At 42.1% G+C, this 72,089-nt stretch overlaps 1 protein-coding gene and 1 long non-coding RNA gene across 2 annotated transcripts; both read left to right on the forward strand.

The window, feature by feature from the left end:
- Window positions 1-5,138: 5,138 nt before the first annotated feature.
- LOC138759061 (microtubule-actin cross-linking factor 1-like) lies at window positions 5,139-40,116 on the forward strand. The gene is made up of 8 exons (XM_069928922.1): window positions 5,139-5,512; window positions 15,908-16,117; window positions 20,337-20,565; window positions 20,798-21,114; window positions 21,977-22,144; window positions 24,822-24,945; window positions 26,472-26,567; window positions 32,012-40,116. The coding sequence occupies exons 1-8, from the start codon at window positions 5,315-5,317 to the stop codon at window positions 32,017-32,019; spliced, it is 1,350 nt and encodes a 449-aa protein (XP_069785023.1). The 5' UTR covers window positions 5,139-5,314; the 3' UTR covers window positions 32,020-40,116.
- An 850-nt stretch (window positions 40,117-40,966) lies between these two features.
- On the forward strand, window positions 40,967-47,298 carry LOC138759062 (uncharacterized). The gene is made up of 2 exons (XR_011354625.1): window positions 40,967-46,594; window positions 46,700-47,298. It is a non-coding gene; the product is annotated as an uncharacterized lncRNA (long non-coding RNA).
- Window positions 47,299-72,089: the final 24,791 nt, after the last annotated feature.

Here is a 72,089-nt window from a genome sequence, read left to right on the forward strand (position 1 = left end):
TACACTACTATGGTACACGATTCTTAAACAAATACTTATTACACACTATAGAAACAAATAACTATAACACAATACACCTTATACAGATACTTATTATACACTACTATGGTACACGATTCTTAAACAAATACTTATTACACACTATAGAAACAAATAACTATAACACAATACACCTTATACGGATACTTATTATACACTACTATGGTACACGATTCTTAAACAAATACTTATTACACACTATAGAAACAAATAACTATCACCCCATACACCTTATACTACTTGGCCAAGTGTCTAAATCTACCTCTCGAGATTGCTACAAGGGGCTCCAACCCCGTTCTACTAGAGGGACCTCAACCTCCTTAGAGGGATTCCAACCGGACCTCAACCTCCTTAGAGGGATTCCAACCTTTTCCTAGAGGGACCTCAACCTCCGTAGAGGGATTCCAACCTCCTTTTCCTAGAGGGACCTCAACCTCCGTAGAGGGATTCCAACCTCCTTTTCCTAGAGGGACCTCAACCTCCGTAGAGGGATTCCAACCTCCTTTTCCTCGAGGGACCTCAACCTCCGTAGAGGGATTCCAACCTCCTTTTCCTAGAGGGACCTCAACCTCCGTAGAGGGATTCCAACCTCCTTTTCCTCGAGGGACCTCAACCTCCGTAGAGGGATTCCAACCTCCTTTTCCTAGAGGGACCTCAACCTCCATAGAGGGATTCCAACCTCCTTTTCCTAGAGGGACCTCAACCTCCGTAGAGGGATTCCAACCTCCTTTTGTTTTATTCTTGTCTTTAACTAGGTCTTTTGCAGAGTAGTGACAACACACAATTTTATCTTTGCCAATAGCAGAACTTCGTTTGAACAGGCGTCTGCTTACCTCACTCTGTTGAATGGTCACTTGTTGTTATCATCACACCACAATCGACCGGTGTTTCGTATCTTTTCTTCCGTCACTTCTCCATCTTCATCACGTCGGGGTCACCAAATTGTTGGACTCTGGCTTTAATTTATTTACTCTTAATTTAGTCTATGTGTGAACTGAGTCCAGCGCGTTCGTTGAATGAAGTGATAGGAGAAGGTATTCGGTTCAACAGTCAGTTTATTACACCACACAGCACAGCACAGCACAAGAATAAAACTTAACAGAGCTCTGGGTCAGTCTGTTAGTTCATAGGTCACCTGCCAGTGAGCTACTCCCCGAGACTGACCCCTATTGTCCAGTTGGCACAGTTTATATAGGTCAATCTTATCACACAGAACAAAAGTTGTTTTCCCTGCTAGATCTTTTTGCATAAGGGTTATCACAAGTCATCTCCTGTTTTGCAGATTTCTGGGGTGTAGCATTCCCATGTTAATCCTCCAGGCCAGACTATCCTGTTGTTTAGATCTGAAATTAATTCATCCCCAGATATTTCTAATCACCATTCGGTCCCTGTCTGGCCAATTTCTGCTGTTCTCTTTAACACCTCCTCATGCCTTAATCTTCCTCCTAGACTGGTTTTCCATTCCCTTTGATTCTTGCGGGCCATTCTTTGTTCTGATCTGGCCTGTGTCTCCTGTGCTACTTCCCACCTCCTTCAGTTGAGCATTCCTCCTAAATCGTTTTATGCATATCCTCTCCCTGTATCTTGGGAGCAGCCAATTTTGTTCAGCCAACTTTGCTCCATGCTGTGACAGCCACTTAGCCACATTCCTCTTTCCCTGACTCATGCAGTACAAATAAACTTATTGATTAATCATTTATTTCATACTGTTTTAACCCCTAGATTCCAACAGTACTCGCTCCAGTTCTGTTTGACATTTTCATCTCTGCTCTTCTGCGCCATGCCTTTCCAGAAGCTTCAGGCACAGCGCTGCACACAAGGAGCTCCAGAAAACATTTTAATCTGTCACGGCTCCGGGCCAGGACATAAATCAGAAGAGTTATGATTTGAGAACTGCTCTATGCAGATGATGCTGCCTTCATGGTTCACTCCCAGCCAGAGCTGCAAGTATTGTGTGATGCATTTGCATCTGCCTGCACTGAATTTGGTCGGAAAATGAGCCTGGGCAAGACGGGCATCTTTAGCCAACAAACCCACGACACTCCATCAGTTACGATCAATGGGTCAGTGCTCGCCAACATAGACAAATTCTGCTACTGAGGCTTCACTGTGACAACAACGAACTCACTTGATGCAGAACTGGACACAAGCCTGGGAAAAGCATCCACTGTCTCCGTGCCCATGTGTGGGAAAACTGCCACCTCTCCACCAAGTTGAAAATCCGAGTCTACGAGGCCTGCGTGCTGAGTATGCTTCTCTACAGCCTTGAATCCTGGGTCACATACATAAAGCATGAACACTGCCTAACGCATTCCATTTCTGCTGCCTCAGATCCATCCTAGGCTACTCATGGCACGACAGAGTCACAAACGTCCAAGTCCTGGAGAAGACTGGAGGTACGGAACTCTACTCAATCATTCGCGCTCACTGCCTGCGGTTGGCTAGCCACATTGTCTGTATGCAGGATGGCCGATTGCCCAAAGATGTCCTCTACGGTGGGCTACCAGATGCTCCCCGCAATGTTGGCCGCCCACGTTTTCACTACAAAGACGTAATCAAGTGCAATCTCCAGTCATTCCATGTCAACCATACTGACTGGGGGGACCTCGCCGAAAAAATCGCACTGCATGGCATTCTGCGATTCGCAGTGGAACATCACAATGTGCCAACGACTACAAAAAGTTCCGTGAGGGCAGAAGAGCGACAAGACACCGTGTTCATGTTCACTTGCGAAGGGATGGGCCTCGATGTTGTCAATGAATTGAACAGGAGACTGTGCAGCCGCAGAGGCTGAGGGAGCATAGGAGGAGAATTCACAGACCGTGGCTCTGAACAGAGATTGTTTTGATTCCCTTTCTACTCCAATAGCTCAGTGCTTAGAGCACTGGCCTTGTCAACCATTCCTTGCTGGGGCCTCATTTCTGCAAGGGGAGCTGGACAAAGTGGTGACTCTCCGTCTGCCTAAAATAAAAGGAGTCTTGAACCTTGAACCTCAGTCAGAAGTGAGGAGCTGTTTGGAAAGGCTGGGTGCTGAAGCCTATCAGCTCCTCTCTGAGCGGTGAAATGGATCGGTTCCAATTTGCAATCGTAGCAGTAGGTCTATGGTGGATGCCATCTCACTGGCACTACACAAAGCCCTGGAACTCCTGGACAGCAAAGATGCATACTTCAGGATGCTTTTTATCGACAACAGTTTGCCATTTAACACCATCATTCCCTCAAAATTGATCAGCAAACTCCAAGACCTTGGGACTCAACACCCCACTGTGTAATTGGATGCTGAATTTCCCTCTCCTCCTGTCCACAATCAGTGAGGATCAGTAAGAACATCTCCTCTACAATCTCCACCAGTACCAGAGGGCTGTGTTCTTAGTCCCTGCTTTCTCTCTATAAACTTATGACTGCGTGGCTCAGTACAACAAAGCCAATGCAACTGATGCTACCATGGTAGTGGATTATATATAATGGGGCGATGAGACAGCATACAGGAGGGAGAATGAAAACTTGGCTGAATGGTGCACGAACACCCAACTCCCACTCAATGCCACCAAAACCAAGGAGCTGATTGTGGACGTCAGGAAGGGAAATCCAGAGTTGTATGGTTCAGTGATCATCAGGGGATTAGTGGTGGAGAAGGTGAGCAAATTTCAGATCTTGAGAGTCATTATCTTGGACCCAACACACAAATGCCATTGTGAAGAAAAGACATCGACACCTGTACTTCCTCAGGGATTTGCGGAGGTTTGGTACGACATCAGAAACCCTGGCAAATTTCTACGGAGGTGTGGTAGAAAGTGTGCTGATCGGCTCCATCCCAGTTGGGTATAGGCACATCAATACCTTTGACTGAAAAGCCCTCTGAAAGGAAGTGGACACAGCCCAAGACATCACAGGCAAAACCCTCCTCACCAACGAGAATATCTGGAACTCTGCCATCGGAAAGCAACAGCAATCTTCAAGAATCCACACCACCCAGCACACGCTCAGGAAAGAGGTAGCCACAAGACCCACACCATAAGTTTCAGGAACAGCTGCTACCATCAGACTCCTCAACAACAAACTCAGTCAGGGACTTATGTAAGGAGGGTACTTTTACACTTCATTGATGTTTTTCTCTCTGTATCGTACAGTCGGTTTGTTTAAATTTCTTTATTTGTTTACATCTCAACGTTGAGTCAGTTTTATATGGCATTGCCAAGAAGGTTAATTCTGCATGGCCCGCAGCAAAAACTATTTCAGGGATCGATGTGACGTCATGTATGAACTCTGACAAAAAATCTGAAATCCGAAATCGGAAATGTCAGATGTTTTACACGTCTGGACATGGCAAAAGAAACCTTTCCAATGCACTGTTGCCAAAAGTGACTTTAGTTAGGGAATCTTCTGGGGTTTGGAGCCTTCATAATGTGACAAAGACAAGGCCATTTCCTAACCCCTGTTGATCTAAGTAATGTGAATAAAACATCTGGGATCCTAGCTCCATGAAACAAGCCTTAGAGAAGTTGGGTCACTCTATGGTGCCATGTTCTCCCAGAGTAAATCATGTCTGATACCAAACTTTTTTTCCCCTCCCAGAGCAGTTTAATGATTTTGGGAGATGTAATGGTGTAAAATAAACATTCCATCATCTGGAATCCAATGAAGTGGTTCAACCACATCAGAAATGACCACAGCCAGAGTGAGTTGGGGAGGGGAGTGAATTTGTCCAATTTGCGAAAACATTCACCACGTGTCATTTTTCTTACAGACAGGCCAGATTGGGCTGTCTTATCACACCCCCTCATAGAGGAGGGTATCAATCACTTCCCCGATCTCCTTATAGCCCCCTGGCACCCGATCCAGGTGGGTGCAGACTACCTGGGAGGGAGGGGCAATGACAAGAGGAGTCCACCTGGCTGCCCCGACAACAATGGTTGGCGGGAGACCCTCAAATATAAACTGCCCCTTGAGTACATTCATTCCGAGAATGTGGGGGGGTTGGGGTCTCATTGTGACATCATAGCGAGAGAGTAAATATTGGGAGATTACCATGGTTTCACTTGTCTTTCTGTATTATTGTGTAACAATAAACCCATTGATGACATCACACAGCCAGCAAACCCAGTTGCTGAGACTGCAGTCGTGTTCATTGTGAGGGTTGAACGTGGTGCGAGCGCGTGGCACAGTCTTTGCCGAATACCAGGGCTTTTTGGCCAAGTGAGGCTCACGGTGGTGACGTATTTGAATTACTACATCACACGTCACTGGAAACACCTCGCGTGTGACTTGCAGGAGAATGGGCAATGCCTTGTGCTGTCTACGAGTGGCACGAGTGGCTGGGGAAGAGGAGCAGAGTAGGAGATCCCTCACTCCTCGGAAAAGAATGACGTGCAACTGCTGCAAGAAGATCAGAGGCAGGTGGTTTCATTCCCGAGTTGCTGCGGAGGAATCGTCAGACTTCAATGTCGACCGCAGGGAAGAAAACACGCAGCAGGTACTCTCGGTCACGTGTGAAACCTTCTATGAGGCAATGTCGAAATGAACATAAGTTGTACTGTGTGCACAAGGTTCATTACTCACGTAAACATCAGACACTCATCCTATAAGGAGAGTTTGGTGTTTCGCAGCTAATTATCTCCAATTCAGTGTTGGTAAATCAGTTATGCTTTGTCTTATCTTTTTCCAAAGCATCTACAGATTGGGTGCTTCATTTATTCTGAAACTTAAACAAGGTCATCAACAAGTGAATCCTACTTGGAATTTATACATTCCTACTTAATAAATGGGTCAAGATAGTCTTATTTTTGTAAATTAAAATGAAAAACATTCACTTTCCTTTCACAGCACAAAGGATCCCCAAGGTTTAAAGTGTAAATGATAAAACTGGAATTACTGGATATTTCAATAAGAACAGAAAAGGCTGGAAACTCCCAGCAAGTCAGGAGGTGACCAACCTGCTGACTATTTCCAACATTTTCTGTTGTTACATTTGAAGTATAATTATTTTTATTATTTCTTCTGGGAACAATTGGCTGTCAAAGGCAGGAATTAAATTCTCTTTATTGTTTTGGAGTAGGGAGAGTTTAGTGCTTTTTTTAGGAAGGAATATATGGGTTGGCACAACATCAAGGGCTGAAGGGCCTGTACTATGCTGCAGTGTTCTATGTTCTGTGTTTCTGCCATGGTGATTTAAGAGTAAATATTAACCAAGGACCCCCAGAAGAATGTACCCTTTCCTTTGGTTTCTGCCCTGGAAGAAAGACTGATGAAAGACTGGAGTCCTGGTTTTCTGGCTGAAATCAAAACAAGAGTGTTCTTCGTAAAGATGCACCAAGAATCTGTGGTTTGCCTTTCATCAAATTCAAGTCAGAAACCTCAGCCTTGAGTGTATAGGTGTAAAATCTGAATGTCTCTGGGGATTGACCCTGTGCCATGTGTTCAGTTGCAATGCCTTCAGCAACCCTTGAACCAATGTTCATTGGGCCAATCCTGAAAGGTGTTTTGCCTTGCTTTTTCCAGATACTTTTGTTTTGTTCACTGCCATGGTTCACATGATGAAGATAATGCTTTGCAGTGGATTTGAAAATAGTCATTAAGTTTTAACTGTGACTTTTACCTGCAAGATCACATGCTTGTTCTTGGTAAAATGTTTTTATTGAGTTTAACATATAAGCATACATACAGAAATCTGAAAACCACGTGACAATTCATTCCATTACGAGTAAGGACACGCGAAGAAAACAAAGTTAATGAAACTACATTCAGGATGACTTGTTAACCTCCAAAACAATTACACTCCAACTCCAATCATCCAAAATCAGATTCGCTGAAATCCTCATTTATCCAAAAGTTTACAAAAATTCAAATAAATGAAGATATCCAAAACAAATCAGGAATCTGCATTTATCTGAAATATTTTTCAGAGACAAACTAACCTCTCAGGTTGAAAAAAAAATTATTGCACGTGAAATTAGAACATCGATTGTTCTCGTTTCAGGTAACTCCCTCCCCTCTCTTTTTCTATTCCTTCTTTACCTTCCCCTATTGACTTTTCTCTCCAACTCTCCCATCAAACTGCACACCACTCACTCCCAGCAAGTGGTTGGAAGAATTCCTTGTCCTGCCGTCGTCCAGGAGAGCGGCCTCTCGGCAGCAGCCGGTTGGTCACAGCCCTTTCAGATAATCGGAGTTGTAATGTAATAAGAAATAATCTATATGGTGAACCCATTTATTGAAATAAATTGTACAAAACAAAAGAATAAAAAGAAAAAGAAAACAACTCGAAAAATTAAATCTAAAAAATACATCTAATCTAATGCCTCTCTCTAATCAAGGTTACCTTGCAGACAGAGTAAAATGAGGATTTTTGTTTAAGGTATTGGAAAAATTTAAATTTGGGCCACTCTTTATTGGTTGGGTGAAGGCCTTATATAAAAATCCATTGGCTAGAGTGGTGACAAATGGACAAGTATCTTCTTCCTTTATATTATCTAGATCAACTTGACAGGGTGTCCTTTGTCACCGGCTTTATTTGCTTTGGTTATTGAACCGTTAGCGCGAATGATTAGACAAGATAGTGATATTAAAGATATTAAGGCGAATGAGGAAGAGTATAAAATGAATTTATTTGCCGATGATGCTTTGATATATTTAACAAATCCTACGCAGTCGTTAGGAAGGTTACATGCAAGGTTGGAACAGTGTGGTGCATTATCAGGATATAAGGTTAATTGGGATAAGAGTGAAATGATGCCTTTGACAAGAATGGATTTTGCAAACTGCAGATATTGTTACATTTAAGCGGTTGGATAAAATTAAGTATTTTGGGATAAATGTAGATGATAATTATAATCATTTATATGAGTTGAATTATAGACTATTATAGCATAAAATTAAATTAGATTTAAATAGGTGGAAAGATTTACTGATAAATTTAATAGGGCGATGTGGCGGCGCAGTCTCCCATGGTGTATAACGCCACATGGCGGAGCAGCCATGGGAAGATGGCGCTGTCAAGGTTTTTTCCCTGCCTCAAGTCACCTGCCCAGCGCACGCCTGGGGCAGCGATTCTGATATCACAATGCACGAGGTGACTGAGCTTAGGCTGCCCTTAAGCGGGCGTGGGCTGAATTTGAATAAAAACGTCATTAATGGCTTTCAATGTGGTGGCTGAGTCTTTCTTGGTTGTGTCCATCACGACAGTGTTTTAAAATGAATGTTTTCCCCCGTATTCAGTATTTTTGTCAATCAATTACATGTGGGATTCCTAAAAGGTTTTAAGGATTTCCATGTGCTGGGAAGATCTTTATTATGAAAAGGTAAATTGGCAAGAGTATCTATACAAAAATTGACTTGGAGTTTTATAATTACCACATTTTCAGGATTATTATGAAGCGGCACAATTCAAGTTTATTAATAGAATGGTTGGATCACAACAATGTTTACGTTGGGCTAAAATCCAAATGGCTCAGCTTCATGAACAAAGAATGATACAGTTTATTTATAAATGGAATGCTCAACTTTTCCAAAATTATCCTTTACTGGTGTTAAAACATTTCATGGAAATATGGTATCGGACCAACGTTGCTATTGGTGCTGAGGGCAAAATTTTGGCTAAAACCCTTTGTATTAAAATAAGCTTTGTATAAAAATAAATCACGTATTCCTGAATATTTGGGAAAAGAAAGGTATTATCTTGGCCGAAGATTGTTATGAAGCTGGAAATTTTGTTTCATATCAATGATGGAATGAAAAATATGGATCAGGTCCATGCTTAGTTACCAACTTTGTTACTAGATAATTTTGGACACAGTTTGAGATTACCTCGAAGGAAGAGATTTGAATGTTCAATTATTGAAGGAGGGGAAAGGGGATTGATTACACAAATGTATGCTTTATTACAAAATAAGATGCCTAAGTTGGATATTTATAAAGTGAGAAGTAAAAGGAAGAAGGATCTGTCGGTTTTAATTTCTCAGGATGATTGGATGACATTATGTGAGGACAGTGTGACTAAGCCAGTAAACGTAAGATAAAGATTCGTTCATTATAATTTTATTCATCAACTTTACTTAACACCTGAGAAGTTGAAGAGGTATAGATTTATCTCTTTGGATATGTGTTTTCAATGTGGGGAATAGATAGGGTCTTTTTTACATTCAGTATGGTTAGGTGATCAGGTGAAACCCTTTCTGAATGGAATTATGGAATTTTTATTGGGACATATGAAGTAAAATGGAGTTTGGAAATGAAATTGGATACATTTCAAATTGCATTTATTCAGTTGGAATAGGCAGTAGCGAGAAAATGTAAAGCTATAACCTGGAAAGATTAAATTGAATTAAGTATTCAGAGATGGCACATGGACTTGCAATCATGTATTCTATTGGAAAAGATAACTTACAATTTACGCCATGCGTCTACCATTTTTGTTAATGTGCGGGTCCCTCTGTGAAATGTATGGGTCTAAATATGTCATGGTTGATTGGTGACATCAAACCCGACTATGATGGTTTGTTTCTTTAGTTTGAGGTTGTAGAGGATGGGAGGGAGCTAAGAGAGGGGGTGGGAGGGGGGTATATATGGGGGAAATTTTTGTATGTTAATATGATGTATTTTATTGTGGATTTTGAATTTGATTTTAAATAAAGTATACAAAAAGAAGGTTACTTTGTAGACCACATGCTAATAGTTCCTTTCATTGTTGTTCAATAACATCTGATCCTTTCCTGCTTCTAAACTGTATTTCTGTGAAATCTCCACACAGCGGCTTCTCTGTGTATTTCCGGCACTACCTGATCCAATGCACTAATTGATAAAGTGGTGTCTGCAACCTATCTTAAGGAAGGCTGAGACGACCACAGATCGCTAGTGATTGTTGTTTACTTTCAAGCAAAGTTGGCTCGGCCAAGGGTTCTTCTCAGATCTCTGAATGTGCAGTGTGACAAGAGTTTTAGAGGTAGCTTGGAATGAATTACTCGAGCAGCTTCCACACACACACATTTGAAAAGCCAGAATTTTAGCAGGATTATTGCATCCTGCTTTTTGCAAAGGAGCAACAAAGTATCCACATACAGCTTGCCTAGGAGAGCATGTGGCGTTAGCAGGCAGAGTTAGAACAGCTTTGCTCTCAGAGAGGGAGGGAGTGAGAGAGAAGGAGTCAGAGAAATCTGTTCCAGAGGGACAAGCTGCCAAACTTTGGAAGGCTGCCTGGTCAAAGGAGAAGACTGGTGGTCTGAAAGATGACCTGAAAGAAAAAGGATCATCCGGAGAACCCTGAAGGGGGCAAGTTCTGTCAGAAAGACTAATTAAGAAGAAATCAGTTGCAGATGCTCTGGAAATGGAATCTCTCTCTCTGAAAACCAGCAAGAGCCCTTCTGAGTGGTAACCATTTGTCTGTTAAACACCAAAGCTTGGTGAACTTTGTTAATGCTAATGTATGAGCACTGTTGCAAGAATTGCCTGCATCCAGTGAGATTGGACTGTGATCCAAAAAACTTTTCTAATCTTCAATACACATTACACTCACCTGCACTTAGTATTTGAGGGCGGATTAAGTGGGTTATGTAGGTTAAGTAATAAGTTAAAGTTCAATTCTGTTTTCATGTTCAAATAAAATTCCAAACTACTTTTGTTTAAATAACCCTGTGTTGTCGTGCATATCTATTGCTACTGGTTTTTGGGGTCATCTGGACTCCGTAACATTTTATGGGGGCTCATCCTTTAGGATTTGAACATTGCAGTTTCATGATTTATTAGTTGATTGGGATGTTTTTGCAGGCTATTTTTACAAGCTAACAGAAAGCTTGTGTCTGGAAAAACTGCAGCAATGGATGTTGATACATTTTTGTTACAACCATCACCTGCAGAACTGCAGAAGGTGAGAAAATAGGAACTGATGGCTATTTCTGAGGCATTGAAAATTGTTGAAGTTAAACATTGGATGAGAAAAGTACAAACGTAGAGGATTATAATAGTGAAATATTACATGTGAAGGAAAATTTGTTGAGGAAGACTCACAAAAGGACATTCCAGAATAATAGGCATTTTCAGAGAGCTCATGTGGACCAGATTAATAAACCTGTTCATAAGGTTAGGATGGAGCAGGATAGTAGGGCTGAAATAAAGTCTGGAGAAAATGTTCAGAAAAAAGATGAAGGAAAGGTAGGAAAGGACAGAACTTCTGTATTTATATGCCATTTGTGTAAGAAAGCTGGTCGTGTGACTGTCTAGTCTTGAAACAGAAAAGGTAAAAACAGGTTTAACCAGAACCATGTATACAGAAACAGTGGAATTTAAGGAGAGCAGAGGTGCATAACCTGATCAGTAGGTCATGGATGTTTTCAAGCCTTTTGTGTCCGAGGGCTTTGTCTCAATAAAGGAGGGAGAACCACAGGTTCCAGTTAACATTCTTAGAGATACTGAGGCTGCTCAGTCATTGTTGTTAGAAACCGTTTTAACTGTGGATCAAAGGACAGACACAGAGGAGACAACTTTGATTAAAGGTGTTGGAGATGAGGTAGGATCAATATTGCTTCACAAGGTTGTGCTAAATTCAGAATTAGTCAAAGGAACTGTTGTAGTAGGAGTTACCCATGCAAGGTGTCTCGTTTTTGCTGGGGAATGATTTGTCAGAGAATAAAGTTGGGTCAGTTTTAAGATTGACAAATTGGCCTAGTAAGGATGTGGTTAGAGAGGATGGTGAGATATATCCTGCATGTGCGGTAACTAGGTCTGTGACTAAGAAAATGATGACAGCTGAAGATGATCCAGTTGGGGGAGTCACGTGATAGAGTAGTGGCCGGTCAGGGAATTCCAGCCCTCTCCGGAAAAGTTAAAAAAAAAACGCACAAAACACAAAGGTACAAGATTAAAATTTAAAACAAAGTAAAAATAAAGGTGAGAAGAAAATGGCAGCGAAGAGAGAAAAGTCGAAAACAACGGGAAGAAGAGAAGAAGAAAGAACGTCGGAAGAAGAAGGTGAAGGCCTTACCTGTCCGAGGAGGCCCGCCGCGGAGAGAGAAGCCCGCTCCCTCAGGTCAGTGGAAGTCCCGGGCTCGGGACTACAAAAATGGCTCACAGAGCCGAGTAAAAGTGCGCAACCGCGCAAGAAAAAAAACACACTGACGGGAGGGGGAAACAGCTGCGGAGTCCATCTCCACAGCTGAGAGAGACACCTGCAGCACAGCAGCTGGTGCAGAACAGAGACAATAACGACAACAAGAAAGAAGAAGGTAAAAAGAAAAGAAGGAAACAACAGATAGTCAATCCAGAGGAAGAAGAAGAAGAAGAACAGAAAGAAGTGGAAGAAGAAGAGAAAGGCAAGACAATGGATGTATCTTTTTTCAAAGAATATATGGAATCAGTGAAAGAATGGCAATTACAAGAATTTAATGAGATAAAAAGAAGAATTAAGAATGCAGAAGAAAATTGAATAAAATAGAAATGGTCATATCAGAGATAGGAAAAAGAGTGGAGAATGTGGAAGAACGAGAAATAATCGTAGAAATGGAAGTAGAGGACAAAAGAGAAATTAGAAGAATCTAATAAAAAAGTTAAAGAGGCACATGAGCTGTAAGCTCAGAAGACAGATATAATGGAAAACTACATTAGAAGAAATAATATAAAGATTGTGGGCCTTAAGGAAGATGAAGAAGGCAAGAATATGAGAGAATTTATAAAAGATTGGATCCCCAGGGTCCTAGGAAGACCAGAATTACAGGAAGAAATGGAAATAGAGAGGGCACATAGAACATTAGCCCCGAAACCACAACCGCAGCAAAAACCAAGATCCATTTTAGTAAAATTTTTAAGATATACAACAAGAGAAAATATATTGGAGAAAGCAATGAAGAAAATAAGAGAAGACAAAAAGCCACTGGAATACAAAGGTCAAAAATTTTTTTTCTATCCAGACATAAGTTTTGATCTCCTGAAGAAGAGGAAGGAGTTCAATACAGCAAAAACGATCTTATGGAAAAAAGGATATAAATTTATGTTAAAGTACCCAGCGGTACTTAAAATAGTTATTCCAGGGCAACAAAACAGACTATTCTCGGATCCAGAGGAAGCACGAAAATTTGCAGAACAACTACAAAACAAGCAGAGAGATGAAGACATGTAATGAGAGTAAAAATGACCACGAACTATATGTATGTGTGTATATGGGTATATGTATGTATATATTATATATATATATAATATATATATATTTTATATATATATATATATATTAATATATATTTATTATATATATATATATATGTAGATGTGTATGTATGTGTGTGTATACATGAATGTAGATGTATTTAGAGGAAAATATATAGAGTATAGATAAGAATTAATAAGGGAATGAAAGGGAATAGAGGGAATAAGGAGGGAATTAAAAGAGTGACCTTTGTTACATATGAAAATTGAAATCTTTTCCGGTGGGGGGCTGGGTGGGGATGAGTTATGGTCACTGCAAAATCAGTTGACATTTGCGAGTGAATTCGCAAATCCAAATGGAGAGGGGAGATGTGTTTGCCCAACAAGAGATAAAGGGCAACTCAGGAGGGGGAGGGGAGAATGGGGTTAAAGAAGTTTTAAATAGGAGAATAAGGAAAATGTTTGATGTTTTAGAAATGTTGTCTTATAAAGTGTTCAAAACAAGAAAACAGAAATGGATAAGAAGGAAAGATGATGATGGAGAAACGGAAAGGGAAGATAAACAAAGTATGAAATGGCTACGTTGAACTATATGACTTTAAATATTAACGGAATACATAACCAAATCAAAAGGAAGAAACTGCTAAATTTACTGAAAAAAGAAAAAATTGATATAACATTTGTGCAAGAAACACATTTAACTGAATTGGAGCACAAGAAATTAAAGAGAGATTGGGTAGGTCATGTAACAGAAGCGTCGTACAATTCAAAAGCAAGAGGAGTAGCTATATTAATCAGTAAAAATGTACCAATTAAAATAGAAGAGGAAATAATAGATCCAGCAGGGAGATATGTAATGATAAAATGTCAGATATATTTGGAGTTTTGGAATCTACTCAAGGTATATTCACCTAACGAAGAAGATCAAAAGTTTATGCAAGATATTTTTTTGAAGATAGCAGATACGCAAGGGAACATATTAATAGGAGGGGATTTCAACCCTAATTTGGATTCAAATATGGATAAAACTGGGAAAAAAATTAACAGAAAGAACAAAGTAACCAAATTTATAATTAAATCGATGCAAGAAATGCAACTTTTGGATATATGGAGGAAACAACACCCAAAGGAAAAGGAATATTCATATTATTCGGGTAGACATAAAACATACTCAAGAATAGACCTATTTCTGTTATCAGCTCGTAAGCAAGATAGAGTAAGAAAAACAGAATATAAAGCTAGAATATTATCGGACCATTCACCCTTGATATTGACAACAGAGTTAGAGGACATCCCTCCAAGAATGTATAGATGGAAATTAAACTCCATGCTACTTAAAAGGCAGGATTTTAGAGAATTCATTGAAAGACAAATTAAAATGTACTTTGAAATAAATACGGAATCAGTGAAAGATAAGTTTATACTATGGGATGCAATGAAAGCGTTCATTAGAGGGCAAATAATAAGTTATGTAACCAAGATGAAGAAGGACTATAATCAGGAAACAGAGCAGTTGGAAAGTGAAATAGTAAATATAGAAAAAGAATTAGCAATGAAGGAAGATACAACTAAAAGAAGAGAATTGGCAGATCAAAAAATAAAATATGAAACACTACAAACATATAAGGTGGAGAAGAACATAATGAAGACAAAACAGAAATATTATGAACTAAGGGAAAAAACGCACAAAATCCTAGCATAGCAGCTTAAGACAGAACAAGCTAAGAAAATTGTATTGGCATCAAGGAAAAAAGTAAACAAATCACATATAATCCAACGGAGATCAATGAAAACTTTAGAGAATTCTATGAACAATTATACCAAACTAAAAACGAAGGGAAAGAAGGCAAAATAGATGAATTTTTAACTAAAATTGAACTACCAAAATCACAAATAGAGGAATAAAATAAATTAACAGAACCATTTGAAATAGTAGAAATACAAGAGATAATAAAAAAAAACTACCAAATAATAAAACACCAGGAGAGGATGAATTCCCAATAGAATTCTATAAAACATTTAAAGATTTATTAATTCCTCCCCTCCTGGAAGTAATCAACCAGATTGACAAAACACAAAGCTTACCAGATTCATGTAAAACAGCAATAATTACAGTAATACCAAAGCAAGGGAAAGATCCACTCGCACCAGCATCATATAGACCAATATCATTACTTAACACAGATTATAAGATAATAGCTAAACTAGTAGCAAACAGATTAGCAGATTATGTACCTAAAATGGTAAATCTAGACCAAACTGGATTTATTAAAAAAAGACGCACAACAGACAATATTTGTAAATTTATTAACTTAATTCATGCAGTAGAAGGGAGTAAAGCGCCAACAGTAGCAGTTGCTTTAGACGCAGAGAAGGCCTTTGAAATGAAAGGGGAGGGATTAGACGAAGGGGCCCGAGAAATGAAGGCAGTGTTAGGGAGACATGAGCAGGGAAATGATGAAGCGGAATTCCGTCGATGCCCGTGTGTGTGTATAGGAGGCTGGTCTTTAGTATTTTCCATCCTTTTCGTATTGATCGAAGACTGGGCAAGACCACGTGTTGCCCATGTGTATATTCCGATGAAATGGTGTGGAATGGCCCCTGTTTATAAACAGGCATCTTCCACTCAAGTGGTTTCACATCCTCCTCAATCCCAAGGGTTTGCAAATAGATGAGGGAATATGGAATTGCTGCCAGGAAAGTACAACACGTCTTCAAACTAACAGGATTTTGCAATTTGTAGGAAACAACAGAAGGTCACCTACAAAAACATAAGAAGACAGTAGGTGATCTTCTGAAATGGTTGGCAGTCGAGGGTCACTATGGAGTTCATATCACCGAAGACGAATTCTACGCATTAGGTGATGGTTTCCAGATGGAGGAAGAGGACGATGCGATGGGGTCATTTGCTGAGATGGGCGAAAGACTGAATGACCACCAGCAAGGCCTGAAGGTATGAACACTTCCAGGTGTTTTGGATAAGTGTATATTCGAACAATTGTAAAAATATTTTGGATTGGACTTTTCATCAGAACCTCTGATCAGTACAGATTTGATGAAAGGCGACTGACTAAATTTCACTTAAATAATGACTAACACAATTTCCAAATGAGGTTGAATTGAATTTTGACGATCTTCTCCCAATCCTATTCAAAGATCTAGCAGATCCTCTTTCTAACTCAGTCCTACTTTCTGTTCTTTGCTCTGGCCCAGTCACGCAAGTGATGAGAGATGACGGGAATATGATTAACTTACTTGTGAAGGGGCAGTGATTGACGATGGTCACAGAGACCCTTCACTAACAATCTCACCATGGCAGCTTCTTAACAAAAACTCTTCACCTCAGTAATGCTGTATTCACATATAATGTGGATATTGATGTTGTAAAGGGAAGAACCTCCTCCCCTATTTTGATAACTCCAGCACCCACTCATGTGATTAACTCTTTATAACCCATTGAATGGGCCATGCAAGCTATTCACAACCAAAAAGGGTTGAGGAAGCATACACCACCGGAATGAATTCTGGCGTAGCAACGTCACTGTTCGTCCACTCAACCAGGCCAGATCCTTGTGCAGATCTAGGGATTGGTTTGGAAAAGAGAGTGAGTAAGGCTACACCCCCTCACTACCACAATTTTCCTGTTGTTGAAGCAACTGTTGGTGACAGCAGGAGCAGAAAGATCCATCCCATGTTTCTCCAGGGGCTCCCTCAATTCTGATGTGTGGTAGCACCATTGTGCTAAATGGGATAGATTCAGAATAAATTGACAGCTGGAATCACAGTAGCCAAAAGGTACAATGGGCCTTTAACATTTGCAGCAGGAAAGTGTTACTTACCATCGTTAGTTCTCCCATTACAACCAAGACAAGTCATCACCATGGTTTAATGGGGAATTCAGATGCACATGAGGTGCCAGACTGATAATCTTACAACATTGGACAGTGGGCAGGCAATGCAGAAAAAAAAATAACATTCCAAAGACAGAATTAACCGCTGATGAAATTTGAGCTCTGTCGTCATTCCAGCTGGATCATGAACAGTAAACAGGAAAAGAGGGACCAAGGGTCACCTCATTCTCAGTGGAGGTAGGCCTCAGCTTCTGAATAACAAAGTTGGGGTTAAGACACTTTCTAGCATGTTCCATCAGGTTCTTCCGACACCATCACAGAAATCACTTTCACCCCATTTATTTTACTTTGGAACACCAAGTGCAAATAGGACTAGACTGAAGAAGTTCAGTCCAGATTTTTTTGCACCTCTTGTCACAGTTGATGCACTGACATCTTTCTGACAAAGTGGCAAATTCTTCTGGTATCTGGTCCATCTACCAAAAGCAGACACAGCCATACTTTAATAATCAGCTGCCCGATGGAAAGTGTGGCCCACACACTGTGACATAAAGTGGCATTGTTCACCAATAACCTGCATAATGGTACTTCATTTGGGTGTTGTCACATGACTCCAGGTCTCCTTCTCACTGTGGTCCTAACATGGACCAGCCATTTTGAGTACTGTAATAACCAAAGCAGATCAGAGGCTACCTGTCAAGCAGTAGGTGGCGAACCTTTGCTCCGCACTTGCCTGGATGAGCACAATTCCCAAAGGGCCCAAGGACCTCAACAGCAGAGCAAAGCAGTTGGCTTGATTGGCCCTCCATTCATTCTCTCCACTGAGGTGGTCCTGTATCCTATCAACGGAGTGAACGACATCTACTCGACTCCAAGAATATGTCCAAAGAGGTGCCACCTGACATGGACAGGGACGTGCGGTAGGTCTGTAGGAACATTACTACCTGCTGATTCCCCTTTACACTCCTATCCCTTCTCAGGGGCTAAATTCAGAACTCCCAACCTTACAACTTTGTAGAAAGACCTTGACAAGTAGCATGACAGCTATTCAAGAAGGTGGTCCATGATGATATTGCCGGCAGTGAGGCAGAACTAATCAGTTTGGGCCCTGGCAGGGACACCTGCATCTTGAAGTACTAATGTGAAAATGATAATAACCCAGAATGTTTTCACTAAAATGGGGATAGATTTTCATGTTTGTCATTCCTTAATATGCAGTGCTCAAGTCAGATTTTCATCGTTAAAAAAGAGCAAAGATCTTTAAACATTTACCAATTGGTGTTATCTTCTTTTCGTAAAGCATTGCTTAACATATATGCAAATTATTGCCCTGTGTGTGCTTGACAGCCTGGTTTGTTTTGGAATAAGGCGACTTGAATAAAGTCTTGTCAAGTCCAAAGGATGTTGAACAAAATGGTAAAGATAAATACAATAAAGTCACCGTTATGTCTCTGTGTGGGAGGCTTCTTAAATAACTTAGAGATGCAAGATTCAAATAGCAGAAGAGATTTTACTTATTGATGCCTTCCACCATGCCAGGAAATGTTCATACTCACATAGACATGCACCCCACATTGGTGCACGACATTTACGACAGTGAGATGGGTGTGTTATCTCGTCAGGATCATGTGAACTCTTTTGTAACTTCCTAGGAATACACCCTTCTCACTGTGGTAACCGTCGTGCACTACTGGGGGGCACCTATACATGAGTATGAGTGTGAACAGTTTCCTGAGATGGTGGAAGGCATCAGTAAGTAAACTCCCTTCTGTTATTTGAATCTTGCATCTTTAAGTTATTTAAGAATCCTCCCAGGTAACACGGAGACAGAACATGTTGGCAGTGGTCGGTAAAGAGAACAAGAATAAAACTATAAAATTGATTGGAAGTGACTGAAATCTGAAGGGGAAGAAGAGAAAAAGTACACCTGGAAATGAATGGCTGGTGCAACAGCAGTTCACCCAGTGATGGACGGGAGGCTGAAGACATTGTTGAATCGTTCAAAACGTTTCAGCAGATGTACAATTTAGTAGTGAAAAGCTATTTTAAAATTGCAACAGCGAGGAGAAGGTTAGTTCTATACATGTCTGGACAGGGGAGCCAGGCCGTGACTTATTTAAAAGCTGAGAGCTTACGGGGTGGAGAAAAATGATCCAGAGCAGATATTTGCAAAGGTTGTTTCTCACCTTGAACTCAGCTCTAATCCTAGACTTGAATGCTATGAATTTCAAGGTTTTGTGTAAGAGACTGATGAGACTGTTACTAACTTCCTTACTACACCAAAAATTAATGCTGCAAAATGCAGATGGAAGGATATAGAGGAAAGATTAGCTGATCCACTAATATGCCCATCCTGAATGCAAAAGTCTCTTATAGGGAAGGATAGCTTGAAACTGGCCAAAGATATAGAAACAGGCAGAGTCTTCGAATCCACGAGGACACAAATGAAATCCCTATCAATGCAGACCTACCCACAGCAAAGAGAAGGAAGGGTTGATGCTATAAAAAATACAATCAGAAAAGTGCCACCCCCAGGACCTGTAGGAAGGGCAGCAGACAACACCCCTCCGTGACCAAAATGATTGTCCCGCATATGGTTCTGAATGTGGAGCCTACGGCATAGCAAACCACTGGGCGAAGATGTGCAAGTCTGGGGTGAAGGAAACAGTGATACCAGTGAAGAAAAAAAGACAAGAAGATCCACCATCTCTTGAAACTGTTCACACACTCATATACATAGACACCCACCCCACAGTGGTGCACGACAGTTACTACAGTCAGAAGGGTGTATTCTTACACAGTTACAAACTAGTTCACATTCTCCTGACTAGATCACAGTCAACTCTAGTTAGATTTCACGTGTTCTCTTTTACATCATGAAACAATATTAAATCCCTGAATAGAAAGATAAGGATGAGATCATTCAAATGACAAAAGTTTAATGTGCTTAAGTTTAAAGTAAGTCTGTTTGATGGGGAAGGGACTGTGTACAAATACTGAAGGAGAGGATTTATTTTCTTGTCAGTCAAATTAAATATGGAATATATTCTATTCCATCTCAGCAGGATTCATCCTTTGACACAAGCAAAGAATTGTAGATCAAGGTAGTTGATTAAACCTCCGAAAGGATAAAACCGTTTAGGTTTCTAGACTTGAAATACGTTTCCTGTGTGTATTTAAGGGTGTTTTGGTACCCTGATTTTTAATAAATTGGGAAACCTGAATATTTTATTTCAATTGCAAATGCAATAAATAGAAATCTTACCTCCCCCAACACAACTTGGAGCAATAAAAATGAACCTAGGATTGTTTCTTTTCTAGGAACATCGCCAAAAGTTGTCCCGGAAAGAGCAAGAGTTGGTTTTGGCCACAGAGGCAGCTCAGACTTTCCTGGAACAAAATGTCCAGGACCCTTTGCGAGACGAGGAAGTTGCACTGCAGGAGAACTTGAATGTCTTGATGGAGGAGTACGAATCCGCTTTATCAAGTGCAGATTCTCAATTAAATGTGATTGAGGATCTGCATCTAGAATTGCAGAAGTTCCGAAAAGGTGAGGGAAAGTATTCATTTATTTTCCAGATTACTATAAAATACTATTTACTGAGAGTTGAAAAGAATTCTAAGTAAGACAACAGAAAGCTACATGTGGTTTGGAATAACCCCAACTTGTAATTATTACAGGATCCTGTCAATGTGTCAAAGTCTAGATAATCTGGTATTTTTTGACCATTCTGAATGCTTTAAAACATTTAAATATTTGACCATTATATTCCTTTAAACAGATCACGATGAATTTGAAACATTCATGATTCATTTGGAGAAGGAACTAACAAAGATTAAAGCTGGGGAATTTGACTCCACGTCATTGACATTCAAACTTAAGAAGCAGCAATTCCTCTTCAAAGATCTTCAATTTCACAAAGGGGATCTAAGACACCTCAGACGATCTTGGAAAAGTGTCTTTGATGCTGCCTTTCACTTTGAAATCAGGAATGCAATTGAAAGCTACAAGATCCAAATTGATCCTGATGCCATAAGCCAACATGTGGAGGAGACGGTTGAGAGCGCCGATGCTCGCTTCAACACACTTCGATCAGAAGTATGACATATCTTCATTTTTTTTTAGATTAATAGCATTTAAACTCCAATTTTACTTAAGATCAGTAACTTGAGAGCATTTTGATAGACTGAGCAACTTGTGTAAGTTTTAGTCTTAGAAGGGTGGCTCTGGAAAAGGTTTGCGGCTGTTATTAATAATACCCATGAAGAACAGGAACAATGATCAAATCTTTCCAGTATTGTGGAGCTCTCTTGGTGGCCGAACTCACTCAAGTTGGACGGAGACCATTGCAGAAAATAAGTCGTGATCTCATTTCCTTTTAATAAAATCAAATGTCGAACAGATCATAACTGGTGAAGATTTTCCAGACTGGCCTCCCACGTGTATTTGTCACTGAACAAGCTGTAATGTGTCCAATCCACAAAGGTCACATCGCTGGTTCAATATTCCTAAACTCAACGGTGAGGCTTGAATGGCATAACAGAAATGCAGCGTGTTCGGCTGGAACAAGCCCAGCCCCAAAAAAATTTCTGTCTAATCTTCACTGACACACTAAATTTGTGAAGGTTTTCAATGCTTCTGATATATTCCTGACAATCAGTTTATTTTGAAAGCAAACTCAAAATATTAATTAAAAGAATTATTGACATAATAAGAAAATGGAACAGTACGGCAGGGTAACAGGCATTTCACCTTTGGTGAGAAGTGAACATTGCCTTTTTGTCTGTGACCCTCAAAAAACTTGATGCAGGGAACAAAAAAATGATAGTTGGCATAAGTAATGGACCAGTAATGTATCGCTTGACCCATTTTGGATCGATTGGACACTCGATATTTGATAGCATCACAAAATCGTACATTTTAAAAATCCACATACTCATTCATTTCTTTCACTCTATAGTGCATTGGACTTGGATCCCGTCTTGGCAAAAAGTTGTTTGAACAATGGCAAGAGAAGGCAGATGAGCTGCGTTTGTGGCTAGAGAGAATTGAAACAGAAAGACGAATGGTTCAGCTGGAGGCCATCTCTAATCCAGAAATCTTGCAGCAAGAACTTGAAAATATCATGGTAAATTAAAGTTGTTATTTCATAAATCACTGTGTAATGTTGCTTATTCTAATTTACGAGTAGAATAATGAATGCTTTGAAATAATGTTAATGTGCACATCCAATAACAGTGGTGAAGGCCACATGGGAGGTTGTAAGTTTGGCACCTGAAATAGGAAGTTGAGCTCCATTCATTCCACCTTGATCAGGTTTTAATGGGAGCCTGATGAAGATCCAACAGCCAATTTGCTTCCAGATGGTGGGGGCAAGATTGGAAACTGTAACAAAGAAGCCAAACAGTTCTGCTCTCATTGTGTGTCTATTTTCAGTATGGGTTTCCTCAGACCTTATCCATGTTTAATGGGGGCCTGGTGACTAAGGGAATGGTGGCAGAATTTTGGACGACCTCCAAGATTATAACAGCAGAGCAAAAAATCTCAGCAAATCATTAATGGAATCATCAGGTGCAGAGACGATAACTCCATAGATGGGGGTTTCAGGAACAGGTGAAGGGAGGTGGGAGGCAAGTGGTGACTTGGAGCACATTTGGAGGTAAGATTTGTTTGCAAAGTGGCAGAGATTGATTTATTTCAAAGAAGTATTCGAACCATAGAACCTTACAATATTACAGAACAGAAACAGGCCCCTTTGGCCCTTCTTGTCTGTTCCGAACCCTTTTTCTGCCGAGGCCCTCTGACACACCCAGTCCATAGCCCTCCATACCTCTCCCATCCATGTACCAGTCCAAATTCTTTTCAAATTAAAAATTGAGCCCACAGTTACCACTTCAACGGACATCTTGTTCCACTCTCCCACCTCTTCACTCTGTGTGAAGACGTTCTCCCTCACCTTCCCCCTACATTTATCCCCTTCACCCTTATCCTATGTCCTCTGGTTTGTATTTCACCTGCTCTCAGTGGAACAAGCCTACCTATATTTACTCTGTCCTCCATATCGTTTTAAATATCTCTCTCAAATCTTCCCTCATTCTACACTCCAGGGAATAAAATCATAACCTGTTTAACCTTTTCCTACAACTCTACTCCTGAAGTCCAGGCTACATCCAAGTCAATCTCTGCACAATTGCCATCCTTCCTGCAGTTAGGTGATCAAAACTGCACACAATAATCCAAATTGGGTCTCACCAATGTCAATTATACTTTATACTTTGATTTATCAAGGTCAATGTGCAAAAAGTTCTCTTTTCAACCCTATCCACATGTGACACCATTTTCAGAGAATGAGGTATCTGTATTCCCAGATCCCTCTGTTCTATCGTACTCCTCACTGCCCTACTGGTTACCATGTATGTCCTTTCTTGGCTTGTCCTTCAAAATGCAACACCTCACACTCATCTGCATTAAATTCTATCTTCCATTTTTCAGCCCATGTTTCCAACAGGTCCAGATCCCTCTGCAAGCTTTGAAAATCTTCTTTGCTGTCCACAACACCTCCTATCCTAGTGTCACCTGCAAACTTGCTGATCCAATTTGCCGCATTATCAACCAGATAGCCTTGCTATCTTCATTGAGGATAACTTCACTGAGGTTTTTTCTTGCATTTTCTATACTCTTCAAGCACCTCATTTGCTCTGTGATGTCTATACCTGCTGCACACCTCTCTACTTCCAAATGATTCCTAAGCCTGTTAATCTTGACAGGAACATGCAAAGTCTGTACTTTCCAAATTTCACCTTTGTAGGTCTTCCACTGACCCCGCACATACTTTTCCAGGTCAACACCTTCTCAATCCTTTCTCATTTCCTCAAAATTGGCCTTTCTGCAATTTAGAACCTCAACCCGAGTCCCAGACCTATCCTTCTCCATCATTAACTAAACTAATGGCATCATGTTGACTGGAGTTGATGTTTGAGGAATTGGAATTTGAATCAGAAAGACAAATCACTAGTTCCAGTTTTGCTTTTCTGAAGTGGAGGGCTTTTCTGCTCATGCAGTCAGAGAAAAGTCGGACCATTTATTGCAGTAAATGGCCTGGGATTGATGGTCATGGAGAAAAGCTGTGGTCCATTAAGTGCTCGTGGGAATAGCAGTTGCAAACGGGTCAGATTGCTGAGGGAGAACACATATTTACTTTTGAAGGATGATGGATTGAGGAGAGGGGTCATCCGGAGTAAAAGTAGACGGACGGGCCGAAAAACGATAATGCAGAATAACCCTCTGCAGCCAAATCTATGTCCATTAGTGGTGAAAAGCCAAATGAGTTCTTCAGCATTATTTTATCAATGCTGATGTAAATCTAAGCATCAGAACATTTTTAAATATTTTCTTGTGACCTTGATGGTTTGCAAGGGGACTTCAGGGCCGGTCAAGAGATGTAGACAAGATAAAGATGATGAGCTCAACAGCATCAGAAAATGCTCAAACATCAGGCGTATTAAATACCTCGAAGTATTAATGAGTAATGAGTAATGATCAATAGAAAGTTTGATCTGGTTGTTTGAGAAAATTCCAATATCCTGTGGTTATTGGGTCCTTGAAAATGTTTGCCTCCTCACCCCAAAGCAGGCCAGAGAGTTGTTGGTATTTATGATAATTTATAGAATCGTCTTCACAGGCTGTTTATCTCCTTGACCCAAAGACAATATCGAAATTAACCAAAGTATCGGCAAATCTAAGATATACAGAAAGAAATATTAATTTTATTGTGAATGAGTCATTGTGTCATTTTGAAATCACAGGTCCTTCAGGGAGAAATTTCTGAACATGAAGATGGTGTCGAAAAGTTACAGGAGGCAGCAAAGTGCCTGCTGTCCTTGAGCATTGACGTTGTTCCAAATGTACTCCAGCTTCGAAAGACCACAGGTACCATTTCAACATTTGCTCCTTAGATCAAAAAATGGTTCTCTAAACAAATACAAGTGATGCTTCCAGCTGGAAAATTAGACATTTTCAAAATGTGCAAATTACCAGTGGGGACCCACCAACCTCTTTGAACTATTCTAAAATATTTCTTGCAATTGATTGGATTTCAAATGTTGAATCATCTTTACCTAGCACGTCATAAATAGGCTATCATTTCATAAACAGCTCTGAAAATGACCATTAACTAAAGAACTGTGCACACTTCAATAAATGTTTGAATAAAATGCAGTATTTAAGAAAGTTCAATAGAACTTTCTCCAGTGAATTGTGGTCAGTGATTCAGACTCGTAGGCCAGAATCACAATAGTATTGCAAAATGTGTGTTTATTGAATGAAATTTCTGCTCGAGTGGTGCATCTTAGAAGTGTTGGGTCTTATAAAATTGTTGCATTGAAGGTACTGAATTAAGAACCATACTTGGAGCATTGGTAATGAAAATGGCGGCAAATGGGAATTCTTGCAGTGAATTCGTTGAAAGTGATGCTCTGCGATTATTTAATAAAGCAGCCAGGCTCCAGTCATGCATACTTGTCCGTGGCTCATCAATTGAAGAGGAGATTGAATGATTGGAAACCAGACAACTTCCAATCATAGAAACAAGACTGGAAATAGGAAACAAATGTTAAAATATGCCAGCAAGGCAGTGAAGTCACGAGCTCCATCGAAATGTTAATGTTGCTTTTCTTTTTTCCAGATGCTCTATCAGCTCATTTATTTTTATACATTTTTGTTTTCTTTCCTAAATCTCAGAAATTCTATATTTTCTGAAGAGTGTGTTTGACTTGTTGATCAGTTATTAATAGAAATAGAGGGTATGTAGAAATGGTAGAAGGTTAAGCAGCGGCCATTTACCAAGTAGGAACATCTGGCAAACATGCAGCCAAGGAAGTGTTTAGGGCTGTGATGGCTCAAAGACCCCCAATGAGAGGGGATTTCTCGTGCTGTGCTGGGAGGGCACTGAAGATCCATGCATCTGAGCACCCGAAGGGCGGGATACAGTTCTGGTGAGAACAGTTGCAGCTGCTCTCAGAGTCTTCTCTATTCAGCTTTGATTGTTGTTCCTGCTCCTCCCTGGCCCCAGCTCCCCCCCACTTCACCTGCTCCTCTCGATGAGTAAAAGGCCTTGAATTCAACATGTTTTCAACAAAGAGTTGCACAACTGTCCCTCTCTTTCTCTCTCCATTTCCTTTTGCAAATGTCCCTTCCTTTTCACTGTTCCTCATTTCACTCGTCTGCTATTTCACGCTGATTCCCTCCAAACTTTTTTGATTCCTTGCTCACATTTTTGCCCCTACTTTTTGCTCGTCATCTTCTGTCCTGCATTGCTTTAAATATTACTAAACCCACAGTTCTCCTTTCTCGAAAACAAAAAATGTGTTTGTTGGGATGAAAACACCGGAACCTTGTGGTAAACCTTTGAAGAAACTTTTAAATGTATGTGTAACAGAACCTTGTGTTCATTTTAGCTACCATCGAACAGAGATTCCAGCGTTTGCGTGAGGAAACATCAGAGCAGAAGAGGACGTTGGAACGGACAAATGTCCAAGTGGAAGATCTCGAAGGTTTACTTTTACCTGGCACTTCTCACCACTGCGATTTTGGAAATGTTTTATTTCTGGATTGATGAAGCAGGGTCGTTGACCTCGTTGAGAAACATTGCTATTTTGCACACATAACTGGTCCCTAATAGCAATGCAGGAATGACCTAATGATGTTGATTGCAAGATAAATCTTGGCTGGGACAATTACAGTCCGGATACAGGACTTCTCGGCCCCTCGAGTCCACACCGATTTAAGTGAGCTCCTCTAGCCCCACTTACCCGCTCCCTGTCCGTATCCCTCCAATCCCCTCACATCCATGCAGCTATCCAACTTGTTCTGAAATGACACAAGAAGTTACATCCCAGACCCTGGCACCAGGGAGACAAACTACCAATCTGTTTCCTTATTCGTATCCACAGAATCCCCAATTTGTCCTCCTGACCATCGAATCCCCTATAACTATTACCCTCCTCTTCCTTTCCCTACCCTTTTGGGCAACAGAGGCCGACCTTATGCCAGAGATACAGCCATTGATTCCTTCCCCAGCCTGAATGCTCCTCAAGGAGGAGTACAATTTGTTGAGTGCTTCAGTCACAGGGGCCCCCTCCTGTATCTGTCTCTTCCCTTTTCCCTCTCCTAAATGTAATCCACTGATCCTCCTCCTGTGGCCCTGTTGAGACCACCTGGCTATAGCTCCTATCTATGACGGCCTCACTCTCAATGACCAGGTCGAGGTCATTGAGCTGCAGCTCCAATTCCCTAACACGGTCCCTGAGACACTGCAGCTCAGTACACCTAGTGCAATCGTGGATGTCCAGGAGGTCGAAGACTCCAGGACCTTTCACATCTGACACTGAAAAGAGCAAACTGCTCTCACACTCAACCCTTCTCTCTCCCCCTCACCTTAGAAAGAGAAAATAACAAAAAAATATAGTCTTACCTTAATCTAGATACTCGACCTCAGCCCCTATACGGTGAAGCCTCTCGAGCCAAAGCCTCGAAGCCCCACTCTTTCACCAGGCCACTCTCTCATTGGGCCACTCCTCTCTGGCTTCTCCTTTGCCTTTTCCTCCTTTTATTGGCCTTGACCAATTAAACCTGTCACTCTCAACTCGCTCCTCCTCCGAACACTGCCCAAACTCTGGTCTCCGTCTCCTCCGACTCGCTGCTCGAACCGACTAGGCCCGAGGCCGGGTAAAGAACAGAATTTATTGTACGATAGAATCTTGTATGTTCTTTAAAAACCATATAGGATGTGGTTTAAGGTCTCATCCAAACCAATTGCATCCACTCATGCAATTTGATTTCACTACTTCCCCAATGTGCCATTTAGAAATGCACAGAATGACGTGGATGTTGATTCTCTTCACCATCTGAAACAAGTAAATGGGTTCTTACAATTGAAGCTCCTGCCTCGCATGTTCGAAGTTTGAAAAAGATCAAAGCTGGTGCATAGTTTCATGCATCCACAAGTGTATAAAAAATGGGTTGTGGCAAATCAACGGCAATTATCCATGCCTGCTACATCCAGGCATATTTGAAGATTGGAGCACGACTGCAACACCATGTCAACTGTGGCGGATTAACTACCACTCCAGGCTGAGCTTTAGTAAAGCCCCCCTAACCTTGCCTCCCTGCCTCACTCTCTGCTGAATCAAATAAAGTGACATTAAGTTACTTTAAATTACATATTAGGGGTCTCCAAAGTGTTCGATATCGACCCTTGGTGAAGGGGTGGGGGGGTGGGTTGGAGAGGCAGCAGCGTGACCCAGATGTGTGGGGGGGGGGGGGGTGAGACAGCAGCACCACTCACGTGGGAAAGGAGAGTGATAGACGGCAGTTTGACTCGGGTGGATTGGAGAATGGTAAATGGAGTCCCCTTGTTTAAAAAAGGTAATAGGGAGAATCTTGGGAATTAGGGTTAGTCTTACATTATTGGTGAGTAAACTAATGGAAGGGATTCTTAAGGATGGGATCTATGAAGATCTGGAGAAATACACTCTACTCAAGGATAGTCAGCATGTCTTTGTGAAGGCAAGCTTTGGCCTCACAAATCTAACTCAGTCTTTGGAGGAGGTTACAAAAGAAATTAATGAGGGTAGGGTGATAGATGTGGTCTACGAGGATTTTAGCAAGGCATCTGACAAGGTCAGTCACAGGAGACTCCTTCAGAAAGTCCTGAGTCATGGGATGAGCGAAAAATTACCTGCATGAAATAAAAGCTGTCATGTCGGAAGAAAGCAGAGAGTCGTAGTGGAAAGAAAGTATTCTGCCTGGAGGTTGGTGCCGCAGGGATCTGTTCTGCGAACCCTGCTCTTTGTGATTTTCATGTCACCTGGATGAAGAGGCGGATGGATAGGTCAGTAAGTTTGCGGATGTCACGGAGGTTGGTTTGGAGGAGTTGTGGATGGAGATGAAGGCTGTTAAAGGTTACAAAATGATGAAGGTGGGATGCAGAGTTAGGCAGAAAAGTGGTAGATGGATTTCAATCCAGATAAGTGAGAGTTGATGCATTTTGGAAGGACAAACCAGAAGGCTGAGTCCAGAGTTAATGGTCGGTTACTTAAGAGTGTGGATGAACAGAGGAACCTTGGGTTGCAAATCTACACATTTCTCAAGGTTGCCGCACAGTTTGATAGGAGAGTGAACAAGGATTATGGTGTGCTGAGATTCCTTCATAGGGGGTTTGAATTCAGGAGTAGAGTGGTCATGTTACAAATCTATAAATCTTTGGTATGACTCACTTAGAATATTATGTTCAGTTCTGGTCACCTCATTATAGGAAGGAGAGGGGACAGAGGAGATTTACCAGGATGCTGCCTGGATTGGGAAACAATTCTCATGAGGCAAGGTTCGCAGAGCTGGAGTGTAGAAGGATTAGAGGAGACGTGATAGAGGTCTACAAGATCTTCGACATCCTTCCGTGAATTCAGGGACCAGAACACTACGTAATATTCCAAATGCGGCGAACCAAAATTTTATACAGCTGTAACTTGACTCACCAACTTTTAAACTCAGTGCCCCAAATCATGAAATCCAGCAGGCTGGATGTTTCTTTACCATCCTCTCCACCATGTTGTCTCTTTCAGGGAGCAGAGAGCGTTCAGCTCAAAATCCTTCTCTCCATCAATGCTAGAAAGGATATATTGTAGACTTTCCCTTGCATTTGACCTCACCCCTCCCAAATCCAGCACCTCACTCAGGGGAGGGAGAGGGGAAGAGCAGGGAGAGGGGAAGGAGATGGAGAGGAAAAGAGAGGGAGGGAGTGTTGTCGAGGAAGGGGGAGGGATATAGTGAGAGGGTGAAGGGAAGAGGAAAAAGAGAGAGAGTGGGGAAGGAGAGGGAGGGAGAGTTGTCAAGGAAGGTGGTGGGATAGAGGGAGAGAGGGTGAGTGGAAGAGGAGGAGAGGGAAAGGGGAAGGAGAGAGAGGAAGAAATGTTGAGGAAGGGGGGAAGGATACAGGGAGAGTTTGAGGAGAAGGAGAGGAAGTGAAGAAGGAGAGGGAGAGAAAAGGATAGGGAGGGAGAGTTGTAAAGGAAGGGGGAGGAATATAGGGAGAGGGTGAGGGGCATAAGAGAGGGGAAGGAGAGAGAGAAGAACGGAGTGGGAGGTAGAGTTGTCGAAGAAGGGGGTGGGTTAGAGGGGAAGAGGAGAGGGAGAGAGAGGGAGAGTTGTCAAAGAAGGGAAGGGATTGGGGGAGTGGGTGTGGGGAAGAGGAGAAGTAGATGGATAGGGGAAGGAGAGGAAGAGGAAAGAAGAGGGAGGGAGAGTTGTCGAGGAAGGGATAAGGATTTTGGGAGAGGGTGAGGGGAAGAGGAGGAGAGGGAGAGGAAAGGAGAGGGAAGGAGAGTTGTCGAGGAAGGGTAAGGAATTTAGGGAGAGGGTGAGGAGAAGGAGAAGGAGAAGGGAAAGAGGATGAGGGATAGTTGTCAAGGAAGGCAGAGGGTTATAGGGAGATTGTGAGGGGAAGGGAAGGAGAGGGAGGGAGGGAGAGTTATCGAGGAAGGGGGAGGGTTATAGGGAGAGAGTGGGGGAGGAGAAGAAGATGGAGAGTGGAAGGAATGGGAGAGGGAGGGAGAGTTGTCGAGGAAGGGGAGGGATAGTGGGAGGGTGAGAAGAAAGAGAGGGAGAGAGGAAGGAGATGGAGAGGGAGGGAGACTTGTCGAGGAATGGGGAAGGATATAGGGAAGAGTGTGAGGGTAAGAGGAGAAGGAGAGCGATAAGAGATGGAGAGGGAGAGGAAAGGAGAGAGGGAGAGTTGGTGAGGAAGGGGGAGCGATATAGGCTGAGGGTGAGGGGAAGAGGAGGAGAGGGAAAGGAGAGGGAGAGGAAAGGAGAGTGAGGGAGAGTTTTCGAGGAAGGGGGAGTAATGGGGTGAGGGTGAGGTGGAGAAGGAGAGGGAGAGGGGAAGGAGAGGGAGGGAAAGGAGGGGGAAAGGGAGAGGGAGGGAGAGTTGTTGAGGAAGGGATAAGGATTTTGGGAGAGGGTGAGGGGAAGAGGAGGAGAGGGAGAGGAAAGGAGAGGGAGGGAGAGTTGTCGAGGAAGGGTAAGGAATATAGGGAGAGGGTGAGGAGGAGGAGAAGGAGAAGGAGAAGGGAAAGAGGATGAGGGATAGTTGTCAAGGAAGGCAGAGGGTTATAGGGAGATTGTGAGGGGAAGGGAAGGAGAGGGAGGGAGGGAGAGTTATCGCGGAAGGGGGAGGGATATAGGGAGAGAGTGGGGGAGGAGAAGAAGATGGAGAGTGGAAGGAATGGGAGAGGGAGGGAGAGTTGTCGAGGAAGGGGAGGGATAGTGGGAGGGTGAGAACAAAGAGAGGGAGAGAGGAAGGAGATGGAGAGGGAGGGAGACTTGTCGAGGAATGGGGAAGGATATAGGGAAGAGTGTGAGGGTAAGAGGAGAAGGAGAGCGATAAGAGATGGAGAGGGAGAGGAAAGAAGAGAGGGAGAGTTGGTGAGGAAGGGGGAGCGATATAGGCTGAGGGTGAGGGGAAGAGGAGGAGAGGGAAAGGAGAGGGAGAGGAAAGGAGAGTGAGGGAGAGTTTTCGAGGAAGGGGGAATAATAGGGTGAGGGTGAGGCAGAGAAGGAGAGGGAGAGGGGAAGGAGAGGGAGGGGAAGGAGGGGGAAAGGGAGAGGGAGGGAGAGTTGTTGAGGAAGGGATAGGGATTTTCGGAGAGGGTGAGGGGAAGAGGAGGAGAGGGAGAGGAAAGGAGAGTTTTTGAGGATGGGAGGGATATTCGTAGAGAGTGAGAGGTAGAGGGGAAGGAGAGGGAGTGAGAGGGAGGAAGAGTTGTCGACGAATGGGGAGGGATAGAGGGATAGGGGATTAAAGGGTTTCTATTGTCTCTGAATCTTTACGAAAAAGTGAAGATGATTTTGAGCTGAAGACCATTGGTCATCTTCGCGTGATCTTCCTCAACTCTGTTCATCTCTTCCCTTGAATGACTTTTGTTTCCGTTGCTTGTAGATTCGTGAAGCGCAGAAGGGAGGACAACAACTTGTGGTGGAAGTCGAGCTGGTAGCAGGACCAACAGTCAATAAGGCAGCCACACTTGGAAACACAATCAACATGTTCAGGTATTTCTACATCCAGTCCTGGAGGATCTCAACAAAGTTCAAGCAAGATTTCTGCCAACACCTAAAAATTCGATAACTCCAAAAAAAATGTAGTGAACAGATCCAACCTTTGTACACGTCATTCATCACCCACACCAAAGCCTTTAACTCTGCATCAAGGAAACAACTATAGGACACCCCTTCTAGTATTAGATGAACTGAAATGGAAGTACGGATCCTGAGGCTCTTCAACAAAGGCATATTGGCCACAGTCATGGTCAACATGAGTACTTGGGAGCCTTTTTGCATGAAGTGAAGAGTAAACAAGGATCCGTGTCAGGTCACTCGCCTGAGTGCTACTGGTACCATGTAACCCAGTACTACCTGTCGCATGGTCGAGTGGTCGGCGACTAAACCGGCTCCCCCACCAGGCTTGCCTGGTGAGGAGGGTGGCTAGACACCCTGCAGGATGAAAAACAAGACCTGTCAAAGGGTGGATGAACCATGGACAGAAAGGTCTGGCAAACCATCATCTGAGAGGGAACAGCAACCTTCGAAGCCAGCAGATGTGCAGAAATAGAAGAAGATGAGAGGAGAGGCCGTAGCAACCCAAGCCTGATCTGCCATCTGGAACAACCTGTCCTGAATGCAGAAGAACTTTCAAAGGCAAGATTGAACACAGAAGCCACTTGATAGCAACGAGGAGGAGAACTTTCTGACAGACAGCGCAGTATTCAAACTGAGGTCCAGTCCTGACCACTGGCCATGTAAAGCCATTGCCCTAACCACTACATCAACCGTGACACCCTGTCGGCTCAGAGAAGCCGGCTGGAATCTCGAGCGTCTGGAGGAATCGATGTGTCAGGCAGCAGTGGGGAGGGGTCGGGGATCAGCGGCGGCAGTGGGGAGGACTCGGGGATCAGCGGCAGTTCCTACCACACCCCCACACACACACATACACACTCGATTCTTTGAAAGATTTTATTTAATATTCTCAAATTACATAAAGAAAATCAAATACACATAAAATAACTGTAAACTACATCCACTCCCCCTTACTAATACAATAAAAACCAAAAAAAGAAAAAAATAACCAAAATAAAGAAAAAAAAAACAACCTCTCCTCCCCCAAAACCTTAGAGAAATGTATCAAATATTCCCTGATTGGTCTGCCAACATTACAACATTGATTTAATTTCTATAGCCATGTGTTTCAAATATAAACAACACATATAAATAAAAAAGAGTAATTACTTACATTATATGTTAATTTTTCTAAATATAGACAAGAGTGCAATCCGTTATGCCATCTTTGCAAGTTTATATTCTTCCATGTGACAGCTATACATTTTCTCGCTACTGCTAACCCAAATCTTAACAAAGCCAAATATGGTTTAGGCATTTTGAATCAACAAATGGAACATTAACATAACCCAACAAACATATTTTTGGATCCATTAAATATCCCTTTGAAACAAATCCCTCAAAAATTTTATAATTTCCTCCCAAAAATGCTTAATTTTCTTTCACGACCAAACTGAATGTACAAAAGTAACTTTCTGCTCTCTACATCTAAAACAGAAATCTGTTAAACTGAATCCATATCTCTTCAATTTCTCAGGGGTTGAATATAAATGATGCAAAAAATTCTAATTGACCATAGTATACCTCACATTAATTAACTTGGTAACACCGTCAACACACAGTTTTGACCATTCCTCCCATGTCAAAATAATATTTAATTCTTTCCCATTTGTCTTTTTCCATTTTCTCCTGCAACAACCTATACATATCAGAAATAAAGCCTTTTTCACGTTTATCTGCAATTAATAATTCAAATTTCTTTTGACCTGGTAAATTTATTTCCTTCCCATAATTCTTCTTTAAGTAATCTCAAAGTTGGTAATAAACAAAGAATTTGATGCAATACCATATCTTTCCTCCAACCTTTTAAATGAACAAAACCTCCCTGCTTCAAAACAATCTATTACATTCACTAATCCTTTAATTTCCCAATCTTTTAAGTAAGGATTCTATCATGAAAAGGGAATTAATTTATTCTGATATAATGGTGATCTTTTCGAAACTATTCCGATAGAATCAAGAATTAAATTGCGATTTTACCAAATATTCATTGTATGTCGAAAAACGGATAATTTAAATTCTTATAACAATAAAGGATTCCATTTATAAATAAAATGATTAATATTATTTTCCAAAATCTGAGCCATCTTTATCTTTGCCCACCTAGAAGATTGTTCATTATCAAATAACCAATTAATAAACTTCATCGGTGCCACCTCATAATAATTATAAAAACAATGTAATTGCAAACCACCCAATTTATAATGCCAAGTCCATTTTTGGTAAGAAACCCTCGATAATTTACCTTTCCATAAGAATAACCCAACTATGCAAGGAATAGATTGAAAAAAGTATTGTACTCGAGCATAAATGTTCATCTTTATGCAATTCACTCTTCCTATTAAGGTCAGTGGTAAATCTTTCCACTTATCTAAATCAATTTTAACCTTATTTAATAAAGGTACATAATGCAAAATAAATAATTCATGATCATTTTTATTTACAACTACTCCTAAATATTTAATTTTATTTGACCATCTAAATTTAATAATTTGTCTACAATCCATAAAATCTTCTTCTGCTATTGGTAAAACCTCACTCTTTTCCCAATTAATCTCATATCCCGATAATTTACCATACTTATTCAACAAGTCCTGTGATAATTTTAGTGAAGTTTTTGGATTAGTTAAATATACAAAAACATCATGTGTAAATAAGCTAATTTTATTTTCATTTTCTCTCACTTTAAGTCCTCTAACACCAAAATCATGTCAAACAGCCTGAGGTAAAGGTTCTGTCACCAAAGCAAGTAAAGCAGGTGAAAGAGGAAAACCCTGTCTTGTAGAACAAGATAAATTAAAAGATTTTGAAATCTCACCATTCGTTATTACCCTTGTCGTAAGTTATGCATATAAAGCCCTAACCCAACCCCTAAAAAATGGAACAAAATTAAATTTTTCCAATACTTTAAACAAAAACTTCCACTCAACTCGATCAAATGCCTTCTCAGCATCCAAAGATATATCCGTTGGTTGATTATCTTGTTGTTTTTAGCATTAATTAATGAAATCAATTTAACTATATTATCTGATGACAATTTAACTATATTGTCTTTGACAAACCCTACCTGATTGTTACGTAAAAAAATTTGGCAAATAATTCACTAACCTATTATCTGAAACTTTTGACACCAATCTATAATCAACATTTAATAATGATATCGGTCTGTAAGGTGACACTTTTAAAGAGTTCCTTTCTTTTTTTAGGTATAACTGTAATGAATTTGATGCAATACCATATCTTTCTCAATGCTTTTGAGAAAGATTCTGGAAATACATCCATTTTAGTTGCTTGTTTCAAAACATTTTTATATAATGGAAATAATAAATCATTAAATTTTTTATAAAACACCACCTTAAATCCATCCTCTCCAGGAGATTTCCCATCAGGCATCGATTGCAAAGCTTCTCTCAATTCTAATTCAGTAAATAAAATATCTAAATTCTTTACCTCAAATTCATTCAACACTGGCAAATTTAAACTAGATAAAAATAAATCAATTTGATCCATTTTTTGATAACCCTCTGACATATATAAATTTTAATTAAATTTTAAAAATTCATCAGTATTCATTTATGTAATTTCTCCATTCTTCCTAATAGCATTAATTGTCCTTGATACTTGCTCAGTTTTACATTGCCATGCCAAACCATATGCACTCTTTCTCCCAATTGATAATAACATTGTTTAGACTGCAAAATCATTTTCTCATATTTATACATTTGTAAATTATAACGTAATTTCACTTTAGATAAATTTATCCTTTCATCCTCTGTATAATTTTTTTAAATTTTTTTCTCCAAGCCTTCGATTTCCTTTTCCAAATTTAAACTTACGAATAAATAGTTTTTTTCTCTCTTAGTTGTATAGCTAATAATTTGTCCCCTCAAATATGCTTTTAAAGCATCCCACAAAATAAATTTACTTTGAACTGAATTTTCTTTCATTTGTAAATAAAAAATAATTTGATCTCTCATCTACTCAATAACTTTTCATTAAACCTCCATCGATAAGCTGTCTCAGTTAATTCAGTCCCTAAACATTTAATGAAGGATATGAGAATAACCTACTTTTATATTCTGCAAAATTAAATCTACCTTGTAAATGCACAGAAATCAAAAATACATTTATTCTAGAGAAAGAATTATGCCGAGCTGAATAAAGTGAATAATCTTTCTCAGTTGGATTTAATTTCCTCCAAATTTCCACTAAATTTAAATCCTCCATCATCTTAAACAGTCTTTTTGCCATTTTAGTTTTTTCAACAATTTTTGGAGATTTGTCCAACAAGGGATCCAAACAACAGTTAAAATCTACTCCGACTAAAACATTCCCATATGCCTGATTCGTATTTAAAAATGTCCCTGAAATAAATGTCTGATCATCTTCATTTGGTGCATAAACATACATTAAAGTCCAACTTTCAGAAAAAAATCTTCCAGTTAACAATCAGTACTCTTCCAACATTAGCAAAAAAAAATCCACAGCAAAAAGTTTTTTTTTTATTAACTAATATCACCACGCCTCTAGTTTTAGAGTTTAATGAAGACAAAATGACATGTCCTGACCAATCTCTCTTCAACTTCAAATGTTCTTTTTCTGTCAAATGAGTCCTTTGCAAAAATACAATATCTACTTTTAGCTTCTTTAAATTTTTATTTTTTCTGCCTTTTTCTCCATTGATTGTAATTCAAAAGATACATTTTTACGTATCAAAATAGCTACATCTTTAGCCTTAGAATTAAATGAAGAAGAATATACATGCCCAACCCTGTCCCTTTTTAATTTCACGCTTTCCTTCACATTCAAATGTGTTTCTTGTAAAAAAGCAATATCAATTTTCATTTTCTTAATATACGCCAAGACCCTCTTACGTTTCATCTAACTATTTAATCCTCGAACATTAAAAGTAGCAAACCTCAACTTTGACATATCTACTATTATTACTAAATACCAATAATATCTTTATATAAAAACTCAAATTAATGTATATAGGCCCTCCAATAAAAAAAATCACAAATTAAAAACTAAAAAAAAATTAAAAATAAAAAAAATTAAAAAATAAAGAAAAAGGAAAAAAAAAGAAAATCCCCCCCCAAAAAAACTACCAGAAGGTAGTAATCCCCTAAACAAAAATTGGGTGTGGGTCACCCACCAGTGGCTGATGACTAGTAAAGAAAGTCCAAATCTCTCCTTGCCCAGCCAAACAGTCAGTAACATCAAAATATTATAAGAACAAAAGAAAAAATAGAATAAGAAAATTATTTTAACCCAAAAGACTCCAATCTTGAAAATCCCATTTCAGAAGTTAGACTCTTTCCATTCCTGTTTTTTTCCCATTTTTGCCATTTCTTCCTTTTCCAGAGCTACCAAAGTTTTCTTTAGGAGATAATGCTGGACTATGTCTTTGTCCTCTTATATCTGGCCATGAGTCAGCAAAAATCATTGCTTCACAATCAGTTTCAAAAAACCAAAATTGATAGACTCCGTAAAACACCTTCAACACTGCAGGGTAACGAAAAGTAGACTTATAACCTTTATGCCATAAAACTTCTTTAACTGGATTGAATCGACGTCGACCTGATGCATTTCCAACAATGGAGACATTTTCCTGTGTGCTCCCTCCATTGAAATCAAAAGGCTTTCTACTTCTTGGGAACACGCACCTTCTTCCGGGGAATGGGTAATTCCAGTGCCATCCTTCATTTGGTAGCAATAGATTTTTTTTCACCCCCCACAGGAAATCTTTGGGGTCTAGGCAATGAAGAAATTGAGCCAAGGGCTGTTTCAGGTCGTCTAGGCCCCAGATCCTCAGCACTTTGAAAATGTATATTCTTATGAACTTGAGGTTTAATCTTTTTACCATTAGTGGCCAAAATAATTCCTTGATACTTTAAACTAAAATTTAAAAAGTTTAAACTTGAAAACAAAGGGTTAAAAAACAGGTATTTAAAAATCTGGCCAGAGAGGTCGAGATTACATGTCTAGACTCTACGCTATCTTGCCACGATCCCTACTTTTAGCTTCTTAATATAATCTATCACACATTGCCTTTTTATTGGGTGATTTAAACCCTTAACATTAACAATTGTAAAACTTAAATTACTTATTACAACTTACACAATGGCACCCAATCTTTCACAATTAACTTAAACAAAAATCCTCAAACAACAACAAAAAACACTTAAACCCCCCCCCGAAAAAACTGCAACACACTCGAGACACATACCCCAGACACATACCCCAACAATCACACACCTCCCACACACACACCCTACACACAACCCCCAACACACACGCTCCAGACACACACTCCACACATACAAGGCCCGACTCACACCCCCCACAATCACACACCTCCCACATGCACACCCCACACACACATACACATCCCAGGAACACACCCTCACGCTCACAAACTCCCACACATACACTCTGCGCGCACACACACACACACACACATATCCCCCATACACATACTCCCCCACACACAACCTCTGACACCCTCCGACATTCATACACACCTTCCACACCCTCACTCCACAAACACCCAATGCACCCACAGTCCCCTTCCCACACACCACACCTACACATATACCCCGACGCACAACCCAGAAACACCGCCCACATACACCCCTCACACACACCTTCACACATGGCCACCTCCCACACACAACTCACAAAATCAACTCCCAGCCACACATCCCACACATAAACGCACACTCACACTCACCCGATACAACCCCTAGACAGATAAACCTCCCACACACATACCCGTACACACATCCTCTCACACTCAGTCCCCCCCACACACACCCACCCACACCCCATATACCTCTCACACACACACCCAAACACACCCCATTTACCTCTCACATACACCCCCAAACACACACACACCTTCACACTTGACCACCTCCCACACACAACCAACACAAAATCAACACCCAGCTACACACACACATACACACACACTCACACAATACAACCCCTACACAGATAAACCTCCCACACACATACCCCTACACACATCCTCACACACACAGTCACCCCACACACACACCCACCCACACCCCATATCCACATACATACTTCCCATCCCCAAATATGCACCACCACACATACCTTAGAACATACCTTAACATTCATACACTCCCACAAATACATGCACACACAGCCACTCCAAAATACTTACCACACACACATCCCGCATGCACACAACCCCACACATCTGCCCCAAAAAATATGGCCCCAATGGACATCCCCCACTCACTCCCCACATACACACCCCACACAATCATAACCCTACAGACTTCCCCACAAATACAATAACATACCCGTCCCACACACACCCAACACAAATCACACACACACCCATTCATAGACCTCCACCCATCCCCCAAACACATACCCCACATACACACCCAGCACATGGACGCCCCTCCATATTCACCACCGCATTCACACCCCTGCACTCACATCCACACACTCGCACCCTCCACACTTGCAACCCCTACACTCACACCCCTGCACACACAACCCACACACAAACCCATTCCCACTCATGCCCCCTACACACTCCCTCTCTCGCATGCACTGCCACACTTATTTCTCCGCACACACACCCTTCACACCCTTGACACAAACATTGCCAGACAAATCCCACCATGCACACGCGCTAATGCGACCCTGCACAAACACCTTCCCACACAAGTCCCTCACACATGCACTCCCACTCACATGGACCTACACACACATCCCGAACCACATACCCCTACACACACACACACACCCCATAAATACACCCACACACACACTCCCTCATACAACTCTCACACATACACAAACCCGCAAATCCACCCACCCACACCACCCCACACATATTTCCCCCACACTCATGCGCTCACACACACACACATTCCCTCCACGTATATATCACACACACACACACACACACCAACCCTCCATATGCAAACCCCACACAAGCCACACTTCACATACCCACACACACACCTTCTATATTCAAATCCCACACACACACAAACCCCACTCATAAACACCACACAAGCACAAAACCCCTAACACACACAAACTCACACACAAAAACACCACACAAACACAAACAACCCCCACACTCAAATCCACCCCACACACAAACCCACCACACACACTAACCCACCACACATACACACCATACTCACATCCCCAAACATCAGAGACTTACCCAAATTCCCCACACACACAAACCCCAAAATAGCGCCCATGGTGGAAGTGAGGGCATTGGTGCCGTCGCTGACCCATGGGGAGGTGTGGGTGAGGGCATTGGTGCCATCGTTGATGGAGGGAGGGGGGTGGTGCCGTCGCTGATGGAGGGAGGGGGGTTGGTGCCGTCGCTGATGGAGGGAGGGGGGTGGTGCCTTCGCTGATGGAGGGAGGGGGGTTGGTGCCGTCGCTGATGGAGGGAGGGGGATTGGTGCCATCGCTGATGGAGGGAGGGGGTGGTGCCATCGCTGATGGAGGGAGGGAGGTTGGTGCCATCGCTGATGGAGGGAGGGGGGGTGGTGCCATCGCTGATGGAGGGAGGGAGGTTGGTGCCATCGCTGATGGAGGGAGGGAGGTTGGTGCCATCGCTGATGGAGGGAGGGAGGTTGGTGCCATCGCTGATGGAGGGAGGGAGGTTGGTGCCATCGCTGATGGAAGGAGGGGGGTGGTGCCATCGCTGATGGAGGGAGGGAGGTTGGTGCCATCACTGATGTGTCAAGGGGTGCAAGATGACGTCGTCATTGACAAGTATGGGGATGGAAGCAGCGCTGACAAGCGGGGTGGGGGCGCATGCAATGCTTGCCATGTCCTATATACGTTGGTGCCCCACACAGACACTGACACACACACTCAGCCTGCCACACACACCCACTCACACATACACAACCCCACACACACCCCAAACCCACACCCCTCACACACTCCCCATACACCCATCCCCCACAAACTCACACCCCTCACAACCACACACACACCCTTCACACACTCCCCATACACCCATCCCCCACAAACTCACACCCCTCACAACCACACACACACCCCTCACACACACCACACATAACCCACACCCACACCCCTCATACACACACCCTCACACATGCCCCACAACACACACCCCTCCACACCATCTCTCCACCCATCCCACACACTCTCACCCCCCCACCCACACATCCACACACTCAGACACCCCCACACTGCCCCCTACACATATTCTCACAAACACACATCTACACACACTTCTCACACACCCCTCCCCCACCCATCCCTCACACACACACACACCACATTAACACACTATACACACACCCACCCCCCACAACCACACATCCCTCACAAACACACACCACACATAACCCACACACATACCCCTCATACACACTCCCACACACATACCCCACAACACACACCCCTCCACACCCCCATCCACCCATCCCACACACTCTCACCCCCCATCCACAGACTCAGACACCCCCACACATCCCCCTACACTCATCGTCACATACAACCCACACACTCCCACTTACACACACCCCACACTCACCTCTCACACACACCCACAAACACATTTCCCACACACTCAGACACCTTCCACACTGACTCCACACAACACACAGACCACACACAATTCCCACACACACCCCACACACCCACATACTTACACACACTTCCCACGCACACTCCCACTTACACACACACCCCACATCCCCACACTGACCAAACACTCACCCCACACAAACCTCTCACATCCACTTCCCACACACTCAATCCACACACTCAGACAACTCCCACAGTGACCCCACACACACACATCCACACTCCAATAGAATCTCTTTTCTCCCTCTCCCCTTAATCCCGTCTCCGAACCAGATTCTTGTATTAAAAGTAGATTTTGTTCCTAGACGAATATAATATGGGTCTGGAAGTCAGGTTTTAGAATGAAAGGTTCTGAAAATCGTTCAGGATAGGTCCCCCCAATTATTTCGGGGCAAATTGGAAGATGTTCTTTTATATCAGCGACATGTTCTTTCAGTGAGATAATTTTGTCGAGTTCCTTCCATTTGACGTCGATGTTGTGCTTTGTACAAATGTCTGCATATATTTGTTCACTTATGGAAAATGGAAAGAAGGAAATGCACAAACGCACACATACCCACTCCCACACCCTCCCACACGCACACATACATACACACAACCTCCCTCACACCCCTTCTTACACACGCCCACACACATACCAACCCAAAAGGACCCAAGCACATACACTCCACACATATCCACCACACAATCCTACCCACACACCCCACACACAACCCCTCACCCATTCCCTCCATAACCCCACATGCAGACCCCAAACACACACCCCAATCCCACAAAACTCCAGACACACATCCCAATGATTTTGGGGCAAATTGGAAGATGTGCTTTTCTATCAGGGACGTGTTCCATAAGTGAGTTAATTTTGTCGAGTTCCTTCCATTTGACGTCGCTGTTGTGCTTTGTGCAAATGTTCTGTATATATTTGTTCACTTATGGAAAATGGAAAGAAGGAAATGCACACACGCACACATACCCACTCCCACACCCTCCCACACGCACACATACATACACACAACCTCCCTCACACCCCTTCTTACACACGCCCACACACATACCTACCCAAAAGGACCCAAGCACATACACTCCACACATATCCACCACACAATCCTACCCACACACCCCACACACAACCCCTCACCCATTCCCTCCATAACCCCACATGCAGACCCAAAACACACACCCCAATCCCACAAAACTCCAGACACACATCCCAATGATTTTGGGGCAAATTGGAAGATGTGCTTTTCTATCAGGGACGTGTTCCATAAGTGAGTTAATTTTGTCGAGTTCCTTCCATTTGACGTCGATGTTGTGCTTTGTGCAAATGTTCTGTATATATTTGATCGTTGATATATTTGTATATATTTGTTCACTGTTCTGTATATATTCTGTATATATTGTATATATTCTGTATATACTTTTTCACTGTAAACAAAAGCCCCACATATCTGCACACACACCCTCACACACACACCCTCCCCCACACCCCTTCTTACACACACATTCCCACCCACAAGCAACCATGCATATATAACCCACACACATCCACCGCACAATCTCACCCACACACACCACACACATCCACTCACACGTTCCATCCAACACCCCAATACCCGAACATGCAGTCCACAAACACACACCCAATTCCACACAACTCCACACACACATCCCAAATCCCACACACAACCCCAACTATTTCGGGGCAAATTGGTAGATGTGCTTTTATATCAGGGACGTGTTCGATAAGTGAGATAATTTTGTCGAGTTCTTTTCATTTGACGTCGATGTTGTGCTTTGTACATATGTTCTGTATATATTTGATCGTTGATATATTTGTATATATTTGTTCACTCTTCTGTATATATTCTGTATATATTGTAAATATTCTGTATATACTTTTTCACTGTAAATAAAACCCCCACATACATGCACGCACACACACACTACCACACACATCCAAATGCCAACAGACACTCCCACTCCCTCACACACACACACACACACACACACACACACACACACACACACACACACACACACACACACACACACACACACACACACACTGTCCCTCACACCCCTTCTTACACACGCTCACACATATACCCACCCACAAGCACCCATGCACTTATACCCCACACACATCCACTACACAATCTTAAAAAATCAAACAAAAGATGAGAAACATTAAATCGGACTGACCCGACAGGACGGAGGAACTAAGGTCGTTTGGAATCAGCAGATGCGATAGAATCGGCAATCTCCGTCAGGCCGAGGGACCTTGAAACACCACACAAGTACAAACTAAACTGGATGAGAGGGTCCTTGCAGAGAAATGGATTGGAGTCAATCCACAGGACCTTCAGAGCAACAGAGAGGATCACTGGAGTCTCCCTCTTCCCCATCAGTGTGATCTAGCAGGATCCTTGTCTGAAGAGGCCATGCCAAATCCTGGAGAAGCCCTTTGACCATGCCCACAGCATCTCTCAGCTGCTCCCATCAAGGAAGAGAAAGGAGGATCAGAACCAGCATCAGCAGGATGAAGAACAGCTTCTGTGCAGGGGTCGGGAGAAGGTTGAAGCACCAAAGGAACTGCTCCCACTCACCATCCGAGTGCAAACAGAGAGCGCATGTAAAATGTTCAATGATGGGAATGTATGGACATGATACTAAGGGCTGAAAGAGACTTGGAACAGGGTTTTTTGTGGTCGATCATTTATTACGAATAAAGTCTTACACGAAAGGGCAAGAAGCAGCTAAGGTTGTTCTTTCCACACAGATCTACTGTTAGTCCTCTAATTCTATGGGAACTGTCGCAGGGTTGTAGCTCCCAGTTGTTGGGATAGGCTGACACAAAGTGGTAGGTCCAGGTACTAATGAGGATGCCATCAGATGGTTCCCCACCCCCCACTCTCTCCCCACCACCACTGCCAACATCAGTTCTTTGTATTACAAATAAAGATGAGTGAAACACAGAAGTCTGCAGACGCTGTGATTATAGTTACAAAGACACCGACATGCTGAAGGAACTCAGCTATTCTTTCCAGCATTCAGGCCTGAGCCCTTCTTCAAGGAATAAACAGAATAACCCAGAAGCAGGAAATCTCAGAAAGGCTCAGAATTCTGGTTAGGGGACAAATCCAGCCCAACAAAAGGTGTTAATTGGATGTGATAGGGATGAGGTTTTTCATAGCAGGCCGAGCGACCATGTGGTCAGGTGGGCCGAATCGCTATCCCAGTCAGTTGGTACAAGATGGCATAGGCCCCCCTTCCCTTCTCACGAGAAGCATGCGTTTGGTGACACATGTTGCCTGGGAGATGTCGCCACATCCTGGTTGCAGCAACTCCGCAACGCACTGACATCACTCCCCTAGACCAGCGCACCCCAGAGAGGAATGAGGTCGTCCCCTAAAAGCAGCACGAGAGGTTCATATAAAGGCAGTTATTGGTTCACTTCATGCTGTGTGGAGGTGCTTCATTTCAGTAGCACCACCTTTTTCAGCCACGACAAGACCATGAACAGGCTGTCAGCAAGAGAATGGGATGGGGAATTGAAGCAGGTGGCCACTGGGAGATCCCCGCTCTTGTGGCGGACATGGAGAAGTTTGTGTTTATAGGATAGCTATAAATTCCGATGAAAATACAAGTCTTTAGGCCAGCAAATCTTCCAGACAGGGATCAATGATCAATTCTTCCCAACAGGGTCCCAACCTCCAAAATCTGTGATGTCTTCCTTAATATTTTTAACACAATAGCGCTAACTGACTACCGATCGAGTCAATGTGCTGCCAAAAGGCAGCCCATTCATATTTGGTTTCCCGCCCAAACACAGCTGATTGAGTCTATTACCTATCAGATGTGAATTGTCAAAAGCTACAGTAAGCGTTCAGTAACCTTAACAACACCTTCCAGTGCCAGCTTGAAATTGTTTCTGCCCAGAGGTTTCGCCCACCATTGTTCACAGACGAAGGTGAATGCTGCTTGTCAGTGACACACGGGTCTCTCTGGAGGTTGAACTGATCCCAGAGCGCTGAGTTCTGGAGAAATGACCACACCAAATTTGATGTTGCTGAATGGAGGAAACACTTTCGTATGTCGCATGGCACCTTTCACTTCATGCTGGAACTCTAAGAACCTCACCTGAAGCCGCATAGACCAGGCGCAGCAACCAGGGAGCCGGGATTTCGATTAGCTGTGGCTCTGCGCTGGTATGCCACCCCTTGTGAGTATCGATCCATCAGTCCCATCTTTGGAATAGGCATCAGCACCGTGTGCATGGTGGTGCAGGAGGTGACGGCCGCCTTGACGAAGTTCCTCGGTAAACGTCTCATGCCCCTGCCCATTGGAACACGTCTCCAGGAGACCAATGACAGCTTGGTGCAAAGGGGATACCCAATGTGTGCTGGTGCCATTGATGGATCACATATTCCCATTATTGCCCCCAGCTTGCATGCTGCAGCCTACTACAATCGCAAAGGCTGGCATTCAATGGTTCTGCAAGCGGTGGTCGACAACAGATTCTGGTGAGCTAAGCTTTTATTGGTCTTTATCACATCACATCTCAATGTCTATAACTTCACTGTGCTTTCCATTCACGTTACAGCTTCTCAGATGTGTTTGTTGACCGGGCAGTACCCATGATGCCTGAGTGCTTGCCAACTCTCCTCTGTATAGAAAGGAAGAGGACCAGGGCGGATACCACTTCCCACCTGACGTGAGTGTTCACCCTACAAAGCTCCATGTGTCAATCTTATGTATGCTTATTGTGTCAACGGTCATGTGTATGAATTAACAACATTCTCCATTGTTGTGCCTGCAGGTGTCCAAGGATGTTAATGGAGTGGAGGTTCCAGCGCATCTTGTGGGTCATCTGGCATATCCACTACGAAATTGGCTGATGAAGGGGTTCACACAGCACCAAGGACTGGATCTGGATCAGCAAAGATTTAACAAGGCCCTTAATTCTGCAAGGATAGTGGTGGAACATGCATATTGCCGTCTAAATGGCTGCCGGTGGTGCCTGTCCAACCGTCTGGATATCTCTACCACCTTAGTCCCAGGTGTTGTGTTTGCTCGCTGTGTCCTGCACAATATATGTGAGATTAACAAGGAAGCCTTTCTGTCAGAGTGGACGTTGGTTGAAGCAGATGGTCCTGCACCCATTAGCACAGATTGTCGCAATCAGCAAGCCCATGGGCACCAGGCCATCCATTCTGCCATTTTGTCCATCCTGTAAGGGTATGACCCTGCCACCTAGCTCCTAATCTCCACAACTTGTTCCCCCCTCCACCCTCCCCACCCAATGCGACAACATGAGCCTACTGCCTGGCATGTTATGTGTTCTCGTGAAGTAATGGTTGCATATAAATGAGACTTGTGTGCTTGTCAAAAATGTAATAAAAAACATTTTTTGAGAAATCTTATTGCTTCATAAATATCTGAGTTCGATATAGCAATGTAAACATTTCACATTATGTTTAAACTAGATGTAAACCATGGAACGGACAAATCACATTGCAAATACACTCCACACTTGAACACCGCAGAACAAAAACAAAAATGGTAAACACAACAAACACCTCCACCCGGCACCACAGCATTTCTGTGTTGTGCCGATTATACCTCTCGGAGGAGGGTTACCAAGTTCATTTGGCAGGCGCATCCTGCGCATTCAGGTGGCCTTCCGGCAGCCCATATTGCCATTATATGCGGCTTTACAAGTGGGGCATTTGGCCACCTGAAAGTGCCTTTTCTAAGAGTTCCTGTATCTGGCTCATTCCTTGAAGAAGGGCTCAGGACAGAAATGTTGGGAATATATCTTGATCTCCTATGGACACTGAAAATCCGGGCTCTGCTTCCTGACCTGCTTTTTCCAGCAGTTTTGTATAACTTATATTCCAGCAGTTTTGTATAACTTATATTCCAGCAGTTGCTGTGGTTGAACTTTTACTGATTTAATGAATTGTTTTCATCAGAATCTAAATGTGCTTGAGTCCACGGACAGCCATGTAAGCAAGGGAATGGGATAGGGCATTGAAATGGGTGGCCACTGGGAGATCCACCCTCTTGCAGCAGACAGAGTTGAAGTGCATTAAATGCACCCAATGATTTGATCACTGCAGCCACCAGTTAAAAAATTCAAGAGGTTCTGCAGTCTGTGTGTCAAGAAATCCCTCTGCACCTCTGTTTTTAGTGGGAATCCTTCAACCCTGAAGTTGTGCTCTCTCGTCCTTGACTCCTCCAACATGGGAGATAATTTTACCACATCTACTGTATCCAGGCTTCTCAACATTCGAAGTGCTTCTTAGGACCCCTACCATTCATCATTCTTCTGAACACCAAGGAGTATAGTCCAAGATCCATCAAACCTTCCTCATATATTAATCCCTTCATTCCAGGAATCATTCTTGTGAATCTTCTGCAATGCCAGCACATCCTTTCTTCAATAAGGAGCCCCAAACTCTCTCCGCTACTGCAGGTGCTGCCTCGCCAGTGCCTTCTTAAGCCTCAACATCACATCCCTGCTCTTATATCCTATTATTTGCGATATGAATACCAACATTCCAATCAGCTGATTGACCACCAACATGGAAGTTAACCTATGGGGCATCCTGCACGGCGATGCCAAGGTCCATCTCCCCCAGAATTTTGAATGTTCACCCTATCCAATAATAATCTGCCCTTTTATTCCTTCTCCCAAAGTTCATGACCAGACATTTTCCTACTTTGTAATTCATTGGCCTCTTCTTTTTCCATTCTCCTAATGTATCTGTCTCTCTGCAGCCTTGCTGTTTTCTCCCAGCTACCTGCTGCTCTGTAACGGGTGAAGAAAAAGAGATGGCCCCCAGAATTGTTTCCCAGCATTTCTGCACACCTGCAGAAAGCCACATAAATCAGCAAATGCCTTCTGGTCGTTCCCCCTGATAGTACAGATTCTAACACCAATGTGTATCTGTCCAGAGTGTAGTGTAGGATGACTGTGATTGGCTGAGAGTGTAGCCACACCTACTGGCAGGTCTTAAAGGATTTCTCCTAGCCAGACCAGGTCATTCTGGACTGGTCGACCCACTTATGATATGCTCCAGTCTTTTAGTTAATAAAAGTCTTGGTTTGGATCAACAAGTGTTTGGTTCTTTCGACGCACTCTGCAATGTTCCCCCTTCCTGCACCTTTGCTCTCCGAGATGTGTCACCAGCAGTGTCCTTTCCTTCTGTTCCTCAAAATAGATACTTTATTTTCATATTTCAATATGTGCGCAACTCGGAGTTCACAATATTAGCCAAGAGCTGTTAAAATTCCCAGGAAAACATTGCAAATTATAAAATCGTCTCAAACAATGAAAAACCATGTACAAAAGTGAAAACAGTGACTCCTGGTGGGCCAGGTAAAAACTATCGGGAGATACATAAAAAGGTGCCTTTTTAGAATCTTTTTCTGCTCATGTAGAGAGGGTTTTGAAGGTTAATTGGAAACTATTTTCAGAGGCTTGGACATGGATGAATTCTTACGGACTGAATGAAGATGATGTTCACTTTGTTCCTGATGCATTTTTATATTTGAATCAATCAATGAGAATATTATGGTTGGAGAAGATTTTAATTGTTGTTTGGATCCATTGTTGATTAAATCTCGAAAAAATTGTGAAAAAAAAACAAAATGGCGAAAAGAATAACTGAGTTGATGGGGGATTTAAATTTAGTGGAAATATGGGAACGGAGGAATCCAACCGAAAAGGATTTTTCCTTTTATTCTGCACGTCATGATTCGGTTTCAAGAATAGTTTTTTTTTGGTATCAGCCCATTTGCAGGGTCGAATCAGACAGGCTGAGTATAAGAGTAGGATTCTGTCAGATCACTCATTATTGTTAATTTCACGTAGTATCGCTGAGATGGTGGAAACTTGTTATTGTTGGTGATTTAATGAAATGTTGTTAAAAAAAAACCTGAAATTATTACGCTTGTAAGAGATCAGATTAGGTTTTTTTAGAAACGAATAAGGGATCAGTTCAAAGTAAGTTTATGTTATGAGATACTTTAAAAAAGATATTTACGAGGTCAAACTATTACTTACACAGCAAAAGTGAAGAAACAATATATAGCAGAAATTCAGGACTTAGAGAAAGAAATTGCAACATTAGAGAAGACATTTCAGAAAAATTCAACTGAGGATAATAAAATACAGATGTCCAAATTGAAGCTTTGTTATAATACAATTGTGAAAAAATAATTCAATGATGGAAACAGCTCTACTATGAGTTGAGGGACAGAGCACATACGGTTTTAACTTAGCAATTGGAAACTGAACAAGTGTCTAGAATGCAGTTAGGAGAAATTCAGAGATAACATAAACCACAGGATATTAATGATGAATTTTGTACATTTTATCGGGACTTTATCTGAAGGGAATTCGGATATGGAGCAGATTGATTGTTTTTTGTCGAATTTAAATTTACCTTTATTAGAGGAAGAGGATATTAAGACTTTGGATGGTTCATTTACTGATTTGGAACTTAAGGAGGCGTTACAATCTATGCCAAGTGGAAAATCACCTGGAGAAGATGGATTTACATTGGAATTTTAGAAAAATTTTTATGATTTGTTATTTCCGGAATATTCTGATGTACTGAAGCTCGCCACTGATACAGGTTTATTTCCAGAATCGTTTTCAAGGGCATTAATAACACTCATCCCAAAGAAATACAGAGATCCATTAAAAGTTGTGTCATACAGACTAATATTAATAAATAATAATATTGAATGTAGATTACAAAATTGTAGCAGAGGTTTTAGCAAACAGATTGGCTAACCTTTTACCGCAATTAGTACATGTGAATCAAGCAGGATTTATCAAGGACAGGTATTCAGCTGATAATATTACTAAATTAATTACAATAATTAATGCTTCAAGACAACTCAACCAGACAATGATATTAGCGCTAGACGTGGAAACGGCTTTCCACAGTGTGGAGTGGAATTTTTATTTAAGGTGTTAGAAAAATATAAATTTGGACGACTCTTTACCAGTTGGGTTAAGGCATTATATACTAATACTCCTGCTCGGGTGGTGACAAATGGACAGATTTTGCAGGCATTCAATTTGTTTAGATCCACTAGACAGGGTCGTCCGCTGTCACTAGCCTTATTTGCATTAGTTATAGAACCAAGCAATTAGGCAAGAAATGAATATTAAGGGAATTACAATTGGTGGGCAAGAGTATAAAATTAATCTGTTTGCAGATGATGTGTTGATATATTTGTCTCAACCTAAGAATTCTTTCGAACCATTACAAAATTTGTTGAAAAGATACGGGGTAATGTCAGGCTATAAAGTAAAGTGAGATATTACTAATATCAGATGGAGATTATTCAGATTGTAAACAACTTATGAAGTTTAAATGGTCAAATAAAATTATTTGGGCATAATAATGGATAAAGAGTATCAAAATTTATACAGCTTAAATTATGTACCATTATTAAATAAGATTAAGTTTGATTTAAATAGATGGAAGGAGTCACTGTTAACACGGGTAAATTGTATTAAAATGAGTATATATCCACGCATTCAGTATTTGTTTCAATCTATTCTGAGTGTTATACCGGGAAAGTTCTTTCAGGAATTAATTTCAGGAATTAATCAGATTGTTTCTTTCTATGAAAAGGTAAGTTGTCTAGAGTCTCTATGCAAAAGTTGACATGGAGGTATGTATTGGGAGGTCATCAATTCCACATTTTCAAAATTATTATCAAATAGCACAATTAAAGTTTATGAATAGACTATTTGATATTGACCAACCTCCGATGTGGGTGAATGTGGAGATGGATCAAATACAAGAAAGAACAATACATTATTTTATATATAAATGGAATCCTCTGCTTTTGCAGTAGTATCAACTGACAGTATTGAAACATTTGATAGGAGTATGGTATAAATGGAATCAGTTTATAGGATCGAAAGGTAAGATTTCAGCTAAGACACCATTATATCAGAATCAGACAATTTCATTTTCTATGAATAATTCTTATTTGAAAGATTGGGAATCAAAAGAAGTGATATTATTGGAGGACTGTTTTGAAGTAGATTCACTTCCTTGGTTTAATAGACAGAGAGAAATTTGGAATATCACAAAATACTTTATTTGCTTACTATCAAGTACAAGATTTATTATTAGAATGCTTTGGTAGAAATTTTAATATAACCTGGTCAAATGAAATTTGAGAGATTAATTGTTTATAAGGGGAAAAAAGGGATTTTTTTCCGAAATGATGTGTTATTACAAGAAAAGATGAAAAAGGTAGATATACTTAAAATAAAGGATAAATGGGAGAAGGATTTATGTGTTCCTATTTCTGTGGATGAGTGGTCTTACATGTGTTTGGTTAGTGTTATGAAATTAATTAATGTACAATATAGTTTAGTTAATTATAACTTTCTGCATCAGTTATATTGAACTCCTGAAAAACTGACAAAATATGGATTTAGTGGGTCAGATTTGTGTTTTTGATGTGGTGATCAGACAGGTACTTTTTTTTATACTCAGCGTGGGAATGTTTAAAGTTGAAGCCCTTTTGGTAAAAAGTGATTAAATTTTTGCGAGTTCTTTTCAAATAGATTTATATGTGGATCCATGGGTATGATTACTGGGATACATGAATACAATTATGGCAAATTTACGCTTGGAGAAACCTCAAATTGCATATATTCGTTTAGAATTAGCAGTGGCTAGAAAATGTATAGCTGCAACTTGGAAAAATGATGTCGAATTGAGTATTTATAGATGACACAATGAAATTCAATCATGTATTTACTTAGAGAAAATAACGTATAATTTGCAAAATAATTATTCTTTTTTTATAAAGATGTGAAGTTGGTATTTGGAATGTATGGGTTGAGATGTTAAGTAAAAGCCTTATACGTGTTGCAAGATGTAAATGGATGTCACACCGTAACAGTCTGTTATGAGACGATGCTATTGAGTTTTTTAATATAAGCTTCGTAGGGGTGAGGGTTATAGGGGCTGGGATAGATTAGAAGGGGAGGAGGGAGGTAGCAGAGGGTAGTTTTAGATTAAACTTTGTATTTTTTCTTGGTTCTGTAAAATTCTTCAATAAACTTCCAAAAAAACTGCATCGAGATAAATGTCGAGCCAGGCTCATCCATTGAACAGAAGACAACATAACACATCAATTGCCTTCTGGTTTTTCATCCACTCTACTCCAAACCTTACAATTTTGACTCCATGGGTTTCCTCTGGGTACTGACGTCCTCTCACATCCTTCAGGTAGGTGTAAATGGCAGCTTGATGATTGATGTGGATTGTTTTATATTTTAAATACAACATCTATATTGTACATGTAATGGCAATATCATTCAAAGAATTAGACTCCACTACAAAACTGGGAGGAAGGATGTGAACCTGAAAGATTTAGTTATGGTCACTGATTCTTAAACAATTTGGTGAGAGGACACACACATGGATATCGGGATGAACCCAGGCATGAGAGGTTTCAGAAAGGAGTAGAGACTGTTCTTGATCAATCAAGAAATTTTAGAGATCACCCAGTAAATGTTATGAGAAGGCACATGAGCGTGTGATGCCATAAAATGAGTTACGTTTATATTGCATATTCGGTTAATTTTTAACTTAGACATACAGCACGGTAGCAGAACATCTCATGCCCTGAAGCCATGCTGCCCAATTTACACCCCATTGACCTACACCCCCTGCACATTTTGAATGGATGGAGGAAACCAGAGCCCCTGAGGAAAACCCACGCAGATACAGGGAAGACTTTCAAACTCTTTATAGACAGTGCAGGACCCGAACCCAGGTCCGGTCCCAACCATTGGTGCTGTAAAGGTGTTGTGCTAATTTCCACACCAACCATGTCATCCTTTAGATGCCATCTTATTCAGAATAAAGAGTGTTTACTCTTTCTCTCCTTTAACCATCTTGAACACAATGGCAAACTGTTTCATTAACCTCAAAAACAATTGATCAGAAATAATCTATAGAACACCGTCAAACCCATTAACTGAAATAAATTAAATAGAAGGAAAAAAGAAAAAAAATTAACTGCTAAAACGAAAAAAACCTAAAAATTAGGTCTAATCCAACCTCTCCCTCTAATCAAAGTTATCTTATGTAATGAAGAAAAGAAGAATAGTGTAGAACCACTGGTAGCCCCCAGAGAACAGGCGATGAATGGCCAAACCACACATTTAGTTCCTCCAATTGTAGAAAAATTCTAGGAATGTGCCCCATTATTTCATCAATTGGAACTTTCTATCTTTAATATAAGATATGATTTTCTCTAAACTTAAAAGGACATTACATCATGTAATCACTGTGTATGAGTCGGGGAAGAATCATCTTTCCATTTCAATAACATTGCTCATCTGGCTATTAACGTAGCAAAAGCTCAAAAATTTTTCTGAGCTGCCGACGATGGTTTATCTGGATCATGAGAAAAACCAAACAGAGCAATTTAACGGACAAGTTCAAAATTGATCTTAAGAACCATTGATAAAGTTTGAAAAATGCCTTTCCTGAATTTCTCTAAGTTTGGGCATTCCCAAAACAGAGGAATTAAAGAGACTTGGAATTTTTTAAATTTCTCACATAGTGAATCAACATCTGCATACAAGCGAGATAGTTTCAGTTTGGACATATGTATTCCTGTACCACCTTAAATTGTAAAAATCAATGCCTAGCATAAAGTGAAGAGTCATTAATACAATTGAGAATAGAATACCAAGCTACTTCTGGAAATTTTATATTTAAATCTCATTCACAACTGCTCTTAATCTTGGATTTTAAAACCAATACATTATTATAAATTCATGCTATTAATCCACCATGAACATAAAGCTGTAAATTTAAAAAAATAGATGAAGAATATTAGTCTTAGAAATTCACGGAAAATCCAAAATCTTAGATTGAAGAAAATGTCTAATTTTTCAATGTCAAAAAAGAGTGATAACTAAGTTCAAAATTTAGTTGATAATTGTTTGAACGTGGCAAAATTAACTGAAATAAAGGGGTCATTGAAACTTTGAATACCTATTCTATACCATCCTTGAAATCTACATCCAACAAGGATGGTGGAAAAAGATGGTTATCTATCATAGGGTTGCCCAATGAAAAACCATTTAGCCCAAAACAGTTCCTAAATTGGCCAAAATTCTCAATCAGTTTTTCAATCATGGATTATGTGTCAAATTTGGAAAATGGTAATATCGTAGAACTTTTTTGGAAAACTGTAATTCTGTCATGGCCCATGAAGGGCGATTCACTGATTTTTCCAAAATTATCTAAAGCAAGCCTGATCCAAATGCTATACTCTTTCCATTTATTACATTCCCAGCAGAAGTTGGGGAATTACAACTAGTAACAAGGAACTGGCTCTGTTATCCCCTCTTCACACAGGCCGTAAAGTTCATAGTTGGAGCAAAGGTCTATCTTGGATCAAATGAACCGATAAAAACAGGATCCAAAGCAAGATTTAATTTGTTATTTTGGCCCAGTATTTAATGGCAGAAACTTGCTGAGCAGAGAGGGCTTTTATAATAGATAGATAATATTGAAATATTACAGACCTGAAGGGCTTTTATGTATTTATTAAATAAACAGAAAAGGGTTTAAAATAATCAGACAATAGTCCAATTTTATAAATTAGATCAGGGTATTATATTATAAGCCCAAAGTTAGGGTTGTACCTAATGGACAAATGTCCTCAGCATTCCCATTAACCAGGTCTAGTGGGCAGGGATGCCCATTATCTCCAGCTCTCTTCATTTTGATTCGAGAACCGTTGGTGGAAGATATTCACTGAGATCCAGACATTAAAGGATCGTGGGTAAATAAACCAGGAAGAAGATGAGATTAATCTATTTGCAGATGATGTCCTGATATGTTTGACAGACCCAGCAATTTCATTGGTAACACTACACTCTAAACTGGAAGATCATGGGAAGATCTTGGGATATAAAAGGACCAAAATAATCAACTTCCACGTATGTAAAAGGGAATTCATCAGGTGAAACTCTGGCCTGTGGTAAATCTGACATTTGTTGTTGTCCAGGTTTTCATTCTCTCTGTAAGTCACAAAGATATGAAACCTCATGATTTCATTATTAATATATTTAAGCACTGATGTACTATCAGGCCAAAACTCAGAATCTGCTAACTCCATCTGTAATTCTCTGCTTAACATAGTGTCCATTTTGCTCACCGTAGTAGCAGCAGTCAATTCCATTCAAGGTCTGGTGACTGACTTTAATGGAGCCACTCTGGCTTTTCCCATTACAAATCCACCATGTACTCACACTTGGTTTTCACAGGACTCAGTAACTGACAGGATCAAAATCACCTTCACTACATCAGCAAAATGGTGTAACAGCAAACGTGGCCAATCCAAAGTCTGTTGACTTCAAACGTCCAAGTATTTGAAGACACTCAATCCAATTTCTCCAATCTTGTGCGATGGATTCTGGGATAGTTTCATCCCATCCAAATTTTCTTCTGCACAATTCTTGAAGAATTTTCTTTCATTGAATATTTTATTTAAATCAACATATATATGAAAGTTATAACAATTAAAATCAAATCACAATGTTACAGAGCTTACAAATATATGTTGATAATATATAAAAAAGAAAAGAAAGGAAAAGAAACTAAGATACTACTGTAGCGGCAGCTACAACCAGACAGGTTGAGTTCAGTGAGCAAAAATTCCTTTATTCAGGTTTGCATGGCTGGTCTTAAGCTCCCAGCCCAGACTTGACTGAGAAGCGTACCGGGGGGTCACGTGGGCCGCAGTTCACGGGCTTCTGAGCCTGGTGCCGAGGTAGGGGAGAAACCCGCGACGGTGCCATTTTGGACGGCTGCCCCACCGCATGCATGACATGAGGGGCTGGATCACATGCCTAATGGCATGCCGCCACACAGCCCCCCCAGAACTGGTGCCAATGGCCTTTTTTGTCGGGCAGCCTCGCTTCTTGGGTTGAGCCGCAACCACTGGCTCATTGGGGTTGAGGTGTGCTGGCTTTAATCTGTCCACAGTAAACAGTTCCCTCTTACATTAATGTCTGGTGTGAAGGTGGATCCTGAATGCTGGATGACTCTGTACAGCCCTTCATACAGTCTTTGAAGGGGTGCTGTGAAGGGTCTCATCTGATAAAAACATACTCTGAGGAATACAGCTCACTGGGCTGGTAAGAGGCGCGTGTGCCATGTCTGGGCGGTGGTGGGGGTGTGAAGGACTCCAACTGGGCCCGGAGATGGTAAGTAAACCATGCGGTGCCTGTTGCAAGTTGTGAGGTGCATTGATAAACTCACCAGGCAGGGCTAGTGGTGCACCATAGACCAGCTCAGCCGATAACGCCTGCAGACCTTTTTGGGTGTCAAGTCGATGCCCAAGGCAGGTCATCCACCCAGTTGGGGCCGGTGAGGCGGGCCATAAGTGCCGAATTCAGGTGGCAATGCAATCGTTCGACCAGTCCCAGTCTGTTGGTGAGCTGTGCCCAGAGTGCAGAGGTGAACTGCGTGCCACGTTTGCTGGTGAGGTGGGTCAGCATGCCGAACCAGGCAATACAACCGGTCAAAAGTGCTCGGGAGCAGGAGTCTGTGGAGGCTTCTGGATAACCTCAGGCCAATGAGTGGTGCAGTCTACCACCGTGAAAAGTTAACGGTTACTTCGGGAAACGGGTAAAGGGCTGACAATGTCCACATGTATGTGGCTGAACCATTCTCGGACGTGTTCAAAATCCTGCACAGGCACTCTGGTGTTCCTGTGTACCTTGGAAAGCTGGCAATGGGTGCAGGTTCTGGCCCAGTCTGCAATCTGCTTTCGAAGCCCGTGCCAAATGAAGCATTCTGCCACCATATGAACCTTGGACCTGATGGAACGGTGGGAAAGGTCGTGGATATGGTGGAAGACATGCCTGCACCACTGCTGGGGAACAACTGGTCATGGGGTGCTCATGAAGACATCGCACAGGATGGTATAATCACCGAGAAGAATCGGGAGGACCTGGAACTGCTGGCCCGTGATGGCCGTCCTGAAGGCTTGCATCTCATCATCGGACTTCTTATCCAGGGCAAGCTGGTCATAGTCAGGCAGCGTGTCAGCGACCACATTGTCTTTCCCCGCCTTGTGCCAAATGTTGACGGTGAACTCCAACACAAAGGACAGGTGACGCTGTTGGCAGGCCGACCAGGGATCTCTAGCCATAGCGAGAGCCTGAGTGAGGGGTTTGGGGTGGGTATAAATGGTGAAAGGCCTCCTCTCCAAGAAATAGTGAAAATGAGGCACAGCAAGGTACATGCCCAGCAACTCATGGTTGAAAGCACTATACGTGTTCTGGCGGACGATGAAGTTGGCTAAAGAATTCCAGTGGTTTTCACTGTCCATTAACCTGCTGCTGCAGGATGGCACCAACGGAGGTGGCAGAGGCATCGACGGAGAGCAACATAGGAAGGTCGGTGTGTGGGGGGACGAGTAGGGTAGTCTTCACGAGGGCAACTTTCGTCGCCTCTGGAGTCCAGGCGTATCTTGTTCTTGGCCGCGATAAGGGCGAAGAGTGGCTGCATGATGTGTGCAACGGCTGGAATGAATCGGTTATAGAAGTTGACCATACCTGCAAACTCTTGTAGCTCCTTGAGGTTGTCTGGGCGTGGAAACTCTCTGATTACAGTGACCTTCATAGCAGCTGGTGTAGCTCCTTCGGTCGTGATGGCCCGGGAACTGCATGGACTCTTTTCCAAACTGGCATTTGGCTGGGTTGATCATTAGGCCGAATTTGGGCAGTCGGGAGAAGAGGGTGTGCAGGTGAGACTTGTGTTGTGCCCAGTCTCTGCTGGCGACAAGAATGTCATCCAGATAAATGAACACAAAATTAAAATCCCTGTGCACCTTATCCATGAGGTGCTGGAAGCTCTGGGCGGTTTTCTTGAGCCCAAAAGGCATGCGTAGAAATTTGAACAAGCCGAAGGGGGTGATGATGGTCATTTTGGGGATGTCCTCGGGTGCAATGGGATTTGATGATGCACGCACACCAGGTCGACCTTGGTGAATACCCTCGCGCCATGCAGATTGGCTGTAAAGTCCTGAATGTGAGGGATGGGGTAACGGTCAGGTATTGTCATGTCATTAAGCCATCGATAATCTCTGCAGAGATGCCAGCCACAGGAGGCTTTCGTGACCAGGTGGAGCAGTGAAGCCCAAGGACTGTCGGAGCGTCGAATGATCCCCAGTTCCTGCAGATGCGAGAACTACTCTTTTGCTATCTGGAACTTATCCGGCGGGTTTAACAGTAATGTTCAATAAACTGTATCAGATTCTGTGACACCAGGTTCACAATGGGGAGAATATTTAACGGTGATATACCGTAGACTTTGGTAGATAGTGTGACACCGTGTTTACAGTACTGAGAAGGTTTAACAGAGATGTACAGTAGAATAAGGTGACTCCGGGTTTACAGTAGTGAGAAGGTTTAAAAATGATCTACAATAAACTGTGGCAGATACTGTGAAACCTGGTTGACAATGGGGAAGAGGTTAATGGTGATGTAAGGGAGACTACGTAGATACGTTGATACTGGGCTCAGACTGGGAAGAAGGTTTATTGGTGATGTATGGGTAACTGAGGCAGTTACTGTGGCACCGGGTTAATAGTGGGGAATATGTTTAACAGAGCTGTACGATAACCTTTGGCGAATATAGTGACACCAGGTTCACAAAAGGGAGAATGTTTAATGGTGATTTACAAGAAATTGTGGTAGATACAGTAACACCAAGCTCACATTGGGGAGAAGGTTTACTGGTGATGTACGGTAGACTTTGGCAGACACTGTAACACCGATTTCACAGTAATGAGAAGGTATAATAGTGATGTACGATAAACTGTGGCAGATACAGTAAAACTGGTCTCACAATGGGGAGAAGATTTACTGGTAATCTACGGGAAACTGAGGCAGATACTGTAACACCAGCTTCACAGGGGGAGAAGGTTTAAAGTAGATGTACATTAAACTGAGGTAGAAACTGTGAGAAAGTTTTCACAGTGGTGAGAAGGTTTAACAGTGATGTCAGATACTGTGACACCAGGTTCACAGTGGGTAGAAGGTTTAATGGTGATGTGTAGTAAACTTAAAAAAGTAACTTTCACACCAAGTTAACAGGGGGAGAAGGTTTAACGTTGATGAACGGTAGACTGAGGCAGAAACTGTGAGACAGCATTCAGAGTAATGTGAAGCTTTAACAGTGATTTACTCCAAACTGTGTCAGCTACTGTGACAAAAAGCCACCTTCCCCAGTTAGACTATAAAATGGTCAATTTTTAAAGTTGTAAAAGTGATTAAAATACTGTTCATAGACGTTGGAATAGTGAACTATCAAAACGGCTGCAAATGTGAAAAAAATCGAAAACTCAGTTACAGAAGAAATTACCTTACAAAAGTGTTAAAGAATTGAGGCCTACCTATCAAGTTGAAGCAACAGAATTGTCGACTGGAGTCTCCAAGCCTCAGAGAACTCCTGCCCAGCTAAGTATTATGCCAGTTTAGCATTGAGTTTGCCCAATTTCGAATCGTGTATTCGTGAACCCGGGCGCATGACAGGCCCGCGAGCCCACAGCATTGCCTGGTGGTCCGGGGATGACGCACCTGCGTATGGGTAGACCTACCGGGCAAGCGCAATGCGTCAAGGGTTCACGGACCTTTGGAGAAGGTGTGGCCTGTGGGGGAGCCCAAGCGACGGTGAGCTGATGAGGTTGGCACACTGTCGTTGGGTGTCCAGACCTGCAGCCGCACTGGAAGAGGACCTACTGCTTTGGAGGAAGAAGAAAGCTCAACTTCATTAGAGTTTGAAGAACTCAGGACTGAGGGAAAAGAAGGTCGGCCTCAAGGGAGGTGATCGATCCTGGACTGGATTCTGTGTTTCCAATTCTGGAAGGGATTGCTCAGCTCATGGACGATATGTCAAATATGTCAATGCAGATGTCTCATCAGATGACTCAAGGATTTTCGGAAATGAAAACTAAAATGAACTCTGTTTGTGAAGAAGTAACTCTTCTGGAAGATATTAATGCAGTTAAGAGTGATGTTACGAGATGGACACGATCAGTGGATACTGTGCAAGATCATTTTAAAAAGATTGAGGAGGGTTTCTTGAATGCAAGAGTCAAGTGGAGCGTCATAGATAAAAAATGGAAAAAGTGGAAGATCCTTTTGTAGATTGGGGGATTCAGAAGAAGGAATTATTGAAGAAATTTGACTCATTGGAAAACCAAAGTCGAATAAATAATGTTAAGATAGTTGGTCTTCTGGAAGATATGGAAGGTTCGGATCCGGTGAAGTTTTTTAAGAAATGGATCCCGGAAGTGTTGGGCTGGGAATTCTTTCCGGATGGACTGGAATTAGATCGAGCAAATAGAGTGTTAAGGAAGAAACCATTTCCAGGCCAATTACCACCAGCAGTTTTTATTTGCTGTTTTAAATATCAAGACAGGAAGATGATATTCCAATTGGCGGTGCAGAAAGCACGGCAAAATCAGGCTCCAACGATGGTTCAAAATAATAGGGTTTTTTTTTAATGCAGATCTGAGTCAAGAAATTATCAGAAGATGCTGAGAATTTAATTCGGCTTAAAAAGTATTGTGGAGAAAGGGATATAAATTTGCTTTTCATTACTCGGCAGTATTGAAAGCTTTTTATGGGAATTTTCAATCTCAGTTTTTTGAAAATGACCATGATGCATTATTATTTGCTGATTCATTGCCAGATGTACAAGGAAATGGGCGATCGTCACCAATGTCACCGAAGAGAAGGGTCAATGGTAATGGAAATGGGAAGATTGGAAAATATGGAAAGAATATGAAAAAGTTGAATTGACGCAAAGTCTTCTCGATATTGAAGATCCGGAACAATCATTGGGACTGGAATCACTGGGTTGAATGTTTTTGTTTCAATACTTTGTGAAAGTCTGACTGGGGGAGTGGGTGACACTGAGTCCTTTAGTCACCTGCCACTTGTGGACTTTACCACACCCAGATTTTTAGGGAGCTACTACTTTTGAGTAGCTCGTTTGGGGATTGATTTTTCTCTTTTTTTTGGAATATTTTAAATAGGTGGGGATTAGAATACTGCGATATTTAGAAGGGGAGCATTATTTTATAATAGGATTTACATTCGTGGGAAGGTTTAACAGTCATATACTATGAAATGTGTCAGATACTGTAACACCAGGTTCACATGGGAATAAGGTTTAACGGTGATGTATGGTATGTTGAGGTAGATAATGTGACACCAGGAGTACAGTGGGGAGAAGGTTTAACGGTGATGTATGGTATGTTGAGGTAGATAATGTGACACCAGGTGTACAGAAGATAGAAGGTTTAACAGTGACGTATGGTAGGACTGAGGCAGATACAGTGACACCAGGTTCACAGTTGGGAGAAAATTTAATGGTCATGTACGGAAGACTGAGGCAGATACAGTGACACCATGTTCACAGTTGGAGAAGGTTCATCGATGATGTACGGGAGACTGAGACAGTTATTGTGACACTGGGTTCACAGCAGTGAGAACGTTGAACAGTAATGTCCGATAAACTGTGTCAGATACTGTGACACCAGGTTCACAGTGGGGAGAAAATTTAACGTTCATGTACAGTAGACTTTGGCAGATACAGTGACACCGAGTTTACAGTAGTGAGAAGGTTTAACAGTGATATACTATAAACTGTGTCAGATACTGTGACACCAGGTGCACAGTGGGTATAAGGTTTAACGTTGATGTACGGTAGACTGAGTCAGATACTGTTACTCCGCATTTTCAGTAATGAGATGGTTTAAAAATGATATACAATAAACTGCGGCAGACACTGTGAAACCAGGTTTACTGTGGGAATATGGTTTAATGGTGATTAAAAAAATAAACTGTGGCAGATAAAGTGACACCAGATTCACAGTGGGTAGAGGTTTAATGCTGATGTATTGATGACTGAGGAAGATATTGTGACACTGGGTTCACAGTAAGAAGGAGGTTTAATGGTGATGTAAAATAAACTGTGTCAGATACTGTGACACCAGGTTCACAGTGGGGAGAAAATTTAACGGTCATGTACAGTAGACTTTGGCAGATACTGTGACACCGAGTTTACAGTAGTGAGAATGTTTAACAGTGATATACTATAAACTATATAACATAACATAACATATATAACATTACAATTACAGCACTGAAAGAGGCCATTAGGCCCTTCTAGTCCACACTGAACCCAAACACCCCTTTCTAGTCCCACCTCCCTGCACAATGCCCATAATCCTCCATCTTCTTCTCATCCATATACCTGTCCAACCTCTTCTGTGTCAGATACTGTGACACCAGGTGCACAGTGGGTATAAGGTTTAACGTTGATGTACGGTAGACTGAGTCAAATACTATTACTCCGCATTTTCAGTAATGAGAAGGTTTAAAAATGATATACAATAAACTGCGGCAGACACTGTGAAACCAGGTTAACTGTGGGAATATGGTTTAATGGTGATTAAAAAAATAAACTGTGGCAGATAAAGTGACACCAGATTCACAGTGGGTAGAGGTTTAATGGTGATGTACGGAAGACTGAGGGAGATACTGTGACACCGGATTCACAATGGGGAGAAGGTTTAACAGTGATGTATGATAAATTCTGGTATATACTTTGACATCGGTTCATATTGGGGAGAACTTTTAACGGTAATGTATGGTAGAGTGAGGAAGATACTGTGACACCATGCTCATTGTATTGTTCATTTATCTTAATTACAATATCTAATTTATATGCTCATTTCTTTTTGTGGCAACTTCTGAACATTCCATAAACTTCAATTCTAATCAGATTTTGTTCATTTAAATAGGTCACCACTAAAAGCTGAAATTGTTTGGTCTCTAAAGTACGCTGCACAAAATTAAATTCTTTACTTGGGTTTGGTTGCAACAGCTCTTCAGTCTGCTTCATTATTTTTTCAGTCCCTTGTTTTGTGTTTTCTTTTTTGCCTGTTCAGCTTCACCAAATGGGCATCCAACTCTCTCTTCTCAGCTTGACCCAACGTCCCCTCTGTAAACTTAAGCAAACCAAGGAGACCAAAGTTAAAATTTTCATATTTGCATTTTCAAAAACAAAAATGGCGCTGTGACTTGCAGTTTCACATCATAATCCCTCTTGCTAAACTTGCAAGCAACTGCACTGCATCCAACAGCTGGAAAATTGCAAGAGAACTGCTGGGTTAAAGCAAAGATTCCACCCAGTCACCCCATTAAAGGCCTCCAAGTTAACAACAGATAGCAACCTGAAAGTTAAACACAAAGATCTGTATCAGGAAAATTAACAGGCTTTAAAAAAAAAATCATTTCCACTATTGAAAGAAAACTGATCAGGGAACACCAGGCTCTTGTTGAACCATTCCTGTTGTATTCCTCAAAATGGTTTGAATCTTGATTTCAAGCAGAGTCATTTGGTGAGATTGTTGGTCCATAACAAACCCTCCCTACACACTCCCTTAAATACCTGAAAAGTCCCGGCTCAGCTCTGCTCCATTCTTAAGCTATCAGAGCTTTTCTGAAGAGATAACGGACGTCAGAATCTGGTACTTTGTCAAAAAAAAAACACTAATGCTTCCCTGAACAACACACCTTTCTCTGAAAACCAACAAGAACCTTCCGAGTGGTAATCATTCACCTTTAGAGCACCAAAGCCTGATGAATTTTATATATGTTAAATTCTGAACACAGTATAAGAATGGCCTGCAACCAGTGAACTTGGAGGAATGAGAAGTGAGATTGAACTGTGAACCAAAGAACTTTTCTGAACTTACAGACATATTACACACACGTGCACTTAGAATTAGAAGGGGGCTAAGTTAGATAAAGTAAATTCAAGTAGTAAAATAGTGATCAGTTAAAGTGTAATTCTGTTTTCATGTTTAAAGATAATTAAAATCAACTCTTGTTTAAGTGACCATTTGTCTTGGTGAATATCTATTGCTGCTGGGTTTGGGGATCCTCTGTTCTCGTAACACAGCACCAAGCTTCAGGTTATGATAATTGTCCATAAATGGGCTCCGGCATGTTTTGAAAGTTATTATTTGACTCTTTAATAATTTTTTGTAAATTTCAACAGACATAATATCATTTAATTGTTGTTTATTTGTCGTTGGAGAATTACCTTTCCATTCAATCAGATTTAGAGTTTTGGGTGCCGTATTTGAGAAAAGATGTGCTGGTGTTGGGGAAGGTTCAGAGATGATTTACTGGAATGATATCAGGAATGAAAGGGTTAGTGTATGAGGAACATTTGTTGACTCTTTGACTGTACTAGTTGGAGTACAGAAGGATAAGGGGGACCTCAGAGGCATTTCAAATGCTGGATGGCCTGAGCAGAGGACATATGGCAAAGATGTTTCCCATGGTAGGGGATTCTAGAACAAGAGAGCATAATTTCAGGATAAAAGGGTGTCGATTTAAAACAAATTTTGTCAGTGGGTCGTGAATCTGTGGAACTGTCATTGGGTTTATTTAAGGAAGAAATTGACAGGTATTTGATTAGTCAAGTAATTATGGGTTAAGGGGAGAAAGTTGGTCAGTGGGGCTGAGTGGAAGAATGGTGGAATAGACTCGATGGACCTACTTCTGCTCCTATATCTTGTGATTTATATCATGCGGAAGACCAAGACAACCTCTTCTGCATCATGTTTTTATGTTATGTGAACCCATTTCCGAGTGAATCCCATGTTACGTGGCCCACACTCCTCCGGAATATTTGCTCTCATGTTATGCCATTTTAACCAATTCAATAAGATCGCTAAAGACCGCTGCGTTTCTCTCAATGCAAATTCTACATTGACAGAATTACAGCTTCCTCATTTAAAAAATTAGTATCGAGCAGCTCAAATGAGATTTCTTGGTTCTTTTTTGAAAGGGTTAAAATAGAATCAAATAAAATAGGAGAGTGAAAAGCAGAAGAATTTATATAAAAGTGGGAATTGAAATTAATGGTTGGTGATAAAGATACACCATTGTTGAAACATTTGATTAATATATTGAATAAAATAAATGATGAAATTGGTGTAAGTGGATGTACATCACCCAGAATAGCTTTGATTCAAAATCCTCATTTCTTTTTCAAAGGATCATCAATTTCTGGATAGTTGGTTTCGTAAGGAGATTATAAACGTGGAAGATTGTTATGAAAGGGGTCAATTAATGTCCTTTGAGCAATTGAGAAATAAATATCTATAACTCATAGCAATCTTTTTTTCTACTTCCAACAAAGAGCATATTTGAAGGATAAGTTTGGACCAACTATGTTGTACTGAAATAGAAATTCCTTATAAAGACGAATTGTTAAAAAATTTACTTCTCTGATGTCCTGTTTATTACAAGTAGGAACTTTTAAATGAGGAGTTCATGAGTCAAGATAAAGGTGGGAAATGGATCTGAATATTGTATATGATTGGCTAATATGGGCAGATCCATATAAGGATCTCAATGTAAGAAATAAATTGGTTCAGTATAATTCTTTATACATCAATCATTTATCAGATGTCAGCAAGGATTTTATCTGAAAGCAGCACCTGGAGTCAGGTGACTCAGGCAGTTGGATTTGAAAAGCTCTACAGGAAGCTGATTTGGCAATAGAGATCACGTGATCCAGGGGAGTTGTATTAATTCACTTCAACTTAACAGTCTGGAACTATTGACCAGAGTTCCACACTGCAGCAGTGAGGAAGGAATTCACAACTAGTTTTTCTTCTACAGTTTCTGTGGAACTCACTACATAGCAAGTTTATACTGTGGAACTCACTCACATAACAAGTTTACACTGTGGGAATCTCGCACATAACAAGGTCATACTGTCGAACTCACTCACATCCCAATGTTACACTCTGAGACTCATTAACTAAACAAGGACGACACTGAGGAATTCACTTCCATAACAATATAACACTTTAAACTGACTCACATAGCAAGGTTAGTGTTATAACCAGGTTACACTCTGGAACTCACTAACATTACATTTTCAATATTGAACTCACTGACACAACAATGTCAAACTGTGGGACACACTCACATCACCAGGTCACACTGCGAAAATAACTCACATAACAAGTTTACACTGTGGGACTCACTAACATAATGTTAACAATGTGGGATTCACTAAGAAAACAAGATTATACCGTGGAACTCACTCTCATAACATTTTCAGTGTTGATCTCACTGATATAACAAGTTCAGAATGTGGGACTCACTCACATAACAAGGTTAGAGAGTGGTTATAAATCACATCACAAGTTCATTCTATGGAACTGTAATGGAGGATTTCGACCAGCTTATGCAAGAATGTATAGATGTGAATCAGAAGACATGATCTGAATTCCACCATGAGGCCCAGAGATGCAGTTGCCTTTTGTTGGTCGCAGACTGTCAGGAGTCCTTGAAGATAATTAAATCAGTTATTCTAAGAGATAAGCTATGAGTAAACAACTTTTGGGTAATATAAGCCATGGTCCCACTGCTGAGGTCTGAGACTCTCTGAGGGGTGGAAATCTCTCTCAGCAAGAGGAAGAACTTCTAGACTCCAACCAACGTCTCAGTCAGGGGAGGTGGAGAACCTGCTACCGGCGTCCCGACAACCTATTACAAGTGTGTGGTCGTTGCCACGCTTCTGCAGCTGGGACCAGTCCAGGTGTTGAGGGGTTGGGGAGGGGAACAGGCAGGGGAATGAGGAGGGCTACGGGGTACAGGAAATGGGAGGTGAACGGAGGAAGGCATCCCTACCCCCTCCCTCACCACCTGTTCCCCTGCATTTCCCCTGCTTCTCCTCTCCACCTTGCAGAAGAAGCTGGGCCTCATTGCAGCCAGAACCTCCCTGTGGTTCTAGAGCCTCCATTTCAGGAAGTGCCTTCGACACTCGCTGCTGGACAGACGTCTTGTCTCTTGATTCATTCTGTACCATTGTAATTAAATTAAAAAATGTGTTGGCTTTTTAAAGCTTGAACACAAAAGGCTGGTCCAGATAGACAACACACAAACAGGCCCTTCAGCCCCTCTCTCCTGCTGGCCGGGCTGTTGTAATCAGTCCATATTCCTCTCCCTTTTTTCATTCTTTGCTCCCATCCAGCTCATGTTGCCTTGTCAATCTCACGGCCTGTGAGAAGAAGCTATTCCCTGCCTGGCTGCTCTGCTTTTATTCCTCAACATCACCTTCCTGATGGCAGGGGGACAAAGATGCTCTGTGCTGGATATCTATGAGTCTCTTTACAAATCCCATTCCTGCAAATAATCAGGGGACCCTTGTCTTGAGGTTCCACCAATGTTGCCTCTCCCTCAGCACTCTCTCGTCGGAACACCACTGCACCCTCCTTCCCCTCGTCCACCAGGTCTCAGTACCCTGCTGACAATTCCAGTCAGCTGCCATGTCTATACCCTTCCCACCTAAACCGATGGATCAACCAGCGCCTTCTCTTCTCAAGAGTCCGAGGAATCCACTCTCTCGCAATGTCCTGCTATCGAATGACCTGCTTCCTCCTTCCCCTTGGTTTCCTCCCGTTATCAGGCACCTGGATTGACCCCAACCTGTTGAAACTACCCGTGTTCTCTCTGATCTCTCTGTGCCTCTGCCCTCCATCCAGGGGTCTTGGTTGTCATGTGGGGCTGGTGGAGAAAAATGCACCAACTCAAGGAGATGGTGAGCACTTTGGAGAGCCCCAGCTTCAGGAGACCAGGAGCAGTACAGAGACCCCTCAGATCCAGGAGACAACGAGAACCACAGAGATGCCCAACTCTATCAATCGGCGAAAACCTGATAACCAGGTGCAAGGTGCAAGTTGCAAGGTGCAGGGAACTCTCGGTACTGCTGCACGTGGGGCAGGTGTGGCCCATCCCCACACCTTCACCCTGGCAATTCCCAAAACAGTCTTCCTATTCATGTGGGGGTCCAAAATGGGTAGAGTCTGGAGAAGGACGATGTTCGGCATCAATCAACGGGGGCAAGGATGTAACCAGCATGGCCATCATTGTGTGTGGCTGTGTGTGGAACCAAAGAGCAAGGACACCAAAAGCTGCTATGTGCTGAGGTTCTACCTGGCTCAGGTGTTGCGAAAGATTTGTCTGGCCCTGGTGCCACACAATGTCCCAGTCAGCAGGACTTTGCCACATCTCCTTCCTCGGAACAATTCGATCGACAAACAATTTTGACCACAAGGCCATCAGGCAGTGGTCAGCAGAGAATTGCTGACATAGAGACTCTAGGACTCGATGGGATACATAGGGGTGGTTCCCTGAGCAGAGCATCCAGAGCTGCTGGAAGACCAGAAACTCGGTGAAAGATGCCCTTTGGTCTGCCTGAAATCCAAATGGGGGTAGCAAATATGATGACATCTGCCCAAAGCAAAGGGAGGAAGGTTTAGGGGAGATATCAGGGGTATCTACCCAGAGTTGTGGGTGCCAGGAATGCCTTGCCAGGAGTGGTGATGAAGGCAAAAATATTAGGGGCCTTTCAGGGGTTCTTAGTCACATTGAGGGTTGAGACCAAGGAGGATATTCTCCAACAGCAGAGGGTGGCAGTTACCACAAGATGTCAAAGTGGTGGCAATGAAGCTAAACAGAGACCATCTAAGGTGACTGTGCGCCTGTCTGCAGGAATTTGGACTAACTATAAACCTTGCTTAGTGCCAGTTCAGGCTGGAAATGTTCGACTTCTTGGGGCGTCAAATCAACAGGAACATAACTAAACCCCTGCTTAAAAAGGTAGAGGCTGTTCAGTGCTTCCACAAACCTCCCCCCACAGTGAAGGGGTTGTAGGAATTCACTGGTACGATTAATTTTTATCACCGATTCATACCGGTAGTGGCCCGCATCTTGTGGAGAAAGGTAAAGACATTACCTGGGACAATGAGAATTTGGAGAGGTTCCAGAAGGCCAAGGACGCACTGGCCAACACCACCCTTCTGGTACACGCCAGGCCAGAAACACCCAAATTCGCACAGTAGATGCTTCCAGCACAACAGTACGAGGCACACTGGAGCAATTCATCGAAGGGCAACGGTAGCCCCTGGCCTTCTTTAGCAGACACCTCTGGCCACCTGAACTCAACTACAGCACCTTTGGTTGAGAGCAATTGGTGCTGTACCTGGCAGTCAGGTACTTCAGTTGTTTTTTGGAAGGTAGACAATTCAGAGTCTTCATGGACCAGAAGCCGTTAACTTTTGCCTTCCATAAAGTGTTGGACTCCTCTCACATGAGTCTGAGTTCACTACAGACATTCAACACATCATGGGTGATGCACTGCCTCATCTCGCAATCAAGTCTGTCCAGGCCCTGTCCCAGGGAATAGACTATTTCGCCCTAGGCAGGTGATGGCAGGAAGACCCTGAGATCTTTCAATGCAGGACAGCAGTTTCAAGGCTCAGGCTGGAGGATGTTGCCATCAACCCTGGTAAGTAGACGCTCCTCTGCGACATTTCAATGGCAAACCCCGCCTCATTGTACCGGCAGAATGGTGATGACAGTTTTTTGATGAGATGCAAAACCTAACGCACCCAGCCATCAATCCTGTCAAAATGGCGGTCAGTAGGTTCGTCTTGCAGAGCCTCCGGAAACAGGTTGTCACTGGGCCAAGACCTGCACACTCTGCCAGATGACCAAAATGCAGACATGCGTGAAGGCATCACCCCAGACATTCAAATCATACATACATGAAGGCATCACCCCCAGACATTCAACTCAGCACCACGTAGGTTCAGCCACATCTACATTGACATTGTAGGGTCATTACTGGCCTCCCACGGGGCGAGTTATCTTCTCACCATGATTGCCTGCTCCATGAGGTTCCCCGAGGCGGTCCAGCTGGCTGACACAACCACTTGTGTCCTCCATTAAATTGGAAGTGGTAATAAAGATGAAGGAGCGATTGATAATAAATAGTCTCCCTTGTAGTTGGGGTACAATGTATTTCTTGAGATCAGAGGAATCCAGGAGCCAGCACAAAGTGATCCTGTGTTTCCCAATGATTTGATAGTTGGGGTAGTTGAAAGTGGAAGGGCCGAAGGGTCTCCTGATTCTTCGACTGCCTCTCTTTTCTGTCTTGCGATGCTGATTGGGTGTGGCTATGTGTTCCATCGCTCGCTGATTGGTTGCTTCAGTTGCGCGAGCCAATGGGCTGATTCGGTGAGGCCGCTATTGGATTGGATGCTCAAGTAGGGTTAGATTGATGGGCGGGTTCGCGGGCTGATTGGCTCTTGCTGTGAGGAGGCGGGATTTTGGCCTTGGCATCGTCTACTCGGGGTCCGTCGCGTCAAAGCGGGTCTAACGGGAAGAAGTTGCCGGGACCTTCGTCAGCCGCGCGGTCCAGGGAAAGCGGGCGACCAGCAGCACGCCGGGACCCACCCGTGAGAGGCCTGTACCGATAGGGTGTTTGGGTGGAGCTGAGGTGTCGTTGCGAGGCCTGATGGCGCCAACAGGGCGAGGCCGGAGGCCGCGGGGTAACTAGCAGCGACAGGGGGCGGAGGAGGGGCAAGAAGGAGATTTGGACGTTTTTGGTTGGCGCATGCGCGGTGGTTTCGCCACTTGGCGTTCTGTTTGCGCATGTGCGGATGATACGCATGTGCCAAATGACGGCCACGAAGCGAACCCTTTGCGCAAGCGCCAACTGATGACTCGCGCATGCGCACAGAAATTAAGATGGCTGCTCCCAGCCGATGGAACCCGAGACACTGAGTCACAAACTCAATCCGCACATGTCTCTGTTTTCATTTGGCAAATCATTTGATGTTAAAAATATGCTCTTCGACTTCAGGGCTCCTCACACGGGGGGAAAACTCCGACCTGCGACCGTTTTGGTATCTGTCTGATCATTCGGTCTCCATGACGGTCGCAAGTCGGGGAGGACCTGTCGGGACATTGGGTCGATTCGGAACGGATGGAAAACCAATCCCTTTTCTTTGCTTCCCAATGCTCATAGAATGTGTCTGATTCCATCCGTTTTTCCTGATGTAGGATCACATTCTTCATCAAGATAGATGTCATTTTTTAAAGTTGTGTCACTTGAACAATAATGTTCCAACCCTTCTGATCCTGACGTACCTTGTTTAAAATGTAATATTTCTCAGTTACTTGTCCGAATGCCTTGAAAAATAGAGGGACTTTGGTGTTAACAATACAGCGTAAA

Source organism: Narcine bancroftii, chromosome 3 (genome assembly GCF_036971445.1).
Source record: "Narcine bancroftii isolate sNarBan1 chromosome 3, sNarBan1.hap1, whole genome shotgun sequence".
Classification (NCBI taxonomy): Eukaryota; Metazoa; Chordata; class Chondrichthyes; order Torpediniformes; family Narcinidae; genus Narcine; species Narcine bancroftii.

Coding starts and splice junctions, on each gene's coding strand:
- LOC138759061 (XM_069928922.1), top strand. CDS start 5,315: ATGGGCAATGCCTTGTGCTGTCTACGAGTGGCACGAGTGGCTGGGGAA. Junction 20,566..20,797: donor ATTGCAGAAGTTCCGAAAAG/GTGAGGGAAAGT, acceptor TCCTTTAAACAG/ATCACGATGAATTTGAAACA. Junction 21,115..21,976: donor TCAACACACTTCGATCAGAA/GTATGACATATC, acceptor TTCACTCTATAG/TGCATTGGACTTGGATCCCG.